General features: G+C 32.9%; 1 protein-coding gene, 1 non-coding gene and 2 pseudogenes across 2 annotated transcripts; 2 read left to right on the forward strand and 2 right to left on the reverse strand.

Moving 5' to 3' along the window:
* Positions 1 to 8,618: 8,618 nt before the first annotated feature.
* On the forward strand, positions 8,619 to 10,192 carry LOC120187319 (60S ribosomal protein L34). The gene is made up of 4 exons (XM_039191059.1): positions 8,619 to 8,778; positions 8,856 to 8,935; positions 9,741 to 9,850; positions 9,961 to 10,192. The coding sequence occupies exons 1-4, from the start codon at positions 8,700 to 8,702 to the stop codon at positions 10,052 to 10,054; spliced, it is 363 nt and encodes a 120-aa protein (XP_039046990.1). The 5' UTR covers positions 8,619 to 8,699; the 3' UTR covers positions 10,055 to 10,192.
* Positions 10,193 to 30,925: 20,733 nt separating this feature from the next.
* On the reverse strand, positions 30,926 to 31,006 carry TRNAR-UCG. Its single transcript has one exon. It is a non-coding gene; the product is annotated as a tRNA-Arg (tRNA).
* Positions 31,007 to 31,070: 64 nt separating this feature from the next.
* Positions 31,071 to 39,405, forward strand: LOC120187271 (annotated as a pseudogene).
* A 619-nt stretch (positions 39,406 to 40,024) lies between these two features.
* Positions 40,025 to 42,434, reverse strand: LOC120187258 (annotated as a pseudogene).
* Positions 42,435 to 72,089: the final 29,655 nt, after the last annotated feature.

Consider the following 72,089-nt stretch of genomic DNA (forward strand, 5'->3'; position numbering starts at 1 on the left):
TCATTTTAACTATTTCATATGTTTAACACATTTATCTACCTATTTACACAACTCATATATATATATATTGTAACATGTCAATACATATGCTCATTCATACATATAACCATAAAAAAAACATCACACACACTTCATATACCTAATATAGATATCTCGTAACTCATTTAATCCCATATGACACATACATTCATATATAAGCTCTAATCTGGAAAATAGACTTACCACAATCTGCATAGTATATCCCATAATGCATATGGTATGAATTCATATCATCTTTAATAATATTGAATGAATAATGTATCAAGATATTAAATCTAGACTTATCGCAAGTCTAGAACTGAATATACTAACATAATCATGTTATGCATATGCACTCACCTAGATTTCTTTGTCTTTCCCTCGATTGATCCTACTGGTCGATGGTTCCAGAACTCGTTTAGGCTCGGTATCTACATAGTAATTCATTGATACTTATCAGTATACTAGTTAGTATATTCTAAGCTATCATTCTTAGGCTAAAAGAAAAGTCATTTTCATCTTTTAATGGAGGTATGCATCGATGCATTACACCATGCATCGATGCATAAATCTTATTTGATGTTTGTATTTAATGGGGTGCATCGATGCACTCCTTATGCATCGATGGCATTCGATGTTTTCTTTTTAAATTAATGCATCGATGCACTTCATGTGCATCGATGCACCTTAAACAATTTCTGGGATTTATCATTGATGCATCGGTACACAATGAATGTGCATCGGTGCACAATGAATGTGCATCGATGCATATTGCCCAGAATTGTCATTTTAGCACGGAAATCTCTTCTTAGTCTACTTAACACTTTATATTACCCCTCTTTTTATATCCTTAACTTACATACTCTTACTTAAACTACTTATTATTCATTCCATACTTTCAAAACTTAGAAATTCGATTCTCCATGTAGAGTTTAAGAATCTAACCCAAATTCCAACATGTTCTAATTTGAATTCTAACACTTCATACCTCTTAGTTAGCTTAATGACAAGTCAAATTTCACTTCTAATTCTTATTAAGAACCCTATTCCAAAATTTCACTTTTCTACTTCCTTTCTTTAATTCTTCATACACTCCTCATCTTATGGTTTTAAGATAATCTAAGCTTTTCTTAAGCTTAGTTATCAACTAAGGATCAATAAGAAACCTTAAATTCATCAAGAATTTGATCACAAGAAAACTCACCTTTGCTTGGCTTCACACGTGAAGAAGAAGAAGAAAGAAAGAAGAGAACTCTGGAAACCTCTAAACTTTGTTTCCTTCCTTCCACGTGTATCTATATATACCATATATTATTATTATATTTTTCTTTTCTTTGCAAATGACCATACTATCCTTTCATTCCTCATTCTTTTCAATTTGATCTTACACCTCATTTCTCATATAAGTCTTTAAACCACTCAATTATTTTAATTTAAATCACCAAATTTTGAAACCTTACAATTTAGTCACTAACGCGGTATTGAGGATGTTACATGCTTAGTCTTGTAAATATTGGGTCTTAAAAATTCTAATAACTATACCTTTTAAGCCTCTAGGCTCAATCAAAGCCAACCAATACGAGGTGATAAAAATAAACACAGTACCCAATAGTACCTCTATATTATTTTAGTTACACTATATCTCAATCTGGAAGTAATCCATGTAAATTTTGTGGGTATACATTTGGATACTCCCAAACAATTGGAATATCTTTCAACTTAACTATGAAAGTTTGAGTATCCACCTCATTTACTAAGAAGTCTTAATAACCTTATAGCAATAACTTCGTAAGAGTTGCTACCATAATCGTATTAGGAAACATATTTACTCTTTTTCTCTACCACTAATATCTCCAAACCCCTCGATGTCTTTATAATTAATCACTTTAAGTTATAATTTATTACGACATAGTAGGAGTAACTAGTCTATTCTAAAAATTACCTCAAATTCTCGCTAGTTAACTCTATCAAATCCATCAAAAGGTAACACTTTAAACCTTTAACAGACAGTTACTACCTACAAATATGACTCAACATCACATTCTGGCTGAGTTAGTCGTACATATGTCACTTAGGGTCAATTCCATCAGAATGTCCCTTTCTTTAATCTTATACTGACACTTCCTATCGTGCCAATGCATTACTATAATCCTACTGAATATGAGGATCGTAATTAATTACATTACAATCACTATTCACTTATTCACTTTCATTAGTAAGGATTAACATTCAATCAAATCGTTTAAACATCATATCAGTAATAATGACATCTTAATGGCATGTATACGCTTTTAAACATAAAACTGACTCGGTTTAGGCTGAAAATTAGCTAAACCTGCAGCTCTGATACCAATAAATGTAATACCCCTTAACCCTTATACGTACCCAAATACGAGTCAAAGATGTCACATAACATTTACACACTTTATATAATTGAAAAACTGGTACAAATTTATTTCTTTAAAACTTCTCTAATTTAATCCTTTCAACATAATAAATTAGTCATGTAAATCATAATATAATATTTAGAACACCCAAATCAATAACAGTTTTAGGAATCAACTAGATAACTATATATTGTTTCATATCATAAAATAAACTGCCAAAATCATCTAATTTAAAATGTTTCTTATTATGACAAAATAAAACTTTTATCTAAATCATATAACTTAGATTTATATTTATGTTCATAATAATATATCTCAAACATTTCCTATTCGTATACATACCATCTAAGAAATTTAAAATAATGGGATGTCATTACTGATACCTGTGATTACCCTTGGTTGATTAATGCCAACCTCAACTCCTTACATAGTTTGCTCTTCTTTACCTATGCGTGAAAATCATCACACGTTAAATATACACTTAGTGAGGAATTAAAAATAAAAAAATCAACTTAATAAAATAAAAACAATCTATTGCTTAATAAAGAAAAAGAGCTTTCGATATTCAAAAATCGACTTTAACCAGTTATTTCCTCGTCCATAAAACCTGTCAAAACCAATATCTCACATATCCATAAGAATCATGATAATAAAATGTCAAATCTATTTATTCAAGTTATTTTCTTTTCTCATAAGAAAATTTGAAAATCATCATTTCATGATTTTGTCAAAACCATGATAACCAATAACTGACATAATAAATAATGTCATATTCTTTTATTTCATATACATTTCAAAACTTCTATATTTCTTATCATAATCAATACTTTCACATTTTAGAATCCATTTTCTGATTCAGAACTTATTTTCAGATTCATACTTTCTTTTCGATTTATAGCTAACTTTTATATTCATATCCCAATGTATATTTATGAGAATGCAAGGTACGTGAGTTAGACGAGTGTGCGCAATAAACACTTTAGTGCTAAATCGTCATAATCATAACATAATATGAACTCCAAGTGCAATCATCTCATTTGCATCCATGGTGCTATACATAATTTACCCTAACGTACATAATCATAATCATACCACCTCATGGCATGCCAATTGTACCTACAACTCTCAATGCAACATACAATGAACTTCCAGATTATATTTTATTCATTCAATATTCACATTTCCTATCAGAATTTATTTCAACTTATCATTATAAAAATCATATCTTGGGCAGTCCATACCAAAATAATTTAAGTAACTTTTCTACAATCATCAAGTAAATATTCCATTCATAAAAATATTCAGATCATTCTTTAAAATCATTTTAGAAAATTCCTTCAAATAATTTTTCAGAAAATATCATATGATATATATTGAATAATTGATACCCAAAATAAATCATAGTCATTTCAGTAATTGTCATGGAAATATTCTATGATTCGATTCAAACTTCTCTTTTAAAATAAAGTAGTTGAGGTTGACTTATCATAAGTCTTCCTTAATCATCATAAGTGAATAAATAATCCACACTTACTAATTTTGACGCATTATTTATAATTCAAATTATAAGCCTCACTAAGCTTTAAGTTTAATCCTTCGCTTTGGATTGCTTCGATTACAAAGTTTATCGTAATTTACTACTCTAGCAGTTTACACTACCTTTAAAGAAATATTATTATGTATTAATATACACACTTAAAAATTATTTTGTTTATACCAATGAAAACTATACTCAAAATACAAATCTAACCATATAAGGCACTCTTTCTAGTTCAATTTGTATAATTTATAATGAATTTTCAAAGTTGACTTACAGAAGTTGTTTTGAGCAGAATCTGCTGCCATGTTTTCTAACCTATCCTTGATTAAAAATTCACATCTTTTTGTATACTCCTCGAAATAAATAACTGTTTTTTTAGAAAAAAAACTATACTGATATACAAATCCAACGGTATAAAATCATCTTCTAATCATCTCTGTAGAATTTATCATGATTTTCTAAACTTATTGTTTAGCTCTTAGTGGATTTCACTAATTTGCATCTCTAGCTTAATTATTAATTCCATGAGCTTACTAAATGAACATATATGCATGAATCACAAAATTTCATAACATTTAGAAGTCACTTCTTATCATAGCAACTTCATCACTAGCTCATCGCAAGCCAATGTTTACACTGTAACCTAAATACAAATTGAATATGCACTCACCTGGTGTCCTTAGCTTGCAAACCTTCCTTAGAAATTCACATTTCATCCTTAAGCTTCTCCTTAGCTTGAATATTGTTTAATCTTGAATTCAAGCACACAATCTAAATGAGCATCATTTACACCACATTAGTAATTCTTGAAAATAAATTCCTAAAAATCTTTCGATGCACATATCAGAAAATAAATTCCTGAAAATCTTTCGATGCTCATTTGATACTAATTTCATGTCACAAAATCTTTGTTGACCTTAATGCTTCAAGTTGATCATTCAAGTTCCTTTTAATCCAAATTAATCAAAACTTCACATAACATTTTCAACTTTGCATTTTTAACCACAAATTATGAATTCTTTTAAAATTCATCTCAACTTTTTCGTTTCATTCGAAATGATCTTTTACTCTTTGCTCAATTCAAATCAATACTGGAAATTCCAGCATCGAATCAACATAATCAATCTAGTACATTTACAATTGCAAAATTACCTTTAAACCCTCCAAACTTTCCAAACTAATCACCAAACTTACCAAGTTTCCAAAATGATCCAATTTCACATTCTAACATAAATTTCAACACTCTAACTTTAATTTCTAGCGTAGTACAACAAATATTGCATAATTGTACATTGATCCCATAATTTTCCATAATTTTTGAATATGTCCCCCAACTTTCACAAAATTACTAAAGGATACTTATAGCTTTCTAAGGCTTGTAGAATCCTTCCTACATCATTTCCAACCCTTACATAATTTTTCTCACCCTTTAATACCATGGTCGAACACATGTAGGATTTCAAAGATTTTCAATTTGATTCATGTATGAATTCAATCTCAAATAAATATTTCCAAGCTTGATTTTAACTCCATACCACTTTCAACATCAAAAACCAACCTTAAATCATAAGAATTACATTTCCCCTTCAACCACATCTTCCCAACTCAAACATGAAACATGAAGATTTTTACACCAAATGAAAGAAAATCTTGTGTAGATAAGGTTTTCTATTTATACCTAAGCCAAAATCCTACAAAAAATGGCTCAAAATTTGAAAAGAATTTTTTTCTCGCCTTAGAGAAGCTCACGGCAGCAAGCTGATTGAGGGCTCTCTTTTTCTTGAAAATTCTAGCAATTATCATCCTTTACACATGTTTAAAAATCATTTAAAATGAATTAAAAAATTCATTTTAGACAAATTGCATTTTTGCCAATGATGAATCTTAATAACTACAACTTTGCCACTCCATTACATCATCCCTTACATCATCTTATCCATAACAAAATATCATATTCTTGATTTTTCATGTTTGCCTTGAATTTTTCCAAAAATTCAATTTATTCACTAAATTACATTGTTCCACTTTACAATGCAATTTCCACCAATCCACCTCAAATTCTACTAATTCAAATGTCAATATAATTTTTTAACTCCAAACTACCTTTCTTAAAATTTTTGTAAACTTTTGATTCAATCATAATAATCAGATATTTTATCGAACTTTATTACTTAATAACTTTTTCTACTAATTCTGGATCGAAATCTGAATTCCATAACAACTCCATCTTTAAAGATAAACTTTTCATTTAGGGAATAAAAGTTCTTTTTGAAAAAAATTATCACTTTGGTCCTTAAACTTTTCTCAAATTTCTAATTTGGCCACCAAACTTCCAAAAATTACACTTTGGTCACTCGCCAAAATTTTGGGATATTGCACATCAAAACAATCCCAAAGGGTATGGAGAACTGCTTCCTCACTGCTTCCACAAACAAGGTAGTCGGGATCCGACGACAGCCCTCGTCTCCTTCTTTCCACGTTGGTAAGAAACAGATTTCTAAGCACTAGCCATATGGAATTCCGGATCCGTTGAGGTCCCTCAAACTTCCAACGAAGATTCTAGATACTATTGTGATCGTCCCAAGTGTCCCAATGGAGCTGATAATAATTTGTTTTAACGGTGCAATGACCTGAAGCCTCCCAATGTCGTTTTGGATAATTAGAGTACTAGCTTCACAAAAAGGAGGATGAACGATAATCTCACCAACTATGTCCTCGTCAAGGGAATTCTTAAGCTTGTCCAAGTCCCACATACCATCAGTAGTAATAAATTCATCGATCTTGGTATCCGAAATGTAGACGTGCCCATCAATAACACGATTAGCCAGCGGATATTCCCTGGGAATCCATGCATCACCCCAAAATATAATATCATGACCATTCCCGATAGACCAGTAGATATTGGAACGAATAAAACACCAGATCTTTGACAAGGAGCACCACATGAAAAAAAACAGTTTTTGGACTCAATTTGGAGAGACATGGGAGTGTTGATCTTGTACTTAGACCGGTATAAAGTGGCCAACAAAGAATTGGGTTGCATCAAAAGATTGAAACCGAGCTTGATTAAAAAAAAAAGCTTCGTTTTAAGTTCGAAGGGGACGTATACCTAAACCTCGTGGGAACTAGGTTGACAACACGAATCTCATTTGACAAGAACCATTTTTGGATTGTCGTTAGTGCCACCCCAATGAACTGTCGAGCAATGAATTCAATTTTATTACGAATCGCTTTAGGAATAACCCCAGTCTGCATAAAGAAGTTTAGAATTGCCTTAAGGGTTGATTTGGCAAGAGTAATGTGACCAATCAGAGATAATTTAGAAGCCACCCAATTATTCAATTTGGCGTTGACTTTATCCACAACAAAATAAAAATTGCTTTTGGTGATACGGCTACGAAGGAGCGATATTTCCAAGTATCCAAATTGGTTGAGCAGTGAAAACCCATTGTAACGGCCTAATTCGGTTCGACCCAAAGATCGATGAATTAGAACGTCACACGGGACCACCGAAGCGACTAATTAAAAATTTCCTTTTAAAAATGACATTTAACATGATTAATTCAAATCCATAAAATAATTCAAAATACATAACCATAAGATATAAAGTTTACAACTCAAATACAAATAAGGTCTCTGTGAAGTACGTGCCAACTACTAAGTATCTGAGATGTACTTTGATCAGAATAATCCAAGCTGAAAGTCATGTTTGACAATGGCTTCTCAATCCGTCATTCTAAGAATATGCAGACTAAACACATTCCAAGAATCTGCAGACTGAAACACATTCCGAACGTTAAGCTCACAAACCAGGTGTTAACAAAGGGGTTCCATCTATAGAAGGGGCATTTTACCCTAAAATAAAACATTGAGATCAAAATGCTCTAATAAAATAATAGGGACCAAAAATGAACATTTTAATAAACATTGGGAGGTTAATTTTAGTATTATGCCAAATTAAAATGTTTTAAACTTTAATAAATTAAGAATGAAGATAAAATTAAGTGATGAAAATTATAATTTACCCGTTAAATTAATAATTCAATCTTTAAAAAAAATAAGATAAAGTATGTATTTAGTATCTAAACTATCAGTTTTAATCCATTATAATACCTAAACTTTCATTATCTTTTCAAAATCATACATAATGTTTAGTTTTTGTTTCATTTTAGTACCTAATCGTTAAAAACTTAATACGTTTAATACCTAAACTGCCATTTTTGGTCAGTTTTAGTACCTAGACTTTCAATTTGGTTCAAAACTTAATGTTAAATTTTTAACAAGGATACTAAATGAAATAAAAACTAAAATTTAAGAATCATTTTGAAAAAAAATAAAAGTTTAGACATTAAAACATACCAAAATTGATAGTTTATGTACTAAATACATATTTATCCAAAAATTATTAAACTAAATAATTGTAATTTTTTTAATTCAAATGTAATGTTCAAAACCTGTCACATATGTTACTTGTTCTATTTATTTTATTTTTTAAATATAAGATTTTTTCTGAAGATTTGCAATTTACTTTTTTTTTACTGAGTTATATAATTTCGTAAAAGTAAATAAATAATGGAGTTAAAGATACAAAATCTCAACCGTTAAAAGATACGATAGAATAGCCGTCAGATTTAGGGCATCATTTGTCATTCAATCCAAATGCTTTAATTTGCTATTTTCACCGAAACAAAAACACTTCCGGTCTCCGCCTCCATCAATAGAGACAGAGAGAGTACCGAAGCTGAGTAAGAAAAATGGTTCAGCGGCTGACGTACCGGACGCGCCATAGCTACGCCACCAAGTCTAATCAGCATCGGGTCGTCAAAACTCCAGGTAAATCGATACTCCTTCAACGGATTATTTTTATAGCGATGAATTCATTTCTTTTTCACTTTGGTTTAATTTCGAAGGTGGAAAACTTGTCTACCAGACAACTAAGAAGAGAGCTAGCGGACCCAAATGCCCCGTTACCGGCAAACGGATCCAAGGGGTATGTTCTTTTTATAAAATTTTTAGCTTCTGCTATGTCATCTTAAATATACCTGTATGGATGTTGAAAAATGGTGGGTAAGGAAAATTAAAAATTATGCTTTTTGACTTGTATTAGGTTTTGAATTGATGGGTTGTTATCTTTTGGAGGAATAGCTCCGAGTTCTAATAAATTTATAATTAGGTCCAACAATTCGTGTATACATGTATTGTTTGTGTATTCTGTCGAGTGTCAAGTATCTTACGTATTTTTTATTTTGATACATTTTTAATTCGTATTTTGTTTTGAGTGTATTTGTGTTGTGTTCGTGTTATTTTTGTGTAATGTTATATATTCGTGTATCCACACTAATCTTTTGTAAATTGTTTTTCTAATCAAAGGCAGGTAAAATTGAGTGCTGAAAACAATTTGCTAAAATTGTAGTTTGTTTTTGTCATATAGATTGTTTTAATTCTCAGATATGCAACAATCATGTTCCGAGTTCCTTGTTCTTGAATGTAACATTTTGTTTAATTCTAGTTCACTGTCATGCTTGTAAAAATATACTGCATTACTACTACAATTTTATATTTTGAGTGGGCTATTCTCCAGTAAATAGTGTGGTGTGTTTCCGAACAATGGGAATGTTGTGATGAGATGATGCTTTGTTTAGGATTAAAACTTGTTTTTCCCATTCCCTTTGGAATGGATTGTTTCAATTGTTTTCAGGGTGCTAAATTCTGTTGCATGCTGATTGCGCTTATTGACTGACTACTTCATGTAGTAAGGAGTCTTTCCGACTCATTCAATATTCTTTTTTGTGCAGATTCCTCATTTGAGGCCTGCGGAATACAAGAGGTCTAGGCTACCTAGGAACAGGAGGACTGTGAACCGTGCCTATGGTGGTGTGTTATCTGGTAGTGCGGTCAGGGAAAGGTGCGCCTTGGGAAATTTATTTATTTCAATATCCAATTCACTCCTGAATCAGTTTTACTTCCCTTTTGTAATGATGAATAATTTGTTGAATTCCTGATGTATTCGTACAGGATCATTAGGGCCTTTTTGGTTGAAGAACAGAAGATAGTGAAGAAGGTTTTGAAAATACAGAAAACCAAGGAAAAGCAGTCATCAAAGAGCTAAAAGATGAGATAAAGGAACCTTTACTTTAAACTCTACTTTGTTTCAGTTAAAATTTGGTTTTAAGGGATCATGAATTGATGCATATTACTGGTGAATTTGTTTGTTTTGAACATGAATGAGCATTTAGTTGTTGGTAATAATAATCTTTTATACCTGGTTCGCTCTAAAAGATGAGATAAAGGAACCTTTACTTTAAACGCTTCTTTGTTTCAGTTAAAATTTGGCTTTAAGGGATCATGAATTGATGCATATTACTGGTGAATTTGTTTGTTTTGGACATGAATGAGCATTTAGTTGTTGGCAATAATAATCTTTTATACCTGGTTCGCTCTAAAAGATGAGATAAAGGAACCTTTACTTTAAACTCTTCTTTGTTTCAGTTAAAATTTGGCTTTAAGGGATCATGAATTGATGCATATTACTGGTGAATTTGTTTGTTTTGGACATGAATGAGCATTTAGTTGTTGGTAATAATAATCTTTTATACCTGGTTCGCTCTTCCAAGATGCATGTCGTAGTATTTATATAATTGTAAAAATTCTGTTGGTACTGGTCCATCCCCAAGAACTGGGGATTCGATAATCGATAAAAGGACCATATAGGTTCATTGTGGATGTGGTAATACTTATGCCGTTTGTGTTTTTTCCTAATGTTCCCTTGCCCGGAACTAGTGTCCGTTGTATTTCCAGAAAAATGCATTCCGATATGATTCTTAAAGCATTCCCGTTTTGAAAGATATCCATTTTCAAAGATCTCTTAAATTCTCAATCCTAGTAGATAGTGATGTTGATGAAGCCGTGTATTGAACAAAAAGTCCTACATCATCGCCTCTTCCAACACCTTCATTATCCCATACATTCTGTCGACTGATTTTGCTGAACTTCCCCATCACATGCAATAGTTAAATAGTTGATCATCCCTAAAAATGTTTGGTCCATGAAAATGGCAGATCGAACTAAAATTAGGGTTATTCTATCATTTAAGAAAAAGGTTGGTTATTCCATCAAATAACTCAAAAATACTAGATACAAACAAAATCACTATTGATCATTTAAGGAAAAGATTAGTTATTCTATCAAATAACTCAAAAATACTAGATACAAACAAAAATCACCATCGACAATGAAAGAGAAACATGATCAACATTAACATAAAAATGATAGTATGTTGACATTAAATTTATTGCAATTTAGGGTTTAAAAATGATAGTATGTTGACATTAAATTTATTGCAATTTAGGGTTTTTTGTTTTCTTGTAATTGATTTTTCTAATTTTCTTTCTCATTTTCAAGTCTTTGATTGATAGACGATAGATGATTAATATAATTCATTTTCTTGCTTAATAGAATTTTTTTTTGTATTTTTTGAAAAATGACATACGATTTGATTTTTTTGTAAGTTATTTTCAAACTTTTCGCTTCAAATAAATACTCAAAATATTATTATTTTATATATTTAATAATAATGTACTATTTTAGTATATTTTAATGAAAAATATTAATTATTAAATAATATTTATTGATAATTATAATAATATAATACAATATTTTTAAATTTTATAATAATATATTTAATTATATTATTATAATATATAATAAATTACTAATAAAATTAATATTTATTAATTTCATAAATATAATATTATTGAATTATTAAATATTTAAAATATTTTTATTAATAATTTTTAAAATATAATTAATACACTTATTTTAAAATTATAATTTTTAATATTATAATAATATTATTATTTTAATAAGTAATTTATAATATTTCTATTCTAATAAAATATAATATTTTTATTTATAAAAATGTAGACATAATATTTTAATAATGATATTAGCATAAATAATATTAAATATATTACTCTAATATTTTTAAAATAATATCCTTTTTAAATAAATAATATTATTCTTTGTATTCAATTATAATAAGTAATTTTTAAAAAAAAATTACCAAACCAGTGGAAAATGAATTACACAATTTCTTCAAAACACCATAAAATAATTTCCAAAAAAATATTTTACAAGAAATGTAATTCTATTTACAAAAATCATTTTCCATAATATGCTTTACTTGAAACAAACAAGCCCTTAATTGCAATCTATCTTTAGTGAGTGTGAGTGTTGATCAATAAAAGATAGTCAACCCGAATGTATAAAGCAGAGGGTGATTAATAGAATATCAAATCAATGTCATCTAAATAGTTGATGTCAAACCTAACCACACACAAAAAAACGTCCTACAAAAATATACAAAACATACTATATGAACATATATAAAACTATCCACTATTTTTAAACAAATAAGAAAAGATTAATTAAATAAAATAAATTTAATAAGCAAAATGTAAACTTTTCCTAATTTAACTATGAATTAACCGTAAATGCTCAACAACGAACTTATAATCGCTACATCATCATCAATGTCATCATGAACATCCTCAACAGAAGAAGTTGGCAAGATACCACCGCCAATACAAGCAATAGATTCATCATCATCACCTTCGTCAAATACAACATAATATAATGCTCCAAAGGAAAAGAAACAAAGGCAGATACTGTTGTGAAACTTTTGCAAACAAGTAATACCATGGAGATAAACTCCTCTCTATTTGCCATAAATCTCAAGGCAAAATAAATATCATCCATCTTCCTTCCTCTTAAGATAATTCTATATCTTAAATCAAATCATTAACACCCGTCTCTCTTAGGGAGAATATAAACAGTAATGTCAATGCTATTAACTTATATTAGGATAAGACATACCTTTTGGAAAGGTTTAATGTTTATATCGATTTTTGTTGAAGTATAGCTTTATCAATAGTCTTTGGAGTCTATATCTTGATGTCATCAGCTTCACTGCTAGTCAGAACTATATTATGTGGATGGAAATTAATACAATTGACCCTAAGTATATGTGTTTTCTTAATCTTCTCTTCGTCTTTCTTCTTCCACATATATATTGGGTGATTGTTAGATCCACTAACCACATACTCTGATTTGGGTCCAAAGAAGCTCACATATTCCACCCTCTCTTTTTCTCAATGTCCTTCATAAACTTGAGGAACAAATTTTCCATTTGCTTCACTATATCCAGAGGATGAAGAAGATGGAACTAGAATCTGCCCCAGTCCCATATCCTATGTAAAGAAATAAATGGAATTGTCTCTATACGAGATAAGAAGCTCACTCTAATTTGAAACGGCTAAGCATGTATGTCTAGATACATCATTAATATTAACATTCACATGAGGGGATGAAAGTAATCTATTGGTTGATCAAAATCAGTTGAACCGTTACACATATTTGTAAATATCATAAAGGCGAGTATATTTACCCGATCCCACAATTGCAAAGAGATTTAGGTTCCTTAGATCAATTGTAATATAACACAGAGAAATAATCGAATCCTAAACCCTGCAACCACTAATTGGATGACATTTAAAAATTTCTGTAGTAGCTACAGTTCTAAGATCAACATGAAAGATAAAGTATCGGTTGAAAATTTCAACGAACCCAACACACCCACTATATGGGACCTAGGATGTAACACTCATGCTACACTAACTCTTTGACGTAGTTACACTTAGGCGGCAAGGCCAACAATATACCATTCAAGCAATGAAATCGACCATATATCAATCAGACGAAAAAGTCGACCACATAACAAAACTAACACAAGTGCACTAAAAACTTAAAAACAACTAATGCTTAACCAAAAATCTTAAGAGAAGAGAATATTTTTATTGATACAAAATACAATTACAATATTAACCACTTATCCCACTATTTTTTCCCCTACCTTTAAGCTCACTTTCTCTATCTCACACTTTTAACACACTTTTTTTTCACCCTGGCTACAATGATAAATTTGACCTCTATTTATTGATTTTAGTGACTGTTAAATTGTTAACACATATTAACATCTTAACTATTTAACATTATAAATATTTAATTAGATAATTGTAGATATAATATTAAATATTATAAATTATTAAATTATTTTATAGATACTTCTACACATCTACTATTTATATATTATTTTAAAATATTCTTAATATATATATACTAAATGAACCTAGAATTTGTATTGACCTTGTAATCACCATTTTCCGATGATGATGATGATTATTATTAAATAAAAATTACATTCCATTGAAAAATTTTACAACCCTTGACCCGATACAGACTGCCTAAGCCCAAAACCAAAATATTATGAAACCCTAGGTTTCCCAACTCTTGACTTAGCCGCCTTATCACAACCGTCAGATCTAAAGATGATTTGATGACCCAGATTTACCACCATTAGGGTTTTCAAAACCCTAATATAACAAGATCCAAGCAACGGACTCACGCTGCTGCCGCCTCCAGAAGCTTCCCGAACCTCGCATCCAGCTACGTCGACGCCGAGGCTGTGACCCTCATCCGAGCCTAGACAAATCCCTGGAGATCCAGGGTCATTTATTACAACCATGCGCGATCAAACTCCTCACCGTACGCCTCGTCAGAATCCACGGTGGACAAACAAACACCAAAACGAAAACATGTCAGACCAGACCAAAAAACATGCTAATTTTGTTTCATTTTCTTGTAATAAAAAAAAGGTTATAAGAACCCTTTCAAAAACGTTGTAAAAGGAAGAGAATCATTGTTTTGAAAATCGGACTGACCGGCCGGTTCAACCGATTTAATCGGAAATTGTTATCTAGTCCGGTTTAATTTACACCGTTAAATTGTTATTAGTGAACCGACTGGAACTTTTGAACTGTTCGAACCGGACCGGCTGAAAATCGAAAAAACCCGGCAATTTTGTTTTTTTTTTTTTTAAAAAAATTAAACCAAACGACGTCGTTTGTTAAACGAGCCAAGTCGAACTCGAGTATTGCTGAGCTCGACTCGAACTTGAAAACTTTAAAAGTAAGCTCAACTCGACTCAAACTCATGAGCTAAAAATTATCAAGTTCAACTCGAACTTGAAATATAATATTGAAACTTGAACTCGAAAAGGCTTGAACTAACAAAAATTTAGAAGCTCGATTGAAGTCTAAAATTCGAGCTTGATTGAAGTGAAAGAATAGTTCACTCAATGCTCACCAAAAGGCTCCATGATTTTGAATGTCAAATTACCTCTATTATTTATAGAAGTTAGTTTGGATGCTCTTCTATGTTTCTTAGCCATGTGGGATTGTTTTGTTCTCATATTTTTACTCTTTAAACTTTTGGGATGTTTTTCTATGTTTCTTAGCCATGTGAGATTGTTTTTAAAAAAAATTAAACCAAACAATATCATTTTGTTATGATTTTTTTAGCCTCATATTTATTTTTTAATTATAGTTATATAATTATATTTATTATTTAATATGTTTTACCTTAAATATTATGTTGTAGTTAATTTGAATCATTTTGTTTCACTTGATTTTATGGTTTTTAACTTATATATGTTATGATTTGATTTGAATATGACTTGTGATATAAAAATTTATTTTTTATTAAATATTTTTGGTATTTTTATTTAATTTTTTAAATAATTATGACGTCGTCCGATTCTTCCGACCAGTCGGACCGGTTCGATCGGTTGAACCAGTGAACCGGTAGCATGATCGGTTCACTAACCGGTCCAGTTCTGAAAACCATGCAGAGAATCAATCAAGAGAAAACCCCAAAAAAAATCAGGTTTTCAACCAACATTTTTCATTTCAGTAACCATTTTTACATTCGAAAACCAAAAAAATAAAAATAAAATAGAGAGAGGTTACTCGGTTACCTGTCCATACCAGGTCTCGCCAGAGTTGTAGTCTTCGGCCACTCGACCACCGCTGGTGCCGATGGTGGTGGTCGGAGCATTGAACTTAGCCAACTTATGGTAGTTTCGAAGGTTTAAAGGTCTCAGTCGAACAATAGGGGGTTAGAAGAAGAAATAGGCAAGCTTTGGGGTTCGTTTAGGCTTCCCGGTGTTTGATACCGGTGATCGAAGGGGGAGGTGGCAACCGAGACATGGTGACCAGAGTGACGGGCCTTGGTTTTTTTGAAACCACAGTCGTGCGTGGTGGGAGAGTTAGAGTGCAAGCAAAATAAAAGGTGGGAATGGGGAATAGGGTTTAAAAATTTACCTGAAATGGTAAAGTCTTGATATATATGTAGTCTTTTTCTGGATAATCACGTCATAGGTCCTCTCAGTTTAGTCACGTTTTATATATTAGTCACCCAATCCCATACGTTTTTTTATTTCGTAAAGTTAGGGCTCCTGATTATGCCATTTTCCGCTTTTATTTCCTTAGTTTTAGGAGAGTCATTTAGGGTAAATAACGCTTAAGACACTATACTTTAACACCTTATTTAGGTTCTATCGCATAACGGTCCTCCAACTTTATGCTTATTTTTGCATTTTAGTCACTATCCTTTTTTCTATTTATTTTAAAACTTTATGCACCATTTTGTGTTTATTACAGGTGATTATACCAAAAATCACCCTTTCACACTTTATATATCTGTCATACACCCTTACATCTTTATTTACTGATCTAACACCCTTTGCAGAAAGGTGCCCCCCCTAAAACACGCTTTACACTGATCTGGAGCCACGTGGGGTAAGGCGCCCCCTGAAGGGCGCCCCCCCTGAAGTGCGCCTTATGGTGACATGCGTACACGTTAGCTAAGGCGCGACATCTGGGCACGGCTTATGCCACGTAGGGGTATAGCGCAATGCAAGGGCCGCGTCTTCCTGCAATTATGACACATGTCAGAAAGGCGCGCCCCCTGAAGCGTGCTTTTTCTTTAATTACACAACCACCCTGCCCGTTCATACCCCATTCCCTCTCTATAAATACCTCCATTCTCAATCACTTTCATCACACCAAATCCTCTCAACTTCTCTCAAATATTCTTATATTCTCTTATAGCTCTTTAAAGTATATTTAGTATTTTGTTAGTATTTTATTTAACTATTTAAATTTTTTAATATTTTATTTAATTATTTTTTTTGCAGTTATAAAATGGAAGGCGGTCTACTTCGTTTGGATGGAAATCATATATCTCGACATTTTGCTGATACGGTAACATTTTAACATTTTAATTTAATTTAAATTATTAGTAATAATTTATTTATTTAATGCATGATTATTAGTTTATAAATTAATTTTTGTAATTATTTATATTTTAGGAGAGTGACCGTATATTAGATTCTTTTATTAGGAACCTTAAGTTAGCAATACCTACTCGTGTCTGATCGTATTTAGTTGAGGCTAGATTCGGTCACATGGCTAGATACGAAGGTCATTGTAAGATAGAACCAAACTTAATTTCTGCATTACTGAAGCGGTAGAAGCCGGAGACCCACACTTTCCATATTTCGTGCGGAGAGTGTACGATTACGCTTGAGGATGTTTCTATGCACTTGGGGCTTCTAGTGGATGGAGATGTGATTTCAGGGATAGCACAGGGTAATTGGACTACTTTGTGCCAGGATTATCTAGGAGGTGTCCCGCGAAATTTTAACGGTGGTCGGATACCGTTAAATTGATTAGATGCAAATTTTCAAAATTTGAGTGAGGACGCTTCAGAGGATCAAGTTAAAATGTATGCACGGGCATGCATATTGCGGCTGATAGGAGGGTTGTTGATGCCAAACAAATCGCACAACCAAGTTCATTGTATGTGGTTGCGACATCTTGGCGACTTTCATCTGGCCAAATCACTAAGTTGGGGCTCAAAAATTTTGGCATTCCTATATAGGGAGATGTGTCGAGCGACTGACTATAGGAAAAATGCTATCGGCAGATGTCTCATTCTGCTGCAGTCTTGGGCATGGTATCAATTGCCCTTTTTATGTCCTATTGTGAAGAACCCGTTCGTATTTCCGCTATTATTAAGGTAATTATAAAACTGATTTCGTATATTAATTATTTTATCCAGTGTATAATAATTGCTTTTCCTTGAATAGGTGGTCTACTGACAGAAAAAATCATCGGGAGCTACTTGATGATTTAGAAAAAGTGAGGGTGCTAATTGATAAGAAGGCTGGCACAGAGGTATGCATTTTAATGTTTAAAAATCGATTTTGTATTATAGTTATATAATTAGATTATTATTTTGATAAAATTATATATATTTGTTTTAGTTTGAATGGGTTTCATATTCTAATGATGATGTGAGGATGTGCATCCCACCTAAGTTGAGGGGCCCATCAAATGTTTGGATGGCGGTGGTTCATTTGATTTGTTATGCGATTGTTGAGTGACACTCCACTGATCACATCCTCCGACAATTTGGTTTTGTACAACCAATTCTGGAAGCACCTCGCAATATGGACGAGTTGCATAACACAGATCGACGCAGCAAGTTGGATACAGATTGGCTGGTGAAGCATCATGAGTGGGTCGTGATGTGGGAGGATAGACATCGGCGCCTTCCCCACAGAGAGCCCATTTATGATGACCTCTTGACGGTTGCAGATGATTATTATGAGTGGTTCAACAGTAATGGGAAACCGTTTCTTCTTTCCGATGATGCACGAGGGCGGAGCTTTCATCGACGTCGACAGAGATATGCACCGTCACAACCCCATCGTCCCTTGACTCGTGGACGGAGAGCAAGTGCTTCCGGTTCATAGTCAGCTACACCACCGGAACCTTCACAACAACCACCGTCTGCAGCGACCTACACCCCGTAGCCATATCTGATGTTGCCACCATATTTCCCTTACCAGATGCCGCCGCCACCACCGCCACAGAGTTTTATGACCCCACCACTGCCATCGTTGGTGGGTGTAGCCTCATCACCAATGGTCGCCGCATAGACACCTTTTGTACAGTTTTTACACTCATCGATGTCTGTGTTTTCTGAGTTTTCCCAGTTTTCTATGAGCGGTGGGATAGTCATTCATACACCTTCAGGGTCCTTATTCTATGGAGGTGTTACATCGTCATCAGTTTCTCATCGACAAAATGTATTTGGTCTTGACGACGATGACGACGACGACGACGATGATGATGGTGATGATGAGAGTGAAGAGTCAGAACCAGTTATACGAAGAAATCATCCTCGAGACAGACAACCACCGCCCTGCGGAACACATTCGCACCGCAGACATCGATAGATTTTGATATTTTATTATATTTGTATTAAGTTGTTTATTGGACTTTTTTTATTGTAAGTTTTTTTTATCATTTAATACTTACTTTATTTTGTTAATTTGGTTGGATTTGTTTTAGTTTATTTTGTTAATTTTGTTGGACTTTTTGTTAATTTATTTTGTTAATTTTGTTTATTACCATTTAATATCAGTTATTGTAATTTTTTTATTATTTACCATTTAATACTTATTGAAAGTTTGTTGTATTTAAAATTATATTCAAATACCAAATTACTATTTGTTTGATAAAATTTAATAATTGTGTTCGATAACTTTCTTAAGTTTGTCACTTATTATCTTTTTATTATAATCACATATAACGCCAACGTCCAATACCATTTTCTTGTATCGTTTTTTAATATTCATCAGCGGTTATCGAATGACATTAACTTTAAGTAAATGCAAATTAAAGTACAATAATTATTATTTGATAAACAACAACTACATCAGTTCCTCATCAATTGTTACTTGATGACAATAGAAGTGGACATATTCTCCTAGTGTGTCCCGAGTTTCTACAATGCCCACATATTTTGTCGTGTCTAGATGTTTCTCGAATATCCATATCACAATGAATTCGAGTGGATTTTGGACGATCACAGTCCCTCAATAAATTCGGGTCTAGTACAATCGGAACCCAATTTTGAACCTCATTAGGGTCTTCGTCATTACATATGGGGGGAACTCAAATTCGTATACCTTAAACACTTCTGATAGCAGGTATACGGGATCCAAAAAACATTTATAGTCTTGAATGGTATGCGAGCAAGCTGCTATCACATGAGAGCATGGATACTTCATAGCTTGAAAAAGCTCGCAGTCGCATCACCTGTCCCGTAGATTTACTCTTAACGACACAACTTCAATCCCTTGAAGAGGTTGCGGCAACTCTATGACACAAAACAATTGATGCATTCTAGAGAAGCTTGTTACAGACATTCTATTTGATGCAACAACTTTTTTTGTAGATCTGCAACTAATCTAGGGTGATAGGCATGACCGCCTTGCATCCAGGTTTGAGCTTATCCACCGAGCTTCGTAAAAAGTGCCCCAAATAAAAATATGTAGTTTTTACCAAAGTCGCTACAGGTAAATGACGTGAACCCTTTAAGGTCGAATTGATTGCCTCAGCCAAGTTGGTCATCATGTGTCAATATCGGTATCCACCATCATATGCGTTTGTCCATATTTCTTTATCGATGAGGCTAATGTAATCGTATCCTTCCTCGTTCTTCGTCTATAAATCTGGAAGCATAGATTCAAATGTTTGAGGAAGTAGTTCGTAACCTGATCAAAAAATGTAGAACTTACTAACTTTGTTTCCTTAAAAAATAAAAACGATCAAAATAAAAAAGGGTGGTTTCGCTTACTCATGCGTACAAGTAATTGGCGATCATCATTCTTCTTGAACTTTCCATGGTAGTTCGCAGCAATATGTCAGATACAATACCTATGTTGGACAAAGGGTGGCTGCCACAATGGACCCAAAGACTCCATTGTTACTTTGATCCCAGCTCTGTGATCTGAAATGACACATATTTTTTCCCTCGTGATAACATGTGAACGTAAGTTTCGGAGGAAAAAAACCCAAGAATTTGTATCTTCTCCTTCAACGAGAGCAAACGCAACTGGAAGAATATTAATGCCAATAGTAAAACTTTCTTGTATTTTCTATACAAGAAAGTCCCATCGATCTGGACCACAGGCTTGCAGTATTTGACAGCATTAATGCACTGTGGGTAAGTCCAAAAAACTCGGTAGAATTGGCATCGATCGCGAATTACTCGATCATTATGGTATTCATGAGAGTTTTCGAAGTCTACAATTGTCCCAGGATTCAACCTCCGTACCAGCCTAAACTAACTTGGAAGTTTGTTGTAAGATACATCCCATTCACCGTGAAGTTTTTTAATGGCATCTTGCTTTACCTTCCAAGCTTTTCTGTATCAGACGGAATACCCATACTACGATTGTATAGCTGAAATCAACACAGTAATAGCTATATGGGAGCTTGCATTTACCATGGGCATGATGGCTTGGCAGATCACTTCAGAGTGTAAGTTGGGATGATCTTGGTTGATCCCTCCAGCACAACATGTGTGAGGACCGTTGTATACTGTTACTTCTCATCTATTGTTTTTCTTCTTCCTCTTCGATACGCGAACCATCCAATTGCATCCGTTTTCACATCAGACACAGTGGCAAACATACTTTTTTCGCGTAGAGCGGTCGAATCTGGATTGAACAGAATTACGAATATTGTAATTTTTTATAGCCATCATCGCTTCTTCTTTGCTTGAAAACTCCACCCCTAAAGATAACTCATAATTATTTATTGACGAGTAAAATCCATAGTCACCGAGATTAGGCATATCCGTAAATTCTGGCCCGTACATTGCACCATAATCAACTCCATACATATGTGCTGGAGGATCAGTTTGTGCCACATTTGAGGGAACTTTATCTACATCATCATCATCGGAGTTGAATTGCGGTGATTCTGGGTGAATGAATAGTCCAGTCTCAACACCATCCGCACCTGGCTCACGAAGCAGTTCTTCTGGTGGAGAAGATGGTTCCTCCATGTTCTCCACATTTAGGTTGAAAAACCTACTACTTGCAGGCCTTCCCTTTAAACTAGAAGGCATATCGACATTGAGATCGAAAAAGCTCACAGTCGAATGCCTCCCCCTGGAGCTTGAAGTCATCGTGTCAAATGGAAACTGCACAGATTGTTGCGTCGAGGGCATCTCCGTATTAAGGTCAAAGAAATTTACAGATGAATGCCTTCCTCTTGAACTGGACGCGATGTTTCCATATGGATTCTTCGTGGACCCACCTAGGTACAGATCGTAAGGAGTTGTTGATGAATGTCTCCCCATTGAAGTTGATGGGATGTCAACATGATGCGGATTTCTCATTATGACATTAAAATCATTACACATTACTGTAGTCGGGTTGTCAACTTGATCAACTTGTTCAGCCAGCCCATAGTGGGAGCTTAATGACAGACCATGAACAACACACAATTGAACAAACTTTACATACATCTCAATACCGGCGTCTGAATAATTACTTTGAGAATCAACCATCATTTCAACATCATCATTGTTCGATAGTTCGAATGCTGTATAAGTTAATGACAACAATGATGTTGGAAATTTGTATTGCAACGACGACATTCTTCTAGTACTTTCTTCGTTATCAGCTCTTCAAGAGTTATGTTTCTCTTTAATGACATTTTAACATAATGATTTGATACGAAAACAATGCCGGTTTCATCTTCTCGAATTTCTCTATCATAATAAACAATAGCTGAAATTCACACAATTCTTAGAGTTTGAAAATGCGACAATATTATATCTGCAAAAAAACCTGAAACAAACCTAATTAAATAAATAATATATGAACGAAAATATAACACAATAAAATTTTACACATAAACGTAAATAATTTTAAACATAAACGTAAATCATTTAAATAATATAATTTTATATTATTACCATATCGACGTATGCTCCCGCTTTCCAATTTTATAACCACAAAAATTAATTGAAAAAAAATTAATACAATAATTTTTTTCAAATAATCATATATAATTATAAAAAATTACCTTATAACGAAAGATCGAACGAACTTCTGAATAAAATATAAAAGGATTACCAAGTATTTTTTACTGGTTGAGAGGATTATTGTAGTAGTTTCTCGGTTGAGAGGGAGTTGTGATAGAGTTTACGGGGAGAGGGGTATTTATAGCGGAGAGACGATGCTTTAAAGCCGAGAAGTTCGGATAAAATTATGCAAGGTGCGGCCCGTACACTGCGCCTTGCATTATGCATGTGATAATTGCAGGAATTGCAGGCAGACGCGGCCCCTGCACCGCGCTATACCCCTACGTGGCATAAGGCGCGCCCCAGGGGCCGCACCTTAGCCAGTGTGTACCCATGTCAGCATAAGGCGCGCTTCAGGGGGCACGCCTAACCCCACGTGGCGCCAGATCAGCGTAAGGCGCGCTTCAGGGAGCGCACCTTTTTGCAAATGGTGTTAGATCGATAAATAAAGATGGAAGGGTATCTGACAGGTATATAAAGTGTGAAAAGGTGATTTTTCGATATAATCACCTTTATTACGTTTTGGTCATTTGTTGGTTGCTCTCTTTGTTTGCTTATATTTGATTACAATGTCCACTGATATTTAATTATTCAATTTTGTGCACTACTTTTTTTAGGTTTATTTGTTTTTTCTTATTTTTCGTTTTTACTTACTAACCATTAACTACTAATAGTAGCACCTAACATTAACTTGATCTTGTGGTAACCTGATCCAGGGTATGACCTACATTATTACGGTTTAGACTCTTTTTCTTATTTACTAAATTTTCTAATTCCAAAAAACTAACCACTAACTTTTGTATTTGAATCATCGTACGACATCGCGGTGACCCTCCCTGAGGTACGATCCGCGTTACTACGATATGTGTTAATTTCTAACACTACTGACAGTTAATTGCTAACTTTTATTTTATTTTTTTATTCCTAGCACTACTAACCTTGACTACTAACTTTTATTTTATTTTATTTGTATGCCTATTAACTGCTAACTTTTATTTTTCGCATTCAAATCATTATACTTGTCGTGACCTGCCTGGGGTACGACCCGCCTTATTACGGTCAGGGTTAAAAATTAAAATATTAATTTCTTAAATTTATTTTCTTGTTATTTACATTCCATTATTTTAATTTTGAGTTTATATTATTCTGTCATTTTATTTTTTAGTATTTATATTTCAATCATTTTAAATTTCAGCATTTACTTTTCTGCTTAATTTTTATTTGAGCTTTATATTCTGTTTTATTTTATTTTATTTTAACCCTTCATATAATTTATGAGCTTTATTTTATTTCTAGTACATGTAATTTACTTCATTTCATTATGATCCTTGTCTATTTTAGATGTTGTTTTAATTTGTTACATTTGATGTTTTGTTTATTCGCATACCTAATTCTCGTTATTTATGCTATGGTGTGATTTAACCTTTGCTTTAAGTTGTTTTAATCCCTGTAATTAGGTATATGTATATATTATATGTTTCATTATATATATATATATAGTTAAATATCAGATATTACTGTTTGTTATGTTTATGTGCTACATGTATATATTTGTTTATTTTGTTTTGACTTGTATATATTTATATGTATATTTTGTTATTTTTAGAATTAATATTAATATATTTAAAGAATTACAAAATGATCATTTTTGTTTGTTATTATTTTTCAATATCTCGTACTCATATGAATTTTCAAGAACTCCTTTTGTAGAATGTGCGTAAAAAGTGCAACTTGTTAGAAGTACCACGATTCAATACGCCATTCGAATGAAAAGCGAACTTGAAAATAGTCGAGTATGCTTTGATAAAAATTAAATCATCATTTTGTTTTAATAATGAGAATGTGTTTTTTGGTATGTTGTTTATTTACTTAATTTATATTCAATTAAGGTTTAATGTGAGGTTTTACATAAATAATTCGAAATAAATTGACCAATTTTCAATAAAAAGATTACATTTTAATTTTTGACACGAATCTACAAATCCCACCACTATGACAATATATAAGTGATAAGGTACCAATTTTGGGTGTTGTGGGGTGATGATCATTCCCCACATGTAACTGACTCCCGAGCCCTTAAAAATGAATCTTTGGCTAACGCAGACTAATTTTTGTCTTTAAAATGATTTTTTCTTAAAATTGTTTTAAAAGATGCTTTTAGGTATTTGACCTGCCTAATTCAAAGGTCGATGTCGACTCTAAATTTATTTGTTTTTCAAACCCATCATTTCTTGAAATTTGTATCGTACTATTTTTAACTCATTATAAAAAAAATGTTGTCGACAGCTTGGCGACTCTACTAAGGACAAATTAGAGAGTTAGGTCATTGGTCACTTATATGTTATCTTAGTCGTGGAAATTATGGATTCGAGTCCAATATTAGCTTATGATCTTTTTTCATTGAATATTGGTTAATTTATGTTTCATTCTTTATGTAAATAGTCGTACTGATGTTTGACTTCATGGTTGCAACTTCATTGAATTTTTCATATCGAAAGTGCTTTCATCTTTGTTTTGTTTGTGACAAAGGTTAGTGAGTTCCTCTTCATGCACATCACTTGCATAATATGACAAAAGCTCTATACCCGAGCTCCGTCCCAATTAAGTAGGGGTGAACGTTATGCTTTCGTGGTGAATTTATTCCTCGTATGAGCTATAGTTACTAACCTCTAAGATATACGCCTTATACCTACGCGAGAATTTATTTCCTCGTATGGGTACAGGGAAATGGATCTCATCGAATTGAACTCGTTCCGTTTGAATCCTATAATGGGTGAGGATTGAGGGTTTGATGGTCCAATGGGGCACCAACATCAAGGACATTTCAAGTACCCTTTCCTATAGAGCCAAAATCATGCATGTAGTGAACCATAGACTGGTCACCCTAGGTAAAAGCCAAGCCAAACCTATATCTATTAGTAGGTACCAAAATAGCTGTTCACAAAGGAGGAACAATTCTAAACCTTTGCTTTTAGTTCATATAGTAAATTTCTTTCTAAATGAAAACATGTGAACTATATACCATGCGGTTAGGATTGATTTCTTGAAATAAAGCATATCGATTAGAGAGCATGTATGGGTAGGATTTTCATCTAATAAAAGCATGTAGGTAGATATCATGACGGGGTAGGTATTATATTCATCTCTGAATAGTCCTTTATCTTTTTTTATTATCTTATTTGTACGAACTTATTTCTTGTTTTTATGTCATTTTTCCTTTTTTCATCATATCATCATCACATGATGCAAAGGTGATGATTCACAATTAAATATCTAAGTGAAAATGTTTCAAAGCGAGAAAGAAGTTTTTAATCAAGATAGTGAACCATAGACTGGTCACCCTAGGTAAAAGCCAGGCCGAACCTATATCCATCAGTAGGTACCAAGATAGGTGTTCACTAAGGATGAATAAATATGAACCTTTTCCGTTTTTTTAGTTCACATAGTAAATTTCTTTCTAAATGAAAATATGTGAACTATATACCATACGGTTAGGATTGATTTCTTGAAATGAAGCATATCGAGTAGAGAGCATGTCTGGGTAGGATTGCCATATAATAAAAGCATGTGGGTAGATACCATGATGGGGTAGGTACTATATTCATCTATGAATAGTCCTTTTATCTTTTTTTATTATCTTTTTTGATTATCTTATCTGTACTAACTTATTTCTTGTTTTTAATGTCATTTTTTATTTTTGCATCATATCATCATCACATGATGCAAAGGTATTAATCCGTAATTGAATAACTAAGTGAACATGTTTCAAAGGGAGAAAGAAGTTTTCAATCAATTATTCGTATACATAGACATGTACCGATGACTAGAAGCTCAAAGATAACAAGAAAGAAGCTTGCTTTGAAGATTTGGGCATCAGAATTGAGTGATAGAATAACATCCAAGATTGGAGGGTATCGAAAGAACATCTTTCGAGATGGGCCATACTTTTAATAGAGCCTTTACACAAGCCCATGAGAATATAACACTTTAGAGATCGAGTTTCTAAGGATGAAACACCAAGATAAAAGCATTGACATACTTTAGACCAAACGCCCCAAGCGAAAGCATGTTTGTAAAATAAACTACCTTGTAAAGTGAAGACTTTGATCTCCTATGAAACTTTTTTTATGATATTTATCGTTGGGATCAACACCATTTTGCGTTTTCATTTGCACTTTACATTTGTATATCTACATTTGCATATATATACAATTACATTTATTGAAGCATTAAAACATTCATGCATTCAATATAACACCTAAATAATAAGGTAAGATTTCCGATCGCAGTGATCCTAACCCCTACTAGTAGCAAAAATACTTCACGACCGCACAGTACAAGGAAGATGACTAAGGAAATGGAAGACAGACTAAAGAAATCTGAGCAAGAACAAAAGAATATGCAAGAGGACATGAGAAGTAGGTTGGCTAAGATCGAGGACGACATTGTAAACTCCCATTTTAAAATGCTGAAAATGATAGATGATATATTCAAGAAACACACGACTGTTGAGAAAGTTCCTGCTAAAATCCCCACATCATTTAGCCAAAACCCCACGTATCTTTTGGGTTATACACTATTCACATTACTGTGGATACCCCTATACACCAAGAATCTCGACCTCAAGCGTTCTTCGCCACTGAGAACCCGCCACAATATCAGTCTGGAACTTCACTCCACACTAACTATCCTATTACATTTGGGATGAAGCGAAGTCTTTTTAATGCTAACAATGAGGTCCCTGATCTAAATGAAATATCTGAAAAGGAAAGAGTTAAGGATGACTTCTCCCAACAATTGAAATTTTGGAGGCAATGATAAAATTTAGGGAAATGACAGAGTCTTTTTATAGGTTTCATGAGTTAAGTATGGTCACCGGTCTGATCCTTCCATCAAAGTTCCAAGCTCTTGACTTTAAGAATTATGATGGGACCACCTGCCTTTTGTCCTATATCAGTATGTTCTGTAGGATAATGACTGACTACTCAGAGAAGGAAAAATAATAATCCACTATTTTCAAGATAGTCTGACAAGTCCTGCTTCCATATGATAGAATCAATTAAGTCATACTCAAATATGTTATTGGAAAGATTTACCTTAGGCCTTCTTAGGTCAATACAAGCACATGGTTGATATGACCCCTGATCGAACAGCACTACAAAATATGGAGATGAAGCGCAGTGAGAGCTTTCGACAGTACGCCCATTGATGGAGGGACGTTGCATCCTAAGTGCATCTGCCGGTAACTAAAAAAGAATTAACCATCATGTTCATCAATACATTAAAATCTCCCTATATCGATTACGTAATAGGAGCTGCCATTAGGAGTTTCTCTAACATAGTCATGTGTGGAGAAATGATCAAAAGAGTTATCAAGAATGGTAAGATAAGGGGCAATGCTAATGCCAAGGAAAAAGTTGAGGTCAATACATTGGATCTTATTTAGCTAATCATGGGACCATATGCCATAAGGTGAACTGAGAGAAGACTTATATTGACCCAATTTTGATGACATACGAAGAATTGCTCCCAACATTGGTTGAGATAAACCTGATGATTCTAGTACAATCCAAGCCAAAAAAAAACCCTCGTTTCTTGAAGACTATGATGTTAATGTAGTGTGTAGCTAGGGATGGGCATGGGTCGGGTTTCGGCCAACTCGACATGACCAAAAAAATTTACAACCTTCACCCGACCTGACTCAAAAACTATATACCCTCCACACGACCCGAACCCAACTCGACTTTTTGAGATAAAATCCTAACCCGAATCGACCTGACATGAAATAATAAAAAATATTATTTTTATTCAATAAAAATAGTGATTTAATTGAAAAAAATATATAGAGGGGTATTATTATAATTATTCCTAAATATATAAAGTAAACTTATATTTTTTTGGGTCAGGTTGGGTCGTGTATTTTTTACCCTAAACTCGAATCAAACCCGACCCAAACATCACCTTAAAAAAACTCGACCCGAACCCATTTTTATAAAAACCTGACCTGATTGGGTCGGGTCGAACCCATCAGGTTCAGGTCCCATACCCATTAGGTTCAGGTCCCATGCCCATCCCTATATGTAGCTACCACATAGGAAGCTCCGGGCACACTACCGAGAATTGTGGGGCATTAAGGCGTAAGTTTAAAAATTTAATTGATTCGGGGGCATGGACCTTCAAAGAGTGATGTGGCATTCTGATGTGAGTAAATAAAAAGTCATTTCATCTACCATGAAACTTTGTTGCACTCGCATGAAAAAGCATTTAATCTTGTTTGAGCTTTATTTTCTTTCTTTCTTTTTAAAAGTGGTAAGTCACTTGACGCTCGAACATATTAAATAAAATGTTACCTTCTGAGGTTATGGACAACGAGTAAATTTCAATCTTGAATTTCTCTAGATATCAATAGAATTAAAAACGTTTTAAATAATCGAAGTTATAAATCTTTGACAAAGTGACAAGACTGAACCTTTGTAAAACAAGGACCCTTGATTCTACTCCAGAAGATACACCAAAACACCATACCCTTCTCTTACAGGGTTCAAGTTAGCCTTCTCCTCTCACAAAGAGGTAATCAAAGGGCTTGACATTCAGGTAAGTGTAGGAGTAGACAAGATGAGGCATCTCTTGTGTATGATATTGCGAAACTATTGGAACACACTTCTATTAAGGATATTCAATGATGATTATAATCTTCATAGATGGAATAGTGGCGTAGATGAATTTAGTCTAGGATAGTTACTTTGGGGTTGAAATCTAAAAATAATCTTTTTTATCAATGAAACCCCGACTATAACACGTTTTAGAGATATTCCGCTATAGCAATTTGTTATAGAGATAACTCAAAAGGCCTAACTTTATGAATATATTACATTCAAACTATGACATTGATCGAATACTTGACAATTCGATGTTTGCTCCATTGTGGTCGTCAAGTCAAAGACTTTGTGATGAGATTAATACTTCAGCTATGCCTGAATAAAGGTAAATGATTAAAGTTGATAAATTTCAAGGAATAAAGACAATAATGCCTAGTTTTTGCGTCAATAAGTAGTATCAATGAAAATTGACTAAAGGAGTTGAGAAACACTTGTTATAGTCAACTTCACACAAGCACTCAGGAATTTTGTTTTTAGACTGATATTTTTGTACTGCATATACTAACAAAGTCTATGAAGCTTGAACAAATGGAAGATTTCAGAGAATCGAAATAGAAGTGCTCTAAGAAGTCTGGCAAATGATTATGTTAGTTGTGTCATTTTATCTGCATCAGATTAAAATGACAAGCCGATAAAGAGGGTCATGCCATATTGTTCACAAGGATTGAGAAATGAGTGATATCCAGATGATTGAAACTTTAGAAAAAGTAGAAAGCCAACCTAAAACCAAACCATCAATCCTGACACTTGTCAAAGGGTTATAACTTTGAAAATTTAAATAATCATTTATTCTTTTGATATTCAATAAACTCATGTTTTGTAATTTACTTTATTTGTGAGACTAAGAAGGGGCACTATTTTGTTCCTTCAACAAACTTTCAAAAGAAGAGAAAAAAATATTTTCAAACAAGATAATTTCCTTTAAGTGATACCTTGAAAAGGTTTCTTAGACATTTGATTCTAAATTTAATAAAATGTTATAACAACATTTTCATATGATTTAATGAAAAATATCATATATATAGTCATTGAGCTCATTGAATGACTTTAGCCGTTAAAGATAATGTTTTTTTTTTAGGTTTTAAGTTTAAATAGTTATATTTGTAATGTATATGTATGTTGTCAATGATTAAAAAGATTCATAAATATATATTACTTTACAATCACTTCAACTATTTATTTTTGTGAGTTTAATCTTATGTGTTAAACCATTATACCAAAAAATAGTTATTAGTTTTAAATATAAATAATATGAAATATTACTCACCATATTTATCAAAAAAATTTATGAATATATTTTTTTAAATGAAATAAAATATTACTTTTGATTTAGATTTTTAGGTTTAAATTTTTACTTTTAAGTTTAGTTAAATTAAATAATTACTTTGGAATTAAAAATGGATAAATTAAATTTGGTTTGATTAACCGTAAGAAATATCATTGATAAAAAAAAATAGTCAAAAGTTCTAGGATGTCAAGAATGGGATTCAAACCCATGCCCTTCCGGACCGAAACCTGAAACTGGCGCCTTAGACCAACTCGGCCATCTTGACATTTGATGATAAATATTGCTGTGACGTTAATAATTTTTTATTTTTCTGCCTAAACAATAGTCTCGGAAGATCAAAGAAGGAATATCTGTAGATTCATCCTCTGAAATGTTTTCTCTTTTCCATAAACGAATTCATACCCAAATCTCTTACACTTGTTATAAATGTATATCAACTCTAGCTGCCATTCAAGCCCCATCCATTTGCAGCGCAGAAAATGATGAAACAAATCCAACTTTCTATAATCCTTCTTACCTTTTCATCGATGACAGAAGATCAATACTCTCTACTATCAAAAGCCCCAAACTTTTACATGCCCATTTGCTCAGAACATCAAAACTTCAATCCGATATCACTGTTACAAATCTTTTGCTTGATTGGTATTGCAAATGTGGTTCAATGGAAGAAGCTGTCAAACTGTTTGATGAAATGCCCGAACCAACCGTAACTTCATGGAATACTATGATCCATGGGTTCAATTACAACAGGTTGTTTGAGAGTTCTTGGTTATGGTCTCGAAAAATGTGCCATTCGGGTTCGGAACCCGATGAGATTAGTTATAGAAGTGTGCTTTCGGCTTGTGTTGCTATGCAAAGAACTAGGTTCGGCAAGCAGGTTTATTCAGTTACGATGAAAAATGGGTTATTTTCGAAAGGATACGTTCGTACTGGAATTATTGATTTATTTTCAAAATGTCGTGCCTTTTGGGATGCGTTGAGGGTGTTTTATGACATTTCGACTTGTGAGAACGTGGTATGTTGGAATGCTATTGTATCTGCAGCTGTTTTTGATGCCTAACGGCTTTACCTTCTCGAGTGTTTTGACAGCTTGTGCTGCACTTAATGAGGTTGGGATCGGAAAAGAAGTTCAAGGGTGGATCGTTAAATGTGGCGCCGAAGATGTCTTTGTCGGAACTGCCTTGATTGACTTGTATGTCAAGTGTGGAGGCATGGATGAAGCTGTGAAGACATTCTCATGGATGCCTATGCTAAATGTTGCTTCTTGGACTGCTATAATTTCTGGATTTGTGCAGACAGATGGTTGTGTCAACGCCCTTGAACTTTTTAAAGAAATGAGATATGTAAATGTGGAAATAAACAGCTATACTGCTACCGCTGTTATTTCTGCTTGTGCTAAACTAAACATGATCGAAGAGGCTATGCAAATCCATTCGTTGATTATAAAGAGTGGATTTTTTATGCATTCGGTGATACAAGCTGCTTTGGTCAACATGTATTCAAAAATAGGATTCGCTAATATGTCTGAATAGTGTTTAAAGAGATGGAAAGCATGAGGATTCCAGCAGATACATTAGCTGTGTTGATTTCTTCTTTTGCTCAGAAACAGAGTTCTCAACATGTAATTGAATTATTAAGGAGAATGTTAAAGGACGGCGTGAGACCAGATAAGTCTTGTACTTCTAGTGTCTTAAGTGTTATAAAACTGGGGAGGCAGATGCACTGTTACTCTCTTAAAACCGGCTGATCTTCGATCTTTCTGTCGAGACTTCTCTTTTCACAATGTACTCCAAATGTGGTAGTTTAGAAGACTCATTAAAGGTATCTCAGAGTATGCTTGTCCATGACAATATTTCATGGGCTTCAATGATTGTTGGGTTTACAGAACATGGTTATGCAGAAGCTGTTCAGATGTTCAAAGAAATGAAATCTGAGGGCATCAGACCTGATAAAATAACTCTATCTGCAATTCTTTCTGCATGCTCATCTCTTTATTCTCTGCGTAAAGGCAAAGAAATTCATGGGTATGCAATCTGTGCAGGTCTCGGCAACGAAGAACTTGTTTGTAGCACACTCATAGCTGTATACTCAAAATGGAGAGCGCTACGATTAGCAAGAAAGGTATTTGACATGTTTGTCCCAAAAGATCTTGTATCGTACTTGTCATTGATTTCGGGGTATGCACAAAGTGGTTTAGTTCAAGAAGCAGTGTTGCTTTTTTGTGCAATGATGAAGTCTAATTTGGCAGTAAACTCTTACACACTTTCACCTGCCTTTGGGGCTTGTGCATTTCCAAATGAATCAGGCATTGGGGCTCAACTGCATGCACTTTCCGTAAAAGTAGGCTTAGTTTCAGAAGTTTCTGTTGGAAGTTCACTTGTTAAAATGTACTCTGAATGTGGGGATTGGAAAAGACGATTAATATACAGTTAATATATGATATTATATGATATATTAAAAGATATTTAATAAATTTGGTTTAGCACTATCTATTATGTTAACAGCCTAATAATGTTTTAGGTAGAAAATATGAAAAACTATTAAAAAATTTGATAACCGGTAAACTTTGGTTATCGGTAAGTATCGATACATATATATAAGTGTTCATACTTATTTCATTGTGGAAAATATTAATTTAAGGTTATTTTTTTAGTGAGTTTTAAGATATTAATTTAGTAATTATACACGTCTAATAGTTTATTTTTATGTTACAGTATATATTATTATTAAATTAAAAATAATAAACATAGATATTACATATTTATTATTATCTTTGGTTAAAATTGTTAAATTTAAATTCTAGATAATATTTTATAAAATATTAAAACAATCAAATAATTTTTTGTGTAAATGAAATTATTAAATTAATATTATAGGTGGAAAACATGAAGCATTATTAAAAAATTTTGAAACATAAATTACATAACTTTCAACAAAGTATCGATACATTTTTATAAAAAATATCTATACTTTCAACATATTAGGTAAATTTTATCGGTTTTATCATAATGTTATATGATATGTTGAAAGTATCGATCCTTTTAAAAAGGATTGATACTTTACAATATAACAGGTAAAAATATGATGTAATAGGTAGCGCTTATATAATAAAATAGGTTAATTACTGGAAACATTATCAAGCACAATAACATATTAGATACCGCTTATATAATGTAATAGGTAGCGCTTATATAATGTAATAGGTAGCGCTTATATAATAAAATATGTTAATTACTGAAAACATTATCAAGCACAATAACATATTAAGAACCGCTTATATAACGTAATAGGTAGCGCTTATATAATGTAATAGGTAGCGTTTATATAATAAAATATGTTAATTACTAAAAACATTATCAAACACAATAACATATTAGGAACCGCTTATATAATGTAATAAGTAGCACTTATATAATAAAATATGTTAATTACTGAAAACATTATCAAGCACAATAACATATTAGGAACCGCTTATATAATGTAATAGGTAGCACTTATATAATAAAATAGGTTAATTACTAAAAACATTATCAAGCACAATAACATATTAGGTAGCGCTTATATAACGTAATATGTAGCGCTTATATAATAAAATATGTTAATTATTTAATTTCTTATTATAATATATTAGGTAAACGCCTAAAATATTACCAATGATAACATAACCGGTAATTTACTGGAAACATTATCAAGTATAATAATGTGAACGGTAAAAAAAATAGGCGTTACCTATTACATTAAACTACCTACCGGATATGTTGAAAGTATCGATTCTATTAAAAAAGTATCGTCACTTTTGGAATTTAAAAGAAAAACAGTAATAGCGCCTATAAACATCAAATACAATAAAACAATATTATTTATTAACAAAATAATAATATTATTTTTAAAATATTAGAATAATTTATTTAATATTATTTATGTAAATATTATTATTAAAATATTATATCTATAATTTTATAAATAAAAAATTATGATTATTACATTTTATTAAAATAAAATTATTATAAATTATATTTATTATTTTTTATAATAAGAATAATATCTCATTAATTATATTATAATGAGAGAATAATTAAACATATGTGGCGATACATTTTCTAAAAATATCGACACATATGTTATAATTATAATGTAATAGGTAAATTTACAATGTAACCGGTATACAACAATAACAAAACATGTAAAAATTACCGAAAACATCATTATTTTAACAAAACATGTAAAGCGCTACCGGTTTTATTATTTTTTTTACTGGTTTTGTTATTGTTGGGCACTTTACTGGAAATGTTAAAAAACATTGATGTTTTAGGTAGAAATAATAATGTTTTAGATAATTTTTACCGGTTTTTTTATGCCCAACAATAACAAAACCGGTAAAAATAGACTTTTTAATGATAAAATTAGTAAACACAAATTATACAAATTAATTTTAATTTTTTAGTTTGTAAGTTGTCACAATATAACTAATGAAAAAAAGAACACGGTATTTCTATTTCGATATTAGCTTTCAAATAAAAAAATAAAAAAAATTATATATAATTACAATATAATTTTAAAAAATAATCATAATGAAGTGATGAAAAATAATCATAATTACAATATAATTATAAACATAAAATACAATAAAATAATATTATTTATTAACAAAATAATAATAATATTTTTAAAATGTTAGAATAATTTATTTAATATTATTTATGTCAATATTATTATTAAAATATTATATCTATAATTTTATAAATAAAAAACTATGATTATTATATTTTATTAAAATAAAATTATTATAAATTATATTTTTTATTTTTTATAATAAGAATAATATATCATTAATTATATTATAATGAGAGAATAGTTAAACATATGTGTCGATACATTTTTTAAAAGTATCGACACATATGTTATAATTATAATGTAATAGGTAAATTTACAATGTAACCGGTATACAACAATAACAAAACATGTAAAAATTACTGAAAACATCATTATTTTAACAAAACAGGTAAAACGCTACCAGTTTTGTTATTTTTTTACCGGTTTTTTTTATTTTTTTACCAGTTTTGTTATTGTTGGGCACTTTACCGGAAATGTTAAAAAATATTGATGTTTTAGGTAGAAATAATAATGTTTTAGGTAATTTTTACCGGTTTTATTATGCCCAACAATAACAAAACCGGTAAAAATAGACTTTTTAATGATAAAATTAGTAAACACAAATTATACAAATTAATTTTAATTTTTTTAGTTTGTAAGTTACTACAATATAACTAATGAAAAAAGGACACAATATTTCTATTTCGATATTAGCTTTCAAATAAAAAAATAAAAAAATTATATATAATTACAATATAATTTTAAAAAATAATCATAATTACAATATAATTATAAACATCAAATACAATAAAATAATATTATTTATTAACAAAGTAATAATATTATTTATTAACAAAGTAATAATATTATTTTTCAAATATTAGAATAATTTATTTAATATTATTTATGTCAATATTATTATTAAAATATTATATCTATAATTTTATAAATAAAAAATTATGATTATTATATTTTATTAAAATAAAATTATTATAAATTATATTTATTATTTTTTATAATAAGAATAATATATCATTAATTATATTATAATGAGAGAATAGTTAAACATATGTGTCGATACATTTTCTAAAAGTATCGACACATATGTTATAATTATAATGTAATAGGTAAATTTACAATGTAATTGGTATACAACAATAACAAAATAGGTAAAAATTACCGAAAACATCATTATTTTAACAAAACAAGTAAAGCGCTACCGGTTTTGTTATTTTTTTACCGTTTTTGTTATTGTTGGGCACTTCACCGGAAATATTAAAAAAAACATTGATGTTTTAGGTAGAAATAATAATATTTTAGGTAATTTTTACGCTTCTGTTATGCCCAACAATAAAAAAACCGGTAAAAATAGACTTTTTAATGATAAAATTAGTAAACACAAATTATACAAATTAATTTTAATTTTTTAGTTTGTAAGTTGTCACAATATAACTAATGAAAAAAAGGACACGATATTTCTATTTCGATATTAGCTTTTAAATAAAAAAATAAAAAAATTATATATAATTACAATATAATTTTAAAAAATAATCATAATGAAGTGATGAAAAATAAGCATAATTACAATATAATTATAAACACCAAATACAATAAAATAATATTATTTATTAACAAAATAATAATATTATTTTTAAAATATAAGAATAATTTATTTAATATTATTTATGTCAATATTATTATTAAAATATTATAAATAAAAAATTATGATTATTATATTTTATTAAAATAAAATTATTATAAATTATATTTTTTATTTTTTATAATAAGAATAATATATCATTAATTATATTATAATGAGAATAGTTAAACATGTGTCGATACATTTTCTAAAAATATCGACACATATGTTATAATTATAATGTAATAGGTAAATTTACAATGTAACCGGTATACAACAATAACAAAACAAGTAAAAATTACCGAAAACATAATTATTTTAACAAAACGGGTAAAACACTACCGATTTTTTTTTATTTTTTTACCGATTTTGTTATTGTTGGCTACTTTACCGGAAAATGTTAAAAATCATTAATGTTTTAGGTAGAAATAATAATGTTTTAGGTAATTTTTACTGGTTTTGTTATGCCCAACAATAACAAAACCGGTAAAAATAGACTTTTCAATGATAAAATTAAAAAACACAAATTATACAAATTAATTTTAACTTTTTAGTTTGTAAGTTGTCACAATATAACTAATGGAAAAAATGACACAGTATTTCTATTTCGATATTAGCTTTCAAATAATAAAAACAATTATATATAATTACAATATAATTTTAAAAAATAATCATAATGAAGTGATAAAAAATAATCATAATTACAATATAATTATAAACATCAAATATAATAAAATAATATTATTTATTAACAAAATAATAATATTATTTTTAAAATATTAGAATAATTTATTTAATATTATTTATGTCAATATTATTATTAAAATATTATATATATAATTTTATAAATAAAAAATTATGATTATTATATTTTATTAAAATACAATTATTATAAATATAATGTAATAGGTAAATTTACAATGTAACCAGTATAAATATACCGGTTTTATGAGAGAATAGATCTACATAATGTATCGACACAAATTTAAAAAGTGTCGATACATTTTGTCTAGAATGAATGTCAAACGAGGTGCACGCATAAAGTGTCGATACATTTATTAAAAGTATCGATCCCAAAAACATCGAAACCAATAATTACAATGTAATAGGTAAATTTACAATGTACTCGGTAGAAATATATCGGTTTTATGAGAAAATATGTCTACATAATATATCGACACATTTTAAGTTTGTATCGATACTTTTTTCCAGAATGAATGTCCAACGAGGTGTATACATAAAGTGTCGATACATTTATTAAAAGTATCTATCCCAAAAAATCGAAACTGATAATTACAATGTAATAGGTAAATTTACAATGTACCCGGTAGAAATATACCGGTTTTTTGAGAAAATAAGTCTACATAATGTATCAACACGTTTTAAGTTTGTGTCGATACTTTTTTCCAGAATGAATGCCTAACGAGGTGCACGCAAAGTGTCGATACAATTAAAATTGTATCGATCCCAAAAACATCGAAACCGATAATTATAATGTAATAGGTAAATTTGCAATGTTACCGGTATAAATATACCGATTTTATGATAGAATAAATCAATATAAACGCTACCTAATATGTTATTGTATTTGATAATATTTCTAGTAATTAACTTATTTTATTATATAAGCGCTACCTATTATATTATATAAACGCTACCTAATATGTTATTGTGCTTGATAATGTTTCCAGTAATTAACCTATTTTATTATATAAGCGCTACCTAATTTGTTATTTTACTTGATAATATTTCCGGTTAAATGATATAACATAACCGGTCTAAATTTTAACCGGTCACTTGTTTAACTAATCACGCCGTTTTTTAACCGTTTTTTAACCGCCGAACAGCAGAACTACCCCTGAATGTGGGAGCATCAAAGATTGTGAAACCTGATTTGGTAGGTTGGACAGCTATGATATCAAGCTATGCTCAGATTGGAAAAGGTTTAGAGGCCTTAAGAATCTTTGAGCTCATGAAGAAAGAAGAAATCAGCCCCGACTCGGTAACTTTCGTTAAGGTTTTATCTGCCAGTAGTCATAGTGGGCTGACTGAAGAAGGTTACAACTATCTAAACTCAATGGCCAAAGACTACGGAATTCAACCTAATTACCGACACAATGACTGCATGGTTGATATTCTTGGTCGGTCCGGGAAACCGAGAGAGGCTGAAGAGTTCTTATACAATATGCCTACTGACCCTGATGCTTTCATTTGGGGAACTCTACTTGCAGCTTGTAAAGTACATGGAAATGTTGAACTCGGAAGGCTGGCAGCAAAGAAGCTCATCGAGTTACAACCTTGTAACGCTGGAGCTTATGTTTCCTTATCTAATATCTGTGCTGACATAGGTCAGTGGGAAGGAGTCCTAGAGATCAGAAGCCTGATGGAGGGAAGTGGGGCGAGGAAGGAACCCGGTCGGATTTCTATGTGAATTTTGATGCAGATCACATTCTATTCTTTGTTGGGATGTTTCATGCTATTTGAACTGAAGTTCCACACTTTCCCAGGGATTGATCTATTCTCAAGATACTGGAGCTTGCTTTCCTGGAAAAGGAACATCCCTTTCTTGCGCTCTAGTAAATGTATGCCAATTATATTTGGAAGGCAACTTTCTACTCTAAATAATTTATATACGTTGTTCTCACGATCTTATACGACTTACCTTATGTCTGTGAATGCAGGTTATGAGTACGTGTCCAAGATAGACGTTCAGTTATATATATATATATAAAGATTTGTATGTATTAGAAGGGTCTTTGGAGAATCATATATCTATGTCCTAATATGCATTGACACGAGTATTTCAAGAAAAATAAAGAGTCGAAGTAACATAGACTCGATCTCTATCATGCCATCATCTGTCCACAATTCTTTCAAAAGTTAATTTTTGTGTACGTGTTGACAGATCACATCATGGAGATTGGAGAAAGACTCTCATAGTTCAAAATGAAGGTCAACTTTTCGACTCGAAAGTGGGGAAATAGCTGCAACAGCACATGCTAAGTTGCCGGGAGCAAATATCTATGTTCAAGGCTAGCTACTTCAATACGGTTAAAAAACATTTTATAAAATTTATGGTTCAAATCAGCAATATACAACCCCCTATATAAATCTTATGATGCTACCTACTTTGAAGCTTCTTTAGTAGCTTTTTATCTCTAACACCATCATGAAGATCATATGCATCATAAGTTATATGACCCCTTTTCAACAAATCTTCTACAACCATCTAAGGAGCTGCAATTTCCTTCTTATCTGACTCAAAAATGGTGTTCACAATCTTCAGGAACTATGCCCTTTTTTACCATCAGGTGGATCAGACCAACTGCATTACAAACTTTATTCTCTACACAGTTTATAACCCGTCCAAATGTCGTTGAAGATGGAAGGAACCCTTTCTCAACTTTTCCAGAAGGCAATCATAACCCAAATCGACTCTTCCTGTTTTGCAGAAGCCATCAACCATAACACGTTAAGTGTAACTGTCGGGGAAACATCCATTTTCACCCATTTCATGGAAAAGCTTTTCAGCCATATTAATCTTTAGCTTCTCAGAAAAGGCATTAATAATAATATTGTATGTTACCGTTGTATGACAAACCTTGTATCTTTGTTCCATTTTTCTAAGCAGCTGATAAGCTCCGTCCAAGTCTCCATTACTGCAAAATCCATTGATCAGCGTGCCAAAACAGACATTATCAGGAGAAAGACCCAATTTTCTATTTCCTCAAGCAAATTCATTGCTTCGTTAACTTTACGAGCTTTACAGAGGCTCTCAATAAGTATATTGTAGGTGATTATATTGGGAATACACCCTTTCTCCATGGTTTTAAAAGTTTCCATGACATCTGCGAACTTGGAAGTTTTGCAGAGGCCATTCAACACAGAGTTATACTTTATCACATCAGGAATAACACCATAGTTCCACATTTGATTTAGAATCCCAACTGCATTCTCCACTTTCAACTGCTTACAGTATCCATCGATCAAAGTATTAAACGTAAAAATGTCAGGATGGTAACCTTTCACGACAGCATCATTCAGCAAATTATTAGCATTGGAGACGCATCCCATCTTGCATAATCCATTTATAACTATATTGTAAGTCCATATGTTGGGACTGCAACCATTTCCCAACATCTCATTCATCAGCTGTAAGACTTGCAAAATGAGTCCCTGCAATGTCAACCCTTTGATAAGAGTGTTGTACATAATAATATTAGGCTTTAATCCTTTCCCCAAAGCCTCGTCAAATACAGCCAAAGCACGGTCTGTCTCACCATCCCGGCATAACTCGTTAATTAAGGAACAATAAGTGAACTCATCAGAAATAAAACCCTTGAAAATTGCATCATTGAGAATCTTGTCTGCATTTTGTATCATGCCCAATTTGCAATATCCATCAATTACAGTATTGTAGGCAAAACCATCTGGCTTCAGACCTTATTTCACCATTTTATGCAAAAATATTTCGGCTTCTGCAACCTTGGCGTTCTTACACAAGCCACATATTAAGGTATTGTATGTAACAACATCCCCTTTCATATCTTCCTCAGCCACACCATTAAATAGACTAATGGCCTCATTGAGCGCTCCTTTTCTGCAAAGCCCTTGGATAAAGATATTGACTGTTGACAAATTTGGAGATATTCCCCTCTTTATCACCTTATTCAGCAGCTTTTCACTCTCTCGAACGTTACCATTCTTGCAGAGAATGTGTAAAAGTTTATTAAATGTAGAGGTATTTGGAGAAATTCCCAGGTTAAGCATCTCATCAAACAACTCATACGCTTCAATGTGATGGTTCTCTTCAAAAAACACTCCTACTATGGTACGATAAGCCGCCGCATAGGCATGTTTCTTAGAAGCCTCAAAGCAGCATGAGGCCTCTTCGTCCTACAAAACGACTGTATCCTAATCGTGAAAGTGTACACATTGGGAACAATCCCTTTATCTCTCATTCTCATATACACCTTGTGTGCCTGGTCGAAATATCCATGTTCAACCAAAACATTCATAATTGCATTATAAGATAGAAACTTTGGCTCGCAATTATAAAAAATCCATCCTCTCAAACACATCGATAGCTTCTTGAACTTTCTGTTTGCGTCCATAATTTCTCATGCACCCAATATAAACTCCTTCGAGGAGACTGTTATCGACATTCAGTCTCATCTCTAGCAGTACTTTCTCTGTGGCCTCGAATTCCCCATGAAACCCAAGCTTGTCAACCATGCACTTATAGGTTAGAAAAGTGTGCTTGAATCCATCTTCTTTCTTTACTGCATTGAACATTTGAAGCGCTTTGAGTGGAACCCTTTGGTATTTCAAAACTGCAGCTACATGTTTAGGAAGTAACGCAGGACTCATTCAGAAACGAAAATTCTAACACAGTATAATCATATTCAACTCCATTAAACCAATTAACATTTGAAGGTGTTTAGTTCTTCCTCTCAGATAGAGCTTCGAATTATCCTTAAACAATAAAAATAGCATAAGAAGATATGATCATTAATTTGCAATTTGAAAAACCTAATTCAGAATTTGATTAACTCTTGTCAGTAATGAAAGGCTTTAAAGTTAAATGATCGGTAGATGGGGGGATTTTCTTTAAGAAAAATATTGCATAACATTTGAAACAAGTAAAATAAGCAAATGGGTTCACAAATTTCTCTTCTTTTCTTCCATTTTCCCAGGAAACAAACAAAAGCGGTAATGCCAATAACCACTTCATATGAGCATAGACTATCAAAAAAAATTGAAACAGAGCATTAGAGGAAAAAGGATACCTGAAAAGCCCAAAAATAAACAGTTACTGCATTTGCTATGTCCGAAGCATCCCAGAAGAAATTGATCTCCAATTTGGATTGCCGCGGTTTTTATTTTAGGGTTTTACAAAAAAGGAGAAAGGGCAGCGGGAACACTGCCTGTCTTCCATTATAATGTTTTAATAAATAAAATCAATAGATACGATAGGACGTAGGATCAAAACTTATTATGCACATCTCTTATAATTTCATTTTTTTTTTCAATTTCCCCCAAAAAAAACTACTTTTTAAAATGAAAATAGAAAATAAAAACCGAAAAAAAATTAGAAACTAACTAAATGAAGCCTAAAAGATTTAAACTGTCCGAACCTGGCTTGATTTGTGAATAAAGATTTTTGGAAAATTAACATTGCATAATACTATAAAATTAAATTTTGGGTAAAGTATACAAATAGCCCCAAACTTTTAGAGTGTTTGTAATTTAGTCACCTAACTTTTAAAACTTACAATACAATCTTTAAACTTTTAATTTGTTTTCATTTTGGTATCTGTCGTTACCTCTAGTTAGTTTTTATTAACGTGACACTTAACCCAATTAACTCCCCCATTCTTCTTATTCTTCTTTCTCTTAACCTGCAAAAGAGAATAATAGGATTTTATAATAGAACAAAATAATATGTATAAGATATCATAAATGTTTGATTTTTTATCGTATGAATGTAAAATAAAAGATGTTAATACTATAGTTGATATAAATGTATGCAGTTAATTGATTAAAAGGTAAGATAGATACAAATATAACAAAATTAAAAAAATTTAGTTACAAATATTACCAACTTTGAAATATAAAATTACAAACTCTATAAAAAACAAATTTAAAACAATTGGAACCAAATCAAATTCTTGAGGGTCAAACATAATTTATTGTATTTCTAGATAATTAATTATTTTAAGGACTAAAATGAATATATGAGGAATTTTGGGTGGCAAACATATTTTACCCAATATAGATGCAAAATGAATTTTTGTAGATTGAAAAGCGAAAACTACATGCATATGGAGCGAGAAAAAAGTGGTTAAATTAGGTATACTGGGGGTGAAAAAGGAATTAGGGAAAACTATTAAAGAAATGATTGAACCATTTCCTAGCAGCTTAAGCTTTGGAATTTTTGACAATTGCTTTTTGCGTTTCATGTATGGTTGTTTTCAAGCATCGCTTCGCAAACAATAGGATGAAAAGTCGCCACAAGGTCGAAAAATGTGGCTATATCATCACCAAGAGACTGGCTATATCATCATCAAACTGTCTCTTTCTACTTGTCCATTTTGTGGGTTCAATGGAAAACAGAAAGCTTCATTGGTGCTTTCAAATTTAATGATCACGACTACCAAGTATGTTGCCCACGATGACATGTTTCAATATATATATATATATATCATTGGATACCACTGAACATTAAGTGATATATCTTTTATATTATTGAACTTTTAATTTCTTCAACTATAGTATTGAATTTTAGTTTTAACTTTAGTATGTTACTATGTCATCAAAATTTAAATGATGTGGTGATATGAACAAAACAACATTATTATAGTGTGTACCAATTTTTTCACTAAACTTTTAAATAGTTCCCTTTTTGATATTGCACTTCCCTTATCACCACCGATAACCAATCTTTGCCTATCATCGATTATCTTTTGCGATAACATTGGGACTGAATCGTTCTTATTTCATTTTTTTCCTTAAGATTAGTTTTTCACGAAACTTATTAAAAATTGACAGTTATTTAAAAGTTTGATGTGTTCATATTTCTATCTCTTCTGATGACTGACATTCGATGATGTTATTTATCTTCTCAAAATAATATTTCTCACTATTTGAATTTATATGAATTTATATCTATTAACAAGTGACAGTTTATGAAGAGATTACAAAGTTGGTATGTTGCACTATAAATGCACATAAAATTAGAGGGAAGGAGGGGTTGTCCATCGCATCCATTCTTAAAATATCAACATTATTTTAGGCAGTGTGTGCATTTTGGAAAAGAAAAAAAATATCAAAACATAATTCAATAATAACATTAAAATTGAAATTGTTGGAAGCTGAAATGCAAACAGTTGTCATTGGACCACATAGAATAGTGCAACCATTGTTGGTTTAGACTTCAGGAAAAAAAAACATCCACTTATTTATTAATTTAATGGGTTTTTAGAAATAAATATTAAATTCTATCATTTATTTAGTAAAAATAGAAAAACAATTATTTTAATTTAATAGGTTTCTGATTATATACATTTTTTATATGTAAAAATTAAATCATATATTTTTTTAATTAAATCAATCGGATACTTCAAATTCTATCTACACTTCTTCAGCCATTTAAATAAACAATAAACAGAAGATATTGGTTGAGAAACATGTCACTGTTGTTCTCTAGTTCTAACATCAGCCTAAACTGAGAAGAAGATAACACAGATAAAGATATTGTCGAAGAAGCACAACATTACAAAATAGATCAAACGGCCATCACATATAGTTACTGAATGTCTTCAACTCAAAAGACAAAATAGGTTTATGTGAATTAGGGTTGAGTAAAAAATGTTGAGTTATTTAAGTTTGAGTATTATTTTATAACTCAAATTTTATTTGTATTTGTTTTAGTCAAGTCGAGTTTATAAAATTCGAGTCAAGTCATTTAAATTTTTTTAAATTTAATTATAAATATTTATAATATTATAATATTATTTTACTATAATTTAAACGATTTTCTGTAATTATATACAATATACATTCTTTCATATTTTTTATATGTGATATGCATATATCATGTAAAGTTAAGGGACTAGACTCAAACTTAAAAACAAGTTGAGAGGTATGTGGACCTTGTGGAATTCGTAGAGGTGTTCATAATTCGGTTAAAATCGAATTAACCAACCAAATTGAAATTTCGGTTGATTAATTGGTCGGTTAATTTTGGATTTGGTTGGCTAACGATTAATGGTTTTTTTAATTTCAATTTCGGTTAATTAACTGAGTTAACAAAAATTTATTAAATATTTAATATATTATATATATTATTTAGCTTTAGGGGTGTTTAAACTTTTGTTTTAACCGAATTAATTGATTGAATTAACTGAATAAAAAATATTAAATATTAAATATATAATATATATTATCTAAATTTTGGTTAATTCGGTTAACCGATCAATTAATCGAACTTAGTTCGATTCGCTTAAAAGTTTTGAAAAATATTCAGTTCAATTAACGATTAAAGTGAAAAAAATTGGTTAATTAAATTTGGGTAATTTGATTAGGTTCGGTTAACTCGGTTAACCGTTTGAACACCCCTAGAATTTCATAATTAAAGTCGTTGGACTAAGTTGGGCTTAATTGGGTTGGATTGAGCCTTATTAGCCATAAAAGGGAGATTTTTGGCATAGTAGAAGATGCGGGACCAAGTGTGCAATTTCACCCATTTGGAAAAGATGAAAAGCCTTATCTCCTATGTCTCATTTTCTTTATTTCTTTACTCTCATTTCCTTCTCATTTTCTTCTCTCCCATTTTCCTCTCCAAGCACCATAGCTAAGGGTAAGTTCCTTGAGCCTTTTCATACTTCTTTTGAACTTGAATTTGTTCTCAATCCCTCCAACAAACTTGTTTTGATGTTTCAAAGCCTTGAGTTCTTTATAGCTAAAGAGAAAGTGGGGGTTTTCATCCAAGTCATTGAGGAGAGTGTTGATTGGCTAAAAGAGATTCATTTGGTTTTCTAACATTAGGTAGTGTATTTTTAATCTTTTGTGGTGTTAAGACTTTCATAAGCATGAAGATTTGTTAAGATTTGAGTATTTGAGCATTTTAGGGGTTATGTTTGATTTTATGATTAGATAACATTTTTATGTAAAGAATGTGTTTTTATGGTACTTTATGACCCTAAATAACTTCATTTAGCTTTACCACATATTTTAGGATCAAATTAAGACATTTGGGATACATTTTGGATGATTTTCAAACCTATTTCTTGGGTTTCTAGGTTGTAGTATCGATATTGTTCTTGCAGTGTCTGTACTAAAAATACCAATACTGTTGTAACACCATAATCTAGTTTGACCCAAAGATCACTATATTATGATGTTACACGGGACAACCTACTGACTAACCCAAATTTTTTCTTTAAAATAAACTGTTTGTAAAGCATATGATAAAATCCATCCATAATAAATAAATTAAAACATAATAATATCATTTGCAAATACGGGAGGGCTCCCAAATATCAAATAATACAAAAATTAGTTTAAATAAAAAGTTATGATTGAATTCATAAGGGTCTATAAATAGTACATGTCCTCTAAGAATGAATCGAGACGTACTCTGAATACTCTGGTTGATTGAAATTGTTGCATTAGAATATCTGGCGACGATAACTCCCCACGAACGACCTCCTAAAAACCTGCACACGAAAACACATTTTGAACGCTGAGCTTACGAGCTCAATACCTCACCAATAAATTCACTATACTACATGCCTTCACTAAATGCGATAGCTAGTGGCACAGGTATAAAGACATGAGAAGTTTTGATCCACTGTGCTATGGTTGACATCATGGTGCGACTGAGGGTTCTGCATCTCAGAGCTCACGCAACCCTCTATCCTACCTTAATACCCTCAACCATTCTAGGGTGAGATCTAAAATTGCATTGGAAAAGTACACCCGACCAACTTACTTCGTCGAGTCTTGGGGCATCTACGCCCAACTGGTGGTTAAGTGCCTTGGAACTGATTGGGATATTCAATTGAGTATCGTATTATGCTAGAGTAATTTAGGTGTCCTGACTATGTCCCGAGCATTAAACAAGGCTAGTTTTATGTCATCTTAGTTTTTGCTATTTCTAGTTGTTTCGAATTAATTACTATTCTCACTTGTAGTTTTATTTCATGGTATTTTGGTATTTCAGAAGCCCTCAATTCTACCCCTTTGAACCTTTGTGATTCTTTCTCAAAAACTGTCAGTGGGTACCGATAATTACTAACATCTGGGTATCGATACTGATAACTAGGTATCGATACTACTGCTAATTTTAGGCTGAGAAATAAGAGTTGGTATTGATACCCTGGATTAAGTATCGATAGTCTTGGCCTGAGTATCAATACCTATTTTGGCTTCGATGTTTTAAAAAATATCTAAGTATCGATACCCCTTTTGAGGGTATTGGTACTGGTATCGATATTGTCTTGATTATCAGTACCAAATTTGGCTTTGATATTCTGAAAAATACCTAGGTATTGATACTCCTATGGTATCGATACTCTATAAAAGAGCATCGATACTACCTTCACAAAATTTCCTTGTTTTACTTTAGCTAAAGAAAAGTATCGGTATTGTTCTTCCAGTACTGATACTCATGCCTAGAAATATCCTGTTTTAAGCACGAAAAATACTAACTTTCTGCACCAAACACCCTAATGAGGGTCCCAACTGTTATTAAAGCTTCATGTATGAATATATGGGTCATAATGAGTCATAAACATGTTGGAAACATCACAAGATGAAATCTACCATGAACATGCTTCATAACTCATGCAACCTAACAAAACTCACCTAGTGATCTACATGTGGTAGATTTGAGTAAGAGATGAGTTACCTTTGGTTTCTATGCTGATGAAAATGCCACTAAGTCACCCTGGCACAAGAATTTCCTTTCCCTTGGCTTGAGAGGTTTCCCCAACTTCTCTCACTAGACAAGATTCAACCATAAACATTACTAATGTTGCTGAAAGGTTTAGGAATTGTTTAAAATGTTTCTAGATGTCTAAATCTTCCCAAAAAGAGCTGAAATCGCTTAGGTTTCTAAAATCCTAACTAAGCCCATTTGTTGCCACCATGATGAAATGGGAAGATTGAAGGCTTTAATTAAAGTTTAGGAAATAAAGGTTATGATTTTTACCTTATAATCTTGGATTGGGGATGATTAACTAACAAAGTTAGAACATTTTCATGCAAGAGGAAGAAGGAATGAGTTGAAGAAGATGTAAAGAAGATAAAGTTTGTGGAGAAAAAGAGAGGAATGCTTTAGACGTGATATAACCAACTTAATTAGTTTTCAGCCATTTGAAATTAAAATGATATTATTACTCCTTGGGTCACTCTATTTTCATCCTCATTTTTAAAATATCCTTTTTATCACATGTTCGGCCAAACCCAAGCCAAATCTAACTTGACCCAAGCTTTTTCGCTAATGATTTATTTAGGCCTATTTGGGTTAACCCAAAACTACTAACACGAGATTTGGGGTGTTACAACTCTCCCCTCCTAATTAATATTTCATCTTTAAAATTTACCTGGATAAAAGAGGTTAGGGTATTGAAGTTGAATGTCCTCCTCGGTTTCCTAATTTACTTTTTTAACGCCATTGTTCCTCCATATCACCTTCACTAAGGGAGTCATCTTATTCCTTAGCTCCTTTACATCGCTAACTAGGATTATGATCGGTTCTTCCTCATTGGTCATGTTTGAGCTCACTTTAATATGCTCTAGAGGTGCAACTTGAGAATGATCTAAACGATATCTCTTGAGCATGGATACATGGAACACATTGTCGATGCGCTCCAATTTTGGTGGTAAGGCTAACTGATAAGCCACTGGTCCAACCTTTTCTAACACCTCGTAAGGTCCTATGAAGTGCAAGGTCAACTTTCCCCTATGACCAAAATGAAGCACTTTCTTCTATGGGGAAACTTTCAGGAACACAGTGTCCCCCACTGCGAATTCTATATCCTTACGCTTCAAATTTATGTAAGATCTCTGTCTATCTGAGGTTTCTCTCAATCGACCTTAGATTAACCAAACTTTCTCTTCATTTTCTTTGATCAAGTCTGAACCTATAATCTTACCCTCACTGAGTTTTTTCCAACAAAGTGAAGACTTGCAGTTGCTCCCACACAAGGCCTCATAAAGAGCCATCTGAATGCTCGATTGAAAAATATTATTGTTCGTAAACTCCACTAAAGGCAAGTGGTCATCCAGACTACCCTCTAGATCTATAATAGTGCACTTGAGCATATTCTCTAAGATCTGAATAACTTGTTCTTACTGGCAATCTGTCTGAGGATGGAAAGCTGTACTAAAGTGTAGTTTGGTGCCTAAGGATTCATAAAGGGCTTTCTAGAAGTGGGAAGTGAATTAAAGATATTTCTTTAATGCGATAGATGTCACCACTCCGTGTAACCTCACTATCTCAAGAATGTACAACTGAGCTAACTTTTCTAAGGTATAATACATCCTAACTAGGAGAAAATGGGCTGATTTGGTTAAACAATTTACTATGACCTAAACTGTGTCATGTCTTTGTCTAGTCATCGGTAACCCGGTCACAAAGTCCATGGTCACCTAATCCCATTTCCACTGAGGAATCTAAATGGGATGAATTAAACCCAAGGGAACCTGATATTCTGCTTTTACTTGCTTACACACTAGACATATAATAACAAACTCTTACACTTCCCTTTTCATACCCGACCACCAATACCACTGTTGAAGTTCCTGGTACATCTTGTTATGTGTGGGTGAACTGAAAGTGGACTATAATGTGCCTCATGAAGTATCTTACTACACAACTGAGCATTTACGGGTACGTACAAACTACGTTTGAAGTACAAAGAACTATCATGTAATTCAAATCCTTGTGCTTCACCTCAGTGAACCTAGTTAACCCAAGCCCTTAATCGATCATCTGAACTCTACAACCTCCTGATCTCACCTATTAACTCAAGCTCAACTCGCAACTCAACTAATAAACCACCTTTACTAGTCAAGCCTAACTAAGTTAGGAGAGCTCATAACTCTGACATCAACTTTCTGCTCAATGCATTTTCCATAATGTGTACCTTACTTGGATGGTAGTCTGTTACACATTCATAGTCCTTAAGTAACTCAACCCATTTGTACTACTTCAAGTTCAACTTCTTCTGTGTGAGTAGATACTTGAGACTCTTGTGATATGTGAAGATGCGATATTTCTCGCCGAATAGGTAATGTCACCAAATCTTCAAGGCAAACACCACTTCTATGAGCTTAAGGTCATGGGTTGGGTAATTATGCTCATGAGGTTTAAGCTGATTAGATGCGTAAGCCAAAACCTTACATTCTTGCATCAAGATGCATCCAAGGCTATTTAACGAAGCGTTACTGAAAACTATGAAATCCTTTCCTGATTCAGGTTGGGCCTACACTAGGGCCTGAGTTAGGATGGTCTTTAACTGTTCGAATGTTTTATGTCATTTCTCATCTCATAGAAAGGGAATTCCCTTCTAGAGAAACTTGTTAGTGGGGTCGTTATCATCGATAAGCATTGGACAAATCAAAGATAGTACCCGACTAATTCTAGCAAATTGTGCACATCTGACACAGTCTTAGGTGGCTTCTACTCCATAATGGCCTAAATCTTCTGAGAGTCGAATTGAATATCGTCTTCTGATATGAAATGACCTAAACATGCTACATCTGATAACCAAAATTCGCACTTTTCAAACTTGGCAAGCAATTGACAGTCTCGAAGTGTTTGAAGAATGATACAAATATGTTGATCATGTTCTTCCTATGATCGGGAATACACAAGGATATCGTATATGAACACAACCATTAACTGATCTAGGTAGGGGTGAAAGACTCGATTCATCAAGTCCATGAATGCCATAGGGGCGTTGTTGAGTCCAAACGACAATACTAGGAACTCGTAATGATCGTATCTTATTTTGAAAGATATATTTTCTACATCACTGTCCTTCATCTTTAACTTATAATAACTAGACCTCAAGTTAATTTTGGAGAACACAGATGCTCCCCTAAGGTGGTCAAAGAGGTATCATCGAGAGTGGGTAACGGTTATGATGATTAACTTATTCAACTGTCTGTAACCGATACAAAGCCTCATCAACCCATCATTCTTCTTAACAAACAAGATCGACGCTCTCCACAGTGAGATAATCGATCGGATTTAGACGATCTTTAAGAAATCCTAAATCTGAGCCATTAACTCTTTCAGTTTTTTGGTGTCGTACGATAGGGAACAATGGATATCAGGGCAGAACTTGACATTACCTCAATGTGAAACTCTAATTCATGGTCGGGTGGTAAACCCAATAACTCTTTTGAAAACATATCAAGAAATCTCACACTGCTTGGATATCCACAAATATTGGAACTGATATTCAGGTATTGACCACGTGAACTAAGAAGGCCTTACATACATGATTGATAATCCTCTAGGCTTTTATGCTGATTCTATTATTGTCTGGCCTGACTTTTCGCTAGTCATCACTAACTTAGTACCATCATCTGTCTTGAGCTTGAGTTGTCTGACTTTGCATTTCAAACTAACGTCATGTTCGAACAACCTATCTATCCCTAGGATTAGGTCGAACTCTTGGAATGGTAACTCCATTAAATCCGCTAAAAAGTTCTGACCTTGGATCTCTACTGGGCATTATCAGTGAATTTTTTCTACAAGGACATCTAGATCTAAAGGGTGAGATACTCGAACTTCTACCTCTAAGTTTTCTGCATGAATTTCTATCTCTTGAACTAGGTCAGAGTAGATGTAAGAGTGGGTGAAACCAGGATCTATCAAGTCTGTAACTGGAATAGGAAATAATATAAAAGTACCTGAGATCACATCGAATACATCACACTCCTCGCAAACTCTCACCGCGTGCTGCCTGGAGGCTACCCTCAACTCTACACCGATAACTGATAGCTATCCCTTTGCTTTGCTTTCTAGATGCAATACTATCACCCCTTATTGGCCCTTAACTTATATACACAGATGGTGTGGATCTCTAAGTCACTGTTGGGTTCGCTCCCTAAACTCATAGACAGTCACAAAGAAAGAGGTCTAAGAAGTCGTAACTCAAGCAACCCTTAAATCCCTACTGACATATACTGTGTGTCTCCTCTCTCACTAAGCACAAACGGGATGGGTGAAGCCCCTGGTTGACTCATTGGAACTAACTTTGGATACTAAGGTCAGAGGTGTTCTAGAGATTTATCTACCTGCTCGATCTAAACTCTTTTCGATCCTCATTGACTGTGTTGTTGGGGTCTCCAAGAACTCTGACTATCTCTGGCCCTCTTGGCCAGAGTATAAGATTGTTTCACCAGCTTGACAACTCTCTTAGTTTGACCCTCGGTCTCACTAGACTTTTTGTCTCTCTTACTTATGTCTCTCTCAATCGTATTTACCTGACGGGATAACTCAGTGAAGACTATGGGAAGGTCAGCTATAAGGTGTAACAAAATATCGAGATGTAAGCCCTTCCTAAACCTACGATAATAATGCTACTCCATAAATATCAACTATGGTGCATATCTACTCAATCTTATGATCTTGCACTCATACTCTATCACTGACCGATCCTCTTGGACTAAGTGTAGAATCTACTTCTTCATATCATCGATGTAACCTCATCAATGTACTTCAGTCTTTCTGGCTCTAGTGTCATATCTATGGTCTCCCACCAATCTATGGTGTCACCCTTGAGTAGGGAGGTAGCACATTCAAGCTTACCCTCAGTGGTAAGATGTAATTATTTGAGGGTGCGAAGGGTCCCTTTGAGCCATTGGTCTATCGCTATTGGATCATCGTACTCTAATCTGTGGAAGTTTACGATCATGAAAATGGAGTCTCTCTACTGGGGACTCTTGGTGTGTAGTTGTAGGCTGGGCTGAAGGCACTGGTTGGGAATGTGATGTAGCTGAAGTGTTGGGTAAGGACCTAAATATCTGTCTGAGCAGGTAGGTAAGGTCCCACAAGAATGTCTCCTCCTCTATCCCTCATCTATAGGAGTATTCTAATGATCTATGTCTGAGACAAACTCATTTCCAGAATCTTCCTCTAGCAAAGCATGACTCTCGACTCTACCATCCTGACTAAACACTAAGTCATTGTCATAAGTGTTCTTTCTAAAATTAAAAGGAAAAAATGAGGTTATTATCGTCTTTCCAGTCTTAAAGTACTCTTGACACTCTAAAGGCATGTACAAATATAGACACTGACTAACTTTAACCGCTGGTTCTAAAAAGACTAAACCTGATGCTTTGATACCATTAAATGTAACACCATAATACAGTCCGACCTAAAGATCACTGGATCATGATATCACAGGGGACCACCTAGATGAAGTATCAATGCTTTTGATTTGTGGTATCGATACTTACCTGAGTATCGATACCAATTTTGGCTTTGATGTTTTGAGAGATATCTAAGTATCAATACACCTATTGAGGATATCGATATTGGTATTGATATTTTCTTAGTGTCGGTACCAAATTTGGTTTTGATGTTCTAACAAATACCTAGGTCTCAATACTCCTATGAGTATTGATACTTTATGAAAGAGTATCAATACTACCTTCACAAAATTTCTTTGTTTTACTCTAGTTGAAGAACAATTTCGGTACTATTCTTTCAATACCTATATTCGTACCCATAAATACTCTGTTTTGAGCACGAACAATACTAAATTTCTACCTTAAACACCTTAATAAGGGTCCCAATTGTTATAAAAGGCTTATGTATGAATATAGGGGGTTATAAAGAGTCTATAAATATGTTGAAAACATCACAAGATAAAATCTACAATGAACAAGCTTCATAACTCATGCAACCTAACAAAACTCACACGGTGATCTATATGTGGTAAAGTTGAGTTAAAAGTAAGATACCTCTGGTTTCTAAGCTGCTGGAAATGCCACCAAGTCACCCTAGCACAAGTTTTTCCTTTCCCTTGGCTTGAGAGGTTTCATCAACTTCTCTCATTAGACAAGAATCAAGAATAAACATTACTAACATTGTTCAAAGGTTTAAGAAGTGTTTAAAATGTTTATAGATGTCTAAATCTTCCCAAAACAAGTTGAAATCACTCAGGTTTCTAAAACCCCCACTAAACCCATTTTTGGTGGGCCACCATGGTGAAATGAGAAAATTGATGGCTTGAATTGAAGCTTAGGGGGTAGAGGTTATGATTATTTCCTTACAATATTGGAATGAGGATGATTCTCTAGAAAATTTGCTAGACTACCTTAGTTGCCCTAGTGGGGTATTGTTACCATTATACGACCTTAGGGTCCTCAGTCATGCATGTATAGTTTCATTATTCTAGTATAACAGTTACAAAATAGCTTGGCTTGATGCTTTGTGATACCAAGTCAATTCTTTATTTGAGCAGGAATTACCATGCCTGTGATATCGAAATCCTCCCTCATAGTCTACCTGGTGCTATGTGATGCCAGAGGATCATTTAGCAACTTAAAAGGGACTTTACTAATGTTTTGTGATATCGGTACCCCTCTTAACAAGCTAGTATCTGATGCTATGTGAGACACTAGTACATCAGTGTCATTCTCGTATTTAGATAATGCACATTAGTGTGTCATGTATCACATTTAGATAATACACAATAGCTATAGTTAGTGGGAGAGACCCAATAGAGGTGTACTCATGGTGAGGCCCTTATTAGAGGATTAAGGGAAGCATGAGACACATAATTCAGTGATAGAACTTTTAAACCTTAAATAGGTAGCACTTGATTAAGATCACGCATGTACGAATTTCGTACCATGTCTTTATCATGCTTGTGTTTATGAGACTCATAATGCTACTCTAAATTAGCGATAATACTGTTGGACTTTGTAAGCTCAACGTTTGGATGTTTTCCTCTCGTAGGTCATTAGCTTGAGCCGTTTGTGGAGCACCGTCATAGAAGGACTTCCAGTACCTCTTCCAAAGCACTTGTAGTCTAACTTTAGTGGACGTATATATTCATATGACCTTATTATTATATTCATATTTATAACTATGAGTTTATACTATTTTGGTTTTAAATTATGTGTAATGGAACTCTATTTTATAAAATGTTTTTATAACATTCATGAATGTCTATTTGATAACATATTGTATGTTTTGAAAAGAAAATGAATGGGTTTTGAAAATCAGGCGTTGCCTTGGCAACCCGATGTGAGACTTTAGGCTCAATCGGGTTTTGGGTGTTATATTTAGTGGTATTAAAGCATCAGGTTGAGTCAGTCATAGGACCCAATGGTCAATTATAGTAAGGTATCATTAAATACATGCCCCTAGGTACTAAAAATACTCTTTTAAGTCTGGAATCTTGATGGTTCTTCCTTTATTTATCTGTGTTGTAGAAATTTATGATGACTGATGGTTGCTAGTATGGTCTCAATGATAAAATAGAGAGATGTGCCTCTCATCTCGATAGTATAAGCGATGAGTTCTTGCCTAGGGCAAGGGATCATTGTGTCTCATTAGGCGAATTGTCGTAGAGGCTACCTTTTTTCAGAGGTTTAACTTCCACCCTTAGTGAGATATTGGATGTTATTCTTGGAATGCATGTTGTTCAACCAGCCGCTTAAAGTACTTTAATGATGATAGAAAACCAGTAGAGAGACTGAAGAGGTATAAGACAGTTAATTCTTCAGTTCAAGAGAAGATGATCTGATTTTGGGTGATCAATGGTTGAGAGAGACCATAAGGACTTTAAGAAAGCTTCACCTTACCCAGAAGGTAATTTAGAGTGCATCACCTCTTTGCTCAAGGGTGATGTTATCGATTGGTAGGAGACTATAGAGATGGCTCTACAGCTAGAGATGCTTATATATGATTAGTTACCAAATGAGTTTAAAGGCAAGTATATCGACGAGGCATATTTAAATGGTTTAAGAATGTAGTTCTCTCAGTTAGTTTAGGAAGATCGCTCAGTGTACGAGTACGTGAGAGATTTTCTTTGGTTGAGTCGATATGCTCCAAAGTTAGTTGCGACAAAGTTCTTAAGGTGTGAGAGGTTCCTAGAAGGGCTTCATATAGACATCCTTGCACAGTTGGCGGTAAACTCGCCTGGAGTGTTTTCAGAATTATAGGACATGCTAAGGCTATAGAGAGAGTGTAGAATATGAGGAACAATTTGTTAGGCGAGTCAAACATCTCAAGTATGAGGGATTATGTATCAGTAGATCTGCCTCAGTCGATGGCTAAGAGGACTAGATATTCACGTGAGCATAGGAGAGTGATGTCAGCTTTTTTACTCCAAACAGAGTTAGAGTTTAGACGCAAGGTCTCATGGGAGACTATCAGCTTTCAGTTTATGCCGAGCATTGAAAACTCCAATAGAGTTTTGGATTGTGTAGTGTGCGAGCATTATGGTAAGAAGAATCGATGAAGGTGATTCAGACTCTAAAGAAAGTGTTATAGATGCGGATCCTTAGAGCATGTAGTTAGGGATTACCTTAGTTCGGATAGTTATATCTCAACTCAACTTGGGGAAGCGACCCCAGTAGCTCAGCATGGCATAGGATCTTCTCAGATAGGCATAAACACTACGCTTAGGTAGGAGAAAAGAGGAACGGATCAACATGATTTTGGTTTGATAGTTTGTGACTCAATTTGTCAGATCACGATGAGGCTTAGACAAGATGATGATACGTAGATGAGATGGCATGTACGTTTTAAAAACTTTAGTTATTTACGTTGTGCTAGTTGTCATGAGTTTTTGCATTTCTTTGGGTCATCAAGCGAGCTATATAAGGAAAAGTATTCGTGCAAAGAATTTGGGAGCGAAGATCCAAGTGGCTAGTTATGCACCTTAGTGGAATAGACCAGGGTGACGTTAGATGTTCTTCAAGGGCTTTGGTTAGGTTCATTCGTCGACCCAAAAAAAAATTGTTAGCATAAGAGTGATGTTAGCCTCAGGGTTGGGTCTTGATATTGGAATGTAGGTGTTTGTTCCTCTTGTGTTGAAGGTCAACTTTAGAAAATTTTTAACTGCAGAATCTTCCACCCTTGCGTGTTCCCTAGGGTAGCATCCTGGTGGGTTGTAAAGTTAGATGAGAGACTATGAGGATATTTTCACATCATTATTTTAGAGTCCATGTGGTCAGTTCCATAGATATTTAGAAATTCCATGTTCAGTCTTGGAGGTAGAGATCTCCATGTGAGTGTTAAGAATGCCCAAGTTATTCAAGCCAGTGTGACAATTGTCCTAGTGACCAAAAACATCAGGATATATCTCAGTTATTGCCAAGACACTTTAGTTGCTAACTAGACATAGATGCCCAAGTACTCATGAGTAAGTTAGTCGGGTGTACGTTTTTGATGCAGTAGTTCTGAATCTTACCCTATGTACTAAGGGTACTATAAGTAAGATATAGAGGAGTAGGTCTCGAGGTGCAGTGAAACCTTTGACTTCACCATGATGCATTCGTGCATGAATAATAAAAGATATAGCTAGGTGGACTAAGCCTCATTCGTGATGTCTTTATGTTGGTATATGATTGCAAGCTATATAAAACACATAGTAGCATACAACATTGTGTAATATCGAGGATTTTAGTGCTTGAGACTAAAGGGGATCAATTACTTTAAGTGTCAATTGACTAGCATTAGTTGTCAGTGAATACACAGTTGTGGTACGAAATGGTGGGTCAGAACGTAGAGTCATGGAATTATTAGGTCATAGCGTGGATGTGAGGGATCTCCACTTTCATTGTGTGCTCTATAAGAGAGCTAGATGCAACTAGTTTGCTAAGCAAGTAGTCAATTTCCAATTGTTTTGACCTTAGAGGCATGAGTTGGTGAGTGGTGTGTATGTGAGTTACAAGGAAAATAGAAATCAATCAAGTATCATAGATGATTATTAAATCAAAGTTGCACAGCAGAAGCATATAAATTGACATTTAGGAAGTCAATATTTTCTGTAAAATCTTCAGTAGTCAACATTGAGACCGGGTATGTCGAGTGTTTATAAGATCTCGACTTATTGTATGGTGAACTATCTAAATTCAACAAGTATTTAAGATTTATAGAATTGGATAGCATGTTAACTCGACTTAGCAGATGTTAGCCAGCGAAAGGGGTCAAAGATACAAGTTTGAATCGTAGGATAGCGTTATCCTTGAATTAAGTTCTGAGTACCCGATGTTAGAACAATCAGAATGAGATCATTTTTTCTTTGTGTCTCTTAAAGGCTATTGTTTTAGGGTTGATGTGGGTAACACACTTTGGAAAATCTTAGGTCAATTTTATTACATTCTAAGTTGCATATGATGAGGCGGGGACCTCTTCCCCGAGGATCAAACTTGATAAGAGTTAGGTACTTTGAGTTTTCTAAGTTTGTAACTTAAGGATACGTCGTTATTTGATCCAAGTAAAATTTGAGAATGAAATTTCTTTCAAAGAGGGGAGAGTTGTAACACCCCAAATTATGGGCTAGTAGTTTCAGGTTTACCGGCAATGTTTATGGACCTCATGGAATTCGTAATTAAAGTCGTTGGACCAAGTTGGGCTTTATTGGGTTGGGTTGGACCCAATTAGCCATAAAAGGGGGCTTTTTTGGCGTAGTAAAAGATGATGAAGGATCAAGTGTGCTGATGGAACAAGTAAGACTTCTCGGTTTGCAATCCTTGAGGCCATTAACTCTAGGAGGTTAGAGAAGGAAGACAATCGACGTCAGATATTCCAAATAACACCACTCTACGTTTCCAAAAGATTTCATCTAAAGCTAGAGGCAAGCAGATAAGTTCCATATCAGGTAATCATGTTGAGATTCTCAAAGGCAATCAAAATGGTTTTCTGAATGGTAAAACGAGCTCTTCTAAAGCCTTGTGTGACCTTGTTAATGTTGTAGAGGCTCCAAAGAGTGGCACCATCGAAATCCCTTTGATTTGTGTGAATGAATATCTTGTAAAACCTTTGCTACCTGGCCAAGAGGTACAAGTGGTGTTCAGGGATCCGAAAGTTAGGATGGTTGTTACTATTTATAAACGTACAAAGGATATGCAAGCTACGATGAAGGACAAAATTGATGGGACTATGATGGGTTCGAAGGGGTTGAAAATCAACAGAAACATCACTCATAAAGCTCAATCGGCCGGTTCTTGCTAATTGGGTCTAATCTATTGTGTTTAAAATTAATGCAACCATACACTGAAAACTTTGCCAATGCTACAGTGAGTTTGGGCATGAAGAATCAGACTGGTTCTCGTGAGGCTAATTTGGAAGTTATTCATGTTGAGTAGTGGCAGTCCACCGATTTCCAATAATCGGTCCTTATGTTAGACTATATTTTTTTGGAATAATCAAGGGGTTTCTAGCCCTACCTATCAACGTTATTTTAAACAGTTGATGTATGCTCATAGACCTGCTTGTGATGCACTTCTGAAAATAAGAATTAGTAACTCGAATGCTGATTCTGTTATTGTAAAGTTTTCCTAATTCCTTTCGTGTTGAAGCTCAAGGTTTCATTTGAGGGATTTGGATCTTTTGGTAGAATGACATTCAAATTGATATACTTACCGTCTCTAATTAGTATATTCGTTACTCTGATACTTCTATTGTCTCTGTCAATCCTTTATTTGTTACGATTCTCTACACTAGTCTGAATATCTTTCTTAGAAAACATCTTTGGGCACATTTTGTGCACCTCAATCCTAGAAGTAATAGGCCTTGGCTCCTTGGTGGTGACTTTAATGCAATTTTAAGAACTAAGGAAACGAAAGGTGTTGTAACTAGTCGTAAGAGTACAAGCCATAGTTTTATTAATTTTGTTGATGACTCTGGTTTATCGGATCTTGTTTGTAGTGGTTTACCTTTGAATTGGTCTCGGGTCTTTAAAGCAACGTCTTGATAGATTCCTTGTGAATTCTTGCTGGTTAACTGACTTCCCTGAGTCTGTCGTATTCCATCTTGATTCCTCGATTCCGATCACCAGCCATTACTCATACGGTTAAAACTTGTGGATCAAGTTTCTAAAAGTAGGCCTCCCCGCTTTATTTTTGCATGGGAACACCACCTTTATTTTAACGATCTGCTGAAGGATTTTTGGATACTTTCACATACCCATGACTTTATGCACCACATGTTCATGTAATGAATGCATGTTTGTTGTATTACTTGAGACATAACTCTATTTTGATTTTAAACTCAGAATTGTATTCATACGTAATAGGAGGTCCCTATATTTTTGTAAGCTCAGATTATTGACGTTATGTTTCACATTATTATGTATGAATTTATTTGATGTCGTATAATGATTTTGAAAGAAAATTTTGGGTTAGCCACTTCGGTGGCTCGTGTAACAAAATATGCTTCCTTTTTTTTTGATTATGTTGTTATTGCAATTTTCTTCCTATCTTTGGGTTCGATTCTGATTCTTGTTGCCTTCTCGTGATGATTTGTGTTGATTATTGTCTTCTTTTATATGGGAATATTTCTCAAAATTGATTAAAGATGTTTTCTATCTGGCGTGTGGTCTTCACGCACCATCAATCGATCATCTTGTGATCCTTCAATATCCTCTGATGAAATCTGGATTGTTGGATCATCAAGGCAGATCCAACTGTCCAAACATGGTAGTGCATGTTTTATACTTTTGGGTTATGAAACCCTATCTTACACGAGATCTGGTTCATTGGTTCCAACTCGATCTTATGGCTCTCATGCATATGGAACTGAGACCAAGTTAGAAAAACTATTTTCATTGGGTTAGGTGAATAGGTCTCCTCTTGAGCTTAGAAGACCAGTTCTAACCCTTGGACCACCTCTTGGACTTATTCGAATCCCCCAATCTGTTGGATCAGGCAGATTAGGTCACTCATGCTGGACCTTCCTGGACTTTTACTTCTTGGACACTAAAAAATAAAAATATTATTAATAATAATATAAATATATAATATATTATGCTATAATATTAATACTTTATTATAATATGATATAATTATATTATAATATGATATATATTAATATTTATAATATACCTATATAATATAATATATTATAGTATATAATATATATTTTCAAAACATATATATACATAATATAATATATACTTTTTTCAAAAATAATATATATTATATAATATACTATATATAAATATAATAAAATACTATATATTATATATTAAAATACAATTGAAACAAATCTCTGGACGAAAATAGGCGTTTATGATGTCTCTCTTTTTCCATTTTCGTGTAACGACAATAGGACAGAGATAAAAAAAACACAAGTTTTTGTCCAGATTTTAAAGTACCTAGATTCTAAAGCTTGTCTATATGATGTCGATACATTTAGCGTTTCTTCAAAACGACAATAGGACAAAAATAAAAGACACAAATTTTCGTTCATATTTTAAAATAAGTAGATTTTGAAAGCTTTTCTTTTTATGTTGAGAAATTTAGCTTTTCTTCAAGAATCAGATCAATCCTCGAATGACTCCCCTCCGTGGGTTAAGTCATGTGAAATATTCTTCGGATGACTCCCCTTCGCAAGTTAAACCAGGTGAAATGTTATTCGAATTACTCCCCTTCGTGGGTTAATCTAGGTGAAATATTCCTCGGATGACTCCCCTTCGTGGGTTAAGCCAGATGAAATATTCTTCGGATGACTCCCCTTCGTGGGCTAAACCAAGTGAAATGTTCCTTGAATGACTCCCTTCACGGGTTAAGCCATGCGAAATATTCCTCAAATGACTCCCCTTCGCAAGTTAAGCCAAATGAAATATTCTTCGGATGACTCCTCGCTGGTTAAGCTAGGTGAAGCGTTCTTCAGATGAATCCCCTTTGTGGGTTAAGCCAGGTAAAATGCTCTTCAGGCTAGATATTCTTCGTCATGGATTTAAAATATGGTTTGAATATTTTAACTAGAACTCTACTTGGTTTAACAAGAATACAATCGATTCTAATTTTGTTTTGGAACCCAATATCATTCGTCGTGGAGTTGAAATTAACTTCAAAAATCTTGATCGAAAGATAGTTCCTCGCAGTTGGGTTAAACTAAAATGAGGTCACTATGGTCTTGAGTTGAGTATCATTAATCGTGAAGTAGAAACTAAACTCGAAAGCCTTGACCAGAGACTATTTCCTTGTTGTTGAGTTAAACTAGAGTGCAGTCAATTTGGTTGTCTTCTGAATCCAATATCCTCTGTTGTGTAGTTGAAATTGGTGTTGAAGAAAACCTAACTGGAAGATAACTTCTCACTCTTGAGTTTAGCTAAATCACAATCGGTTCTGAAAGGGTTTTTGAATCAAGTATCCTTCACCGTGAAGTTGAAACTTGACTTAGAGATATGCAAAAACTATGTATAAAATTATGAATGTGATGCTCTTGGGTATGCCTAAAATTTTTAATGCATTATTTTTTTGGCATTTTCAATTTCGATGAGAAGTCTAGATCTTCTTCCATTAACTTGATCTTCTCCCATTGTTCATGTTTCTTGGAGTATATCTTACTCTAACACTGACATAGTCATTATAAGTTAAATGATATTGCTTCCCATAAAATAATATGATCATTGCTCTCAACCCATAAATTTTCTAATCTTGGCCGATTGAACTGACTTTTATCTTCTCATTCCGAGACACTCACTCAGCCTTGGTTTCATTGATTGTATAAGGATCTTTGACAAGCTAGGATTTCATCGTGGATCAATGTCGGGCTAAAAATCTCTTCAAAAGGATTTGAAATTTGAATGAAAACCCCTACCACATGGGATATCTCCTCTAATGTCTATAAAGTTATTCAATTTAACGTGGAAGAAAAATTGAAAAAATCATTGTTTTCTTAAAATGTCGTCAAGCACCTTCAATGCTCCTTGTAAGTTCTCAGGTTGCTTACGCAAAACCTTTGGAGCAAAGTTAATATCCACTTTCAAGGTTTTATGTGATCATTTTATGCTCATCATAGCCACCAAGGTTTGCATTTAGAGGTAGCATCTTCAAGTTCAACTCTTGAATAAGTTTCTCACTTTGTCGCATGCAAAGCTCATTTTAAGTGAATCAATGTTGTGGAGTCTACTGTTTATGATGAGTTGTGTGATCTTCTTCTTTTTTGCATCCAATCGTGAGACAAATTAATGGAAGATGAGAACCGAAGTTGTCCCACTTTATTTCGAGTTATTGAGTCAATCTTCGAGAAAATATCTATTGTTTGAAAAATGTTATTTTTTAAAGTATAGAGAAGTTCAACGTAGAGATTTATAAAGCAAAATTATGTTAAAAATTAAACAAAATATCAGTTCAATGAATATCAAATAAATAAATCACACATGTTGATTTAAATAATTGTAGCCTTTTGATGAGTGTAAGGATTGATTAGTTAATTTAGGAAGGCCATGTGATTTAGTTTGGTTTTGTCTCATGTTTTTCTAGTTTTCATCACAAAGGTGTCTATTAATTGAAATGCCCCACTATTATGGTATGACCTTCAAATAGGATGCGAACATAATAGCACAACTAATACATTCCACTACTAGACTTCTTAGATAGTATTTCTGTTTCAATTCTCAGGAATCTTCCATTTGTTCAAGTTTCATAGATTCCTTAAGCAAAGATGTGTAGAAATATCGATCTAACAACAAAATTTCTAAGTGTCTTTGTATAGTATACTATAACATATATTTTGTAACTCTTTTGGTTCACCTTCCACCGAAACTCATTCATAATTTGAACTTTAGGCCTTGCGCCCTTTTAAATTATACTTTATTAAATTGGTGTTATCGTCTTTTCTTTGATTTACTGGGAGATTCATCTCGATACAAAGTTATTTGTGTCATGATTTGAATGTAATCCTATTCATAAAGTTAGAGCTCTTGTCATAGCCCGTTACTTTAGCATAATTCAAGTGTCATAAAGTTTTCTACTTGACAATTTGAACGAAACTCACTTAATAAAGCTTGGACTTACCTCCATAGCTACTCCAGACATTACCTTCGAAGATTATCAGCTTACTACTTTTAGCAGAGTGCCCCAACAATATTAAGATTAGTTTGCATAAATATCACATTATTTCTCTGAACTTCTGATTTTAATATTTCTTAAGCTCATCAAGAAAAATCTGTTATAGTTAGAGTGTCATTGACAGTTAGGAAATTTTATCTTTAGAGCTCAACTTCCAAGCGACTGACTTAAACTAAATTCATCTATTCCATCATTCTATTTGTGAAAATTATAGATCAACATCGAACATTTTCAATAGTTATGCAAACTAATCAGTCTTGCAATGTCGTGCAAAAAAGATGCCTCATCTTGTTGCTCCCAAACTTACCTAAGTATTTGATGGCCTCATTGTGTGGGAGAATTGTTACCTTCGTTTCTTTAGGCAAAAAAGTATTACTATGATGATCAGTCAATAGTAAATGGATCTTATTTTTTTAGGTAATTTGATCTCTTAATATGTCAAAAGGCTATAACCTCAATTCTCAAAGGTGCATTTCATTATATTTGATATTCATTGAATTTCAAAAAAAAAAGTTCTATTCCTCATAGTCAAAGAAATGATATTTATTTAATGATAAAAATGTTCAAGAACAAATTCAAACAAGACATGTTATTCTTTAAGTAGCATAGCTCCATAGTGATTTGGTGATGATCTATTCTCGTCCCAGGATGTCCCATTCAATTTGCACCCCATTTCTCGACGAACTCTAGGGTTATCGCTTTGCCAGTAACGATTTTTTCTATCTTCTTCATTATTGTTATGCATTTTCCAGTAGGGTGACCGGATGCCCCATATGAAAGTCACATGTGTTGTTTGGATCATAGCCTTAAGCAGACGGGTTAGTCAACTCTCTCGAAGGTTTAGGAGCGAATTATTGACCTTGGATCAAATGTGGAAGAAATTTTGAAATAGGCACTTGAAATATCTTTAGAGTCGCGTTTTCCCAAGACTTCTTCCGTGGTGGATATTAGCAATAGGTTATTTTTTTCTGCTTTGGTATATTTTATGTTTTCTAATATATGACACTCCGCGCTATATATCTTCAACACATGAGCCATGATGGGCTAACTCTTGGTCTAAAATTCTATGACTCCATGATCCAAATATTCTGACTTGACGCTTAAAGTTGATACATTTCTCGGTGGAGTGTCCTTGAATTCCAACATGGTATTCGCAATGGGTTTTTTCATCATACCATCTTGGATGCGAGGAATGTGATGGCTTGACATGTTTCGGTGCAATCAAAAGTGCTTCAATCAATTTAGAATATACCTCAAGGCATGAGAAAAGAATATGATAGAACCGTGGACCTTTGGGTTCCAACTTTCCTTTGTTATTATTAGCGTCCTTATGAGAATCTATCAAAACGTCATCTTGAGGCATTAAGGATTGACTTTGCGATGTTAAGTCATGATAGTATGTTGTAAAGGACTAAGAGAATAATTTACGAGAGTTTGGTCCTCTTCCTTTTATTCATATTGAGGTTCCTGACTGATGTTGAGTTTTGGGGGAACACATGCTTTCCATTTTCAAAGCATAGTAAATCATATGTGACAAAATTTAAAACCTTAGCATTAGGATCCCACAATTCCATGTAGTGTGATTGAAATCACCAGAATGGTATCCACAAGAATTCTTGATACCATGACAATCTGGTCGTAAATAATTGTTGGCCTTAGAGAGATTGGTGTCAGAAGGTGATTCTAGAAAAGATTAGGTAACAAGTAAAAATATAACCCGAGAATTAGGACAATTTATATCTTATTCTTCCTCCTCTTATCCTTTTTGGCAGGCATCTTGTCTTTTTCAATGCATTTTTTCTTAAGTGAGCCACACCTTTGCCTACCATTATTCCAACATCACTCTCTAAGATTGATGTTGCCTTTGGATTTGGAATGTTTTGCTCTTTAATGATAAATTGGACATTTAGAAATGTTATATTTACTACCAAGTTAGGATTTCGACTCTCCCCTAGACTTTTTCCATCAGCCTGCACAATACACTCCTTTACTAGATTCTTTTCCTCAACCAATGCAGCCATCATGCTTATTAGTTTGGAGATTTGCCCCTTTGATTCATCTTGGAACCTCTTCAACTGATTACTCATCTCTGTTAAGTTCTGGCCAGATATTCTTGAAGCCTCTCTATTTATTAATCCACGTTATTACCTCATTTATCGGATCCATAATTTTGTGTTCAGTATCTGAATCTTAAAATAAAGTCGTTCATTAATCATTCTCAATGTTTTCATGATAAATGCATGCAAAAATGATTAATGCAAATGCAAATGTAAGAAAATGCACTGATCTAAATAATATTCGATCATATAACAACTTTCATCCAAAAAAATCCCAAATATCATAAATAGTTTGATTACATATAGACTTAGCCCTTCTATTTAAATTTGAAATCTCATTCATCAAGCCAAGTGATTCATAGTCCAAGACAAGATCAGTATGGGCTTGAATGGCTTCAGCTCATTCTGCTAGCATTCTCATGCATCATGCGAGGTCTCGTTCTCTTTGTGAATGGCTTTTGAGTTTGTCTTCCACCATTGAGCTTGCCTTTGTATGAGGGACTCCTTTGAAACAATCTTCTTGCTATTGAAATACGTCATGTTTGAAAAATTTGACATGAAATCTAGTGGTGGACTGTCACATGCTCATGTTGTGTTGCTTCTAACTAAGCACACACCTCTGAAAATGAAGCTAGATGCTTTTGGACTCTTGATTCATTTGTAAAATACTTTATAATTTGACGGAATATCCATGGATCAACACCTCTTATAGTATGCTAATGTGGTACTACATGGCAACAAATAAAAAAACAAAGAAAGGAAAATAAGTTAGTAAAATAATACATAAAAGATAAAGACAGTAAATCCTACCCCACAAGTTTTATACCCTTATCATGGTAAAGATAAGATCCTACCCACATATGATTTCTACCCTTATGTTTTACTCAGAAAGAAAATAAATTTTAACCGCATGATTTATAATTCACATGTTTTTCACTTGTAAAAATAAAGGACAAATGATAGAGGTCAATTTCTCCTATGTTATACTTAGTCGGGAATTCCTATAGGTTAGGCATAGTTTTGATCTGGGTAGATTTCTATGGTATATTACATGCATGGTTTCGACTCTAATGTAAAAGGTACTCGAATTATCCTCGTTAGTGCCCGCTTGGGCTAGCCAGACCCTTGATCCTAAACCCCATAGGCTTATATGAATCAAGTTAAATTCGAAAAGATACACCTCCTTATGCCTGACACGAAGAAGCATATCCCACGAAGGAATTAGGTATGAACCCCAAAGACTAATTGCTAGTCTTGACACAAAGAAACATTTTCTACAAAGGCATTGTATTCACCCTCACTCAAAAAAGACAACTCAACTTTAGGGTTCATGTCATACAAATGCAGAGAGTGTGCGAGGAGAAATCTACCAACCTTTACAAACACTAACATTCAATTCTTGAACAAGAACCAATCCACTTAATAATCTGAAAGTTCATGAATACACACATCCGTATGAACAATCACAAGTGGGCATATGCCATTGTGATTTTAAAATGAATGCAAACAAACAAGCACAACCAAAAGGATCAAAAATTAAATTAAGTTAAATTCATAATTTTCATTTGCCAAGACAATAATTAATCGAGTGACGACTTTGCTCTCTAAAAGTCTCCAACATAGTCTCTAACCTGTCGTAATGTCTCCAAAAAATCAAAAAATAAATTTTAAGGCTCATTTTGACTAAAATTGGGTTTTCCTTTAAAATTGAAATGTGATTCGATGGAGTCACCTCAATTTTTGTTTAGGGTGTGATTGGATCACCCAAAAATATTTTGTTATTTTAATAAATTTAAAATTAAAATTTATTAAAATAAATTTTGGTCTTTTTTCAGTAATGAGTTCAAGAGTCGATTATGTATGAGGAATGATGAAAATCGTTATCTAGTCAGTTAACTATTGTATTTGCAATGAATTTACGCATTCAAATTTTAATTTAATTAATAATCTCTTTTTTAGTTAAATAAATAAAATTTCATTTAACTCGTTAAAATTTAAGAGAGAATATTAAGCGATTATGCATTTAATTGAAGAAAGTTAACCACCTAATATAAGTTAGAGTGACATCCCTCTCATTTTCAACTAAAGCAGTGAACCACTAATTTTCTTCTAAAAAATTTTAAGTTAAATTGTTAGCATTTCACCATTTCAAACCAAAGGGAAACACCACCTAATATAAGGTAGAGTGACAATTTTCCTTATTTGGAAAGAAAAAGAAACACCATAGTCATTGTATTTATTTATCTAAGGTTATGCAACAAACAAAAGTTTTATTTATGGAAATTATCGGGTCTTTAAGATATATAAAGAATGTTCAAATATTTATAAATCTAAATATGGGAACATTTCCCTTTTTACCCTCTTGATTAATTTTTCAAAGTTATCATATTTTTATGGTTTCATTGGAGAATGTTTATTCAATTTAAATTATCGAATTAGACTACCCAGGTGGATTAGGGTATCTTTCTTCGATAATTTAAATTAAATATGTATTACCTTTTAATTTATTATGTAAAAGATGGAGTAATGTGATGGGGCTATGAAGCTTACAAGAATTAATGAAAATGTCATTCAAATAATCAATTTCAAATAAATTAATTATGGGCTAGTCATGCTCGAATTATTAATCAAATTAATTAATCATGTTAGTTTAAAGAACCCTTACACAACATATGTTATTAAAACAACTAAAATTAAAAATAAAAATTATTCCACGAAATTAAAACATATCAGAAATAATTTAAAAAAGGGCGTAAATAAATAAATAAATTAATAACTAGCTATCATAAAAATAATTGAAAAGAATAAAGGCTTAATTGTATTAAAAAGAAAAATTACATGGACTTAATTATGAATTAAAATGCCTAATTTGAAGATTTAAGGACCAAATGAAAAGACCTAAAACAATGAAGAACCGTGGAAAGAGATTATCCAAAACTTCTAAAAAAAGCACGGATCAAAATTTTCTAGAACGAACCGATTCGATTGAACCGACCCCTATAAAATCCCAAAATCATATTTTTTCTCATTTTGTGTCTCTCTAAAAAAAATGAGATCCTAAAAGCTCTCAACTCCTCAATAACCCAGTCCCTCCCCCAAAAAATAAATACCCAAAACACGACAGTCCTCCACGGCCAACCCAACTCCAACCACCACCCATAATTGTTGGAGTCTTAAAACTCTACCCAAATTACTCATTTCCTCCTACAAAACCCAAAATTGAGCCCCTCTCTTTGAGAAATAACCCCCACTAGAATATATCTAAACATGCAAGACTTCGATTTTTACCTTTTTCTTCAACAACGCTTCGGTTCTTTGGTGATGCTTCAATTATCCTGATAATGATGAAAAAATAAGTGCTCCCCCTTCTATTTCTCGTGTTTTCTTTGGTTGTCTTTAGTTTTTTTTCCGAATGTTTTTTTTTTTTAACTAGCAATCATCCTCTTCTTTGTGTTTTGCAAAAGGCTTTATTGTTGATGGGGGATTTTCTTTCCCCCGATGTGAAGATACCTTTGTATGAAAAGTGAAATTAGATTTTAGGGATTTTCCGTTTTTGTTATATTTGCTTTTAATCTGAAAATATGTTTCCTTTTTTGTTCGATTGTGTTGTTATTGCAATTGGCTTACCATCTTTGGGTTAGATTCTGATTCTTGTTTCTTTCTTGTGATGATTTGCATTGATTATTGCCTTCTTTGATTTGGTAATATTTCCCAAAATCGCCTAGAGATTTTTTCTATTTGGCGCGTGTTGCGCGTTTGGGCCTATTTCACCGGTGCGTGGTCTTCACACTCCATCAATCGATTGTCTTGTGACCCTTCAGTATCCTCTGATGAAATCTCGTCCATTGGATCATGAAGTCAGATCCAACGATCCTAAAACAGCTCTGCATGCTTTATATTTTAGGGTTATAACTTACACGAGATATGGTGTATTGGTTCCAACTCGATCTAATTACTCCCATGCATGTGGCACTGATACTAAGTTAGAAACCCTATTTTCACTGTGTCAAGTAAATGGGTCTCCTCTTGGGCTTAGAATACATGTTTTAACTCTTGTAACTCCTCTTAGACTTATTCAAATCCCCCTAATTTGTTGGGTCATGCAGATTGATCACCCATTGAAATACCCCAAATATTAGGCCAGTGGCTATTTTGAAAGGATTTAAAATTTAGAGGATTAGATTGAATAAATGGTAAAGTATAAGAAATGATTTAATAAAGATCAATTAGTAAGAATGGAAGAATGAAAGGGCATTTTGGTCTTTAGATTGAAATGAATTTAAAATTCATTTTATTAGGGATTTAAGAAAGGGAAAAAGAGGAAAGTTGAAAACTAAACTAAGTGATCTACTCTTCTTCCCCGTGACCGTGCTCTCCTCATAGCCAAAGGTAAGGCTTTAACTAGCTAATTTTTCCTTTCGTTTTTTGGTTTGTTCTTGAAACCTTAAGTGATGTGGAAGCTTAAGGAAGGGTTAAAGAGGATTAAAATATAGAAATGAATGATTTATTTGAGATTGAAGAAAATGGGTTTTTGAATGACATGTTGAAATATGAGTTTTTATTGAGGTTTATTAGTAGATTTGACTTGTTAAAGAAGTAAATAAGAGATTAGAAGCTTTGGATGTGATTAAAAACATGATAGAAAAAGTAGCATGATTCTTAGTTTGAGATGTTCTTTGGAGAATTTAGATGTTATAAGAAGCTAAATGAAAGAAAATTAGTTGGGTTAAGTGATGTAATAGATTTAAACGAAAATTTAGTAAAAATCGAGCTGAAAAATGGAAAATTTGGGTTGGGTATTGGTACTGGAAGAAAATACCGATACTATAGGTTTAAATTTGAAGAATTACGATGAACAATATCAATACTGATGCAATTAGTATCGATACTACTGTGGGTATCAATACTAAGAGAAAGGTATTGATACCATGGATTCCAGAATGCATTAATGATATCGATACTGAAAGGGAGTGTTGGTACCATATTATAGAAGTATCAATATCATGGTAGGGGTACCGATACTATTGAGCCTAAATTGTAAGATAGCCTGAAATTGTAATAGAAATTGAAAATAATAGTACTTTTGAGTATTATTAAAGTATAAATGTTAGGGAATATACTAACATTGGTATGATATGTGTCTTTAATGGATGCCTGTGTAGATCATAACCAAGCTCCTGAGTCAAGCAAGAAAAGAGAAAAGATAAAGTTGCCGAATAGCCGAACATCATTATAGCTTATTAGTGAGGCTTATCAGGTGAGTGCATTTATGGTACTTGTATGAAAGGAGGGCGACTTTCGATGAGTCAATCTCGAATGTTTTGTTAAATGTATATATTACAACATTTTGGTATATTTTCATAATGTATATAGAAATGATATTATGAATAAGTTGTAGAGTATGATCTGTTCTAAAATGAATGAATGAATGTTAATGTTGTGCTATGGTTATCGATGTTAATGAAATAAATGAAAATGCATAACAATGCATT

This window comes from Hibiscus syriacus, unplaced genomic scaffold, assembly GCF_006381635.1.
Source record: "Hibiscus syriacus cultivar Baekdansim isolate YM2019G1 unplaced genomic scaffold, ASM638163v2 tig00113724_pilon, whole genome shotgun sequence".
Taxonomy (NCBI): Eukaryota; Viridiplantae; Streptophyta; class Magnoliopsida; order Malvales; family Malvaceae; genus Hibiscus; species Hibiscus syriacus.

Bases quoted from the DNA above. Each gene is read 5' to 3' on its own strand.
- LOC120187319 (XM_039191059.1), top strand. From the start codon at position 8,700: ATGGTTCAGCGGCTGACGTACCGGACGCGCCATAGCTACGCCACCAAG. The intron at 8,779-8,855 runs GTAAATCGATAC...TTAATTTCGAAG, and splicing joins TCGGGTCGTCAAAACTCCAG to GTGGAAAACTTGTCTACCAG. The intron at 8,936-9,740 runs GTATGTTCTTTT...TTTTTTGTGCAG, and splicing joins CCGGCAAACGGATCCAAGGG to ATTCCTCATTTGAGGCCTGC.